General features: G+C 46.0%; 1 protein-coding gene across 1 annotated transcript; it reads left to right on the top strand.

Annotated features, from left to right (window-relative positions):
• Positions 1–9669: 9669 nt before the first annotated feature.
• LOC137425316 (carbohydrate sulfotransferase 9-like) lies at positions 9670–29834 on the top strand. The gene is made up of 3 exons (XM_078776531.1): positions 9670–9829; positions 14675–14798; positions 28088–29834. The coding sequence occupies exons 1-3, from the start codon at positions 9748–9750 to the stop codon at positions 28818–28820; spliced, it is 939 nt and encodes a 312-aa protein (XP_078632657.1). The 5' UTR covers positions 9670–9747; the 3' UTR covers positions 28821–29834.
• The last annotated feature ends 23857 nt before the right edge of the window (positions 29835–53691 follow it).

Consider the following 53691-nt stretch of genomic DNA (forward strand, 5'->3'; position numbering starts at 1 on the left):
CATCGATAAAAATGAAATCAGATGGCAACTTACATTGAAGATAAAGGCGTGAAACAGACTCAATGGCCTTGAAGATACAAGCCTTTCAGAATTCATTTCGTTCTATAAACGGAAACTTTCATTGGATTTTCTTCCCGTTTTTTTTCAACCGAGTCTAAAACTATGTTAGCGACTGTGAAAAATGAAATGATATATCGAATTTGATTTGAAATAAAACTGAGAGAGAGAGCAAGACACCATGGGCCTACAAAACAGGCCTCAAAGCTATGCGAGTTAATAAAATGGTGGATAATACTACTCTCTCAAAGGGGTAAGCCACGCCCCCGGACCGATCGAATGTTACACATACAAACACGCAAGATTTCAATTTTATAATTATATATATATATATTTATATATATATATATATTTATATATATATATATATATATATATATATATATATATATATATTGTTGCGGATATGGAATTTGGCCTCCATATCCGCTTGTAAATATTCCCCTATTTCCCCAATACTCCCCAACTCTCCCCAATCCCCCATTCCCTAGTCCCATTGTCTGTAAACAACACCCAGTAGAGCCGATCTCCCCCTTCTTCCCCCATTAAATGTCGTGCCCAGGTCCACCGCATCACACGTAGACAACTTTCGGACCTCTTGCTAGTTATTCTTAGTCTATGTCAGTTAAGGACTCGTTTCCATTAATTCTGACTCTTCGTTGCACCAGAATGTGATTATATGGCGCCAGTAGTGAGTTTAGGACCTTCCCATACCTCCCCGCATCTCTTCCCCATGAAGAAGCTCCAACAACAACAACTACAACAGCAGAGGGGGGCGGCGCGGGGAGTGTGCGTCCTCACTCCGGCTCGGTTAGCCGCCATTACCCATGTGCGCCGACGGGGTTACCACGAAGGGGCTCCCTGTCGGCCCCTCGTCAAGGGCGGAGCCGGTAACCCCCGCACCCAATGACAAGCAACGGACCGATTCCATCTGGGGCGGAGCTAACGAGCCGAGGGCGTGACTCCCCGCCGGATATACGCGACGACTCACCGGAAGTGAGAGTCAGATGCGCCCCGAGCTTGAGAGAGAGAAGACAAGAAAGCTACCTCCGAGCGCTGAGAGACCTCCTGCATCTGTTGGGCCGCGCTATCCTGTCCCTGAGCACAAGGTGCACCTTGTGCTGGCCATCGAAGACCCGCTTTCCTTGCCATCAATCCCCGTGTGAGTCAGTTTTTGTCCTGTTTATCTGTCGTCTGTCGGGGCTATTATAAGAGTGTGTCTAAGTGCCTACCTTCCTATGTTGTACCTCTCATCCCTGTAATCTGACCTTCCGCCATAATAGAACCTCCTCCGGAGGTCTTGAGAACCGTATCCCTGGTGTCGTGTCATTGTACTCCCAGCCGTGTGTCCTTTCGTCAATTGATTTAGCATAGCGCGATTAGTCAACGTTCGGGTGGAATCGGGTAAGTTTGTTAGGTCGCGGTAACCAACCGCTCGGTCTATAACACCTAGCCGCGATCTATAACAATTGGTGTCGGGAAGTGGGATCGGTCCCGGAGCGCGTTTTTTTTACGCGCTCGAAATTATAAAGGCGAAATTTGATTGTGTTTTACAAAATATAAAAACCCGAATTTTGAAAGTCGCGCTATGGCAGACCAAGTCGGCTGGGGTCCGGTAGAGGAGAGTGAGGCAGGGTCGGTCCAGGACCAAATTGAGGGACGCGAGGAGAGCGAAGCAGCGAGGGTAGCAGACGCACGAAATAGCGTCGTTGCGCCCGATATTGCGGGGGCGCAAAATGGCGCCTCGCTGGTCGCGGCGCCCGCGACCGTGGCAGCGCCCCTGGTGGATTTGAACCTTTTTTTTATACAAATGAAGGCCCTTATGGCCCAGAATAGTGAGCAAATGAGGGTTAATAGTGAGCGATTAGAGGGCCAAATGGGGGTAATGGGGAACCGGATGGATGCTCAGAGTGAGCAATTGGGGGTAATGGGAAGCCAAATGGGGGTAATGAGGGACGAAGCGAGGGGTACCGGTGAGGGGTTAGACAATAATTTTAAGGGATTAGACAAGAAATTTGGGAAGTTAGACAATAATTTTGAGGAGTTAGACAAGAAATTTGGGAAGTTAGACAATAATTTTGAGGGGTTAGACAACGGGATAAAAGAGGTGAGAAATGGGTTAATGGGGGTAGAAAACAGAATGGCCGCTCAAGAGAATCAGATAGAGGGAATGCAAAAGGGGTTAGAGGGGTTAGAAAACAGAATGGAAGGCAAATTGAGGGACATGAGGGACCAAGCGGAAAGGGAAGTTAAACAAATGGGGCAGCAGATAGAGGGGGTCAGAATGGGGGTAGAAACCAAACTGGATGCTCACAGGGAGGAAATGGAGCAGATGAGGGTGGCATCTGGGCAGGAGATGCAAGTGATGGGAGAGGAGATCAGAAGAGGAGTGAGTGAGGAGGTCGGAGGAGTGCGCGAGGAGGTGAGGCACTGTAAGGAGCACATGGAGAAGGAGGTGAGAAAGGGGACTGTAAAGTTACAAGGGGGCATAGAGGACCTAACGCAGGAGGTGGAACAGCTGACGGAGGGACAAAAAGAACTAACGGACCAGGTAAAGAAGAACACAGCGGTAATAGGAGGGTTAAAGGCGACACAGAAAGAACTAAAAGATGACTTGATAGCGACGAAGAGGGAATGTCAGATGGTACGTGAGGGACTGACAACGAGGTTGGACGAGGTGATAGAGGTAATGGAGACGAAGGACCGGCAGGTGAGGACGCACATGGAAACGGTCAAGGTAGCCTTAGAGGATGAGCTTGAGGAGACGTACCGGGGAATAAAAGAGGTGAAGCAGAAATTAGAAGAAGTGGAAGAAGGGGTGAGCGAAATTAAGAAGCGACGGAGAGAGGATAAGAAAGAGATAAAAGAGGAGATAAAAGAATTGGTCCAAAGTCTGTGTTCGGATCGTAATGATGTGCTCATTAACCGGATGAGGGATTCGCAGGTGATGGAGAAAAAGCGAAGAGGAAGAGGACCCGGTGTAAGTGGTGACCAATATGGTCGTGCGTATGATGCGCCAGGTGATTTGATAAGCTTGGGGGTCGAGATAGACCCGGGTGTTCGTGAGAGGCCACTGGTGAAGTGTGCGACAGGTCTGGTGTGCGAAAAAGGAGGTGTGCGAGGAAGTCCGACTCTGGGGTGTGTGAGGAAAAAGTGCGTGCCAAGGAGTGAGGGTGCTGGCGAGAGTGAGTCGGTCGTAGCGCGTGTGCGAGGGAGCACATGGGAGCGCGGTGTGGTAAGTGTTACAGAGGGTGTGACGGGAGAGTGTGCGCAGGAGTGTGCGCGAGAAAGGTGTGTGATGGACAGGTGCATGGGGAAAGAGTGCGCTGTCAAAGGCAAGGAAGAATGCACGCCTGTGGTGAGTGTTACAGAGGATGTAACGGGAGAGGGTGTGCGAGAAAGGTGTGTAACGGACGGGTGCATGAGGAAAGAGTGCGCTGTCAAGAGTAAGGGTGAGTGCGCTGTCAAGAGTAGTGGTGAGAGTAGTACGAGTGACAAGGAGCGTGAGTTGGTTGTGACAGGTGAGCGAGGATGTACACCTGGAATGGAGGGATGCACACCTGGAATGGTAGAGCGTGAGTGGGAATGCACGCTGGAATTGGTAGTGAGGCACGTGGTTGGGTGTGCGAGTGAGAGCACACCTGTGATTGTCACAGAGGAGGTGACCGAGGAGGGGGCGCGAAGAGGTGTGTTGGTGAGGTGTGCGAGCGACGAATGTGTGCCAAGGTGTTCGGTGGTCAGGTGTGTGACCAAGTCTGTGAGTGGAATGAGAGTACCTGGGTGTGTAAGGAAAGGTACGAGGAGCATGGAAACGGCTGGATGTGTGAGCAAGGAACGGGCTGCGGGGTGTAAGCATGCAGGTGAAGCATCGACGTTAAACGGAGCAGCGGTTAGGTCGACTTTTAGCCGAAGCGGGCCCTCGGTGCGTGCCGGGCCTCGCTTTGAACGGCCGCGTCCGTGCTCCACTAGGCGGAGCGGGCAGCGGGATAAGAAGGGTCGTCATGGCGACCACTTTTTGTTGAGGCATTCCGGCAGGTCGAGATCGAGCCATGGGATGGCACCACGCCGGGGTGGTGCGTGGGATCTCGGGCCGGGTAAGCCCCCGTCCCTGCCCCGAATGCGGGACGTGTCCAGCCGCTGGCACGAAACGACCCGCGTTCATTGCTCGGCTTTACGAAGCCGGGCTTTGGACAGGAATTGGCGCACCGAGAGGCATTAGTGAGTAGACTGTGTGATGAGGTTAGTGTTTTGGACCCAAAATTAGAGAAAAAAAAACAAAATTTGATGATTGGCAAAGGATGAGCAGTAATGATTGGCAGATGATGGGCAGATGATTGGCAAATTTTTAATTTGTTGAAATTTGATGTGCAAAATTGGTAGTGTGCGATGGGCCCGGTGGGTAAGAGTGGCATCCCTGCCACCCTTCCCATGTGGGGCAAATGCGCAATAGATTATGGGGTGTACGGCAGTGAAAACTAGCCCGGGTGGGTTAGGTTATATTGTTAGGGATCTAGAGAGATGACCTTAGGTAACGTTAAGTTTAGTTAGTGACTGATACCTGTAGTGGGGACACAGGTAGTTTAGTGTGGATAATAATGACGAGGGAGCGCAATAGTTTAAAGGGATGACTGGGAAGCGCAAGTTCCAGAAGGGAGTAGTTAGATGAGATGATGCTGTGTGAGAACTGGACAGGTGTGTGGAGCAGTGTATGAGTAGTGAGTGTTGTGGATCAGCGCGAATGCGCTCGGGGAGAGAAGGGTGCAGGCGGCACCAAGAGTGAGAGCACAGGTGTGCAAGTGCAGGTGTGTGGAGAGAGTTGGAGTAAGTGGTACGGAGTGGTGTGCATGGTGCGAAGGTGTGAATGGGGGAGGAGTGGACCCCTTTCACGAGTACCCGGGGCGGGTAGTGTAAGTGTTAGGTAGAGGGTACAGGTAAATTGTGGTTGGATATTGGCATTTGTGGTGCAGATGCAGAATGGTATTGTGGATGGGTGCATTAGTGTTGTGGAAATGGCTGGGCGTGTAGCCTGTTAGTGTGTGTAGTTGGTTGGGCACTCCACCACTGTGAGGATGTCGGCCAGGTGAGGCCGCAGGTGGGCTCTGGGAGCCAGTAGCGTTGTGGATGGGGCCCGAGGATCCGGAGGACGGACCCGGGTAGCCCAGTGCCAGAGAGGGCACCGAGTGGGGAGAGCGCCAGAGGGCCTTCCCCAGGTAGTTAGGTTAGGGTAAGGAGCAGGTAAGCTCGGAGGCAACTACAGTGGTGGAGGTGTGCAGGTGGGTAGACCTGCTGGGAGAGCTACACGTCGCGGCCCAGAAATTGTGCGAGGGCACCGAGTGTTGAATCGGGGGAGTGAGACCCCAAATTGAAAAGCACCACAGTTGGCCAATGGGAATTGGTTTTTAGAACCAATAGTGTAAAAGGGCCAATGGTTTGGCCGGAGAAAGACCCCGGGTAGTGTAAAGTTGTTAAAGTCATTTAGGAAATAGTTAGGATTGATGAACCTGTCGCACCACACGCAGCCACTTACCTGTGGTGATGATGACTCCACACCTGTGTTTTCTTTGTTTTGTTGCAGGAAATGAAATTGCTGTGAGGATTTGTGAGACGCATCACGACGTGGATGAGACATTGGGGTGATTCCATCTCTCCCTCCCTAGGAGGGACTGATGATGAATTGGTAATGGCAAATTATGATGTCGAGTTGGAGATGGCAAATTTTGATGAAAGTTGAAAATGGCAAATTTGATTGGTTAGGAGGGAGAGAAGACGAATTTGGTTTATGGGAGGAACGGGGAAGACAGTAGGGATGTTTGTTGATTTGTAAAGTAGATGTTTATGGGTAGTGTTGTGTTTTGTGGATACAGTAAGGGGTAAGGGAGGGGCCATGTAGGTTACCTGGTGGGGGGGGGGGGGGGGGGCGTACGGTAGGAACGTACCTGTCTCACCTGGTTCCCATGTGCCCCCAGTGTGCATCACCTTGTATTGCGTGCACTTTTGCGCCCTTACCACCTTACTCACTTGTCTTTTCTTTTGTCTCCCACCTCCGAGGATCTGGCTTTGGGGCAGAGAGAGAGGAGAGAGAGGTGCTGGCTACGCAGTTGTGGGCCTGCACTTTCGCTGCGTGCTGCCTGGATCGATACACCATATGGACCGCAATGTTTGTGGCCACCCACAATGGACCGCAGTGCTTTTGCGGCCAAGCACCACCCGTGGATGGACCTATGGGTCAACGTGGCACCTATGCCATACAGGTGAACCACTTTTAGTTGACACCACTGAAGGCCACAATACAGAAATGGACGCGGTTGGCGCCTTTCTTTATTGTTTTTGAATGAAGTAAGAAGGCCAAGTGCACCACCCGAAGGCAAGACCAGCGGCAGACCATCGGCCGGCTGCGACACCACACCGTGATTTATAGACACTTTATTGGTGCACCGGATGGTGCTGACTGTGTGATGGGGTGGTGCTTTTGGTGCTTGGAAGGGGTGCTCTGCACATTATTAAAGGCCGTAAGGCCACAGAGCACTCGTGGGTTGGTGTATCGATGCTGGCATGCGTGCTCTCTCTATGCAATAACATCTGCATGTGTTCCTCCAAAGACAGGTCCTGGATCGTAGTGTAAATATCAGCGTAGTCTTGTAAATAATGCTCCCTACCGGCTGTATGTTTAGTTTGCGAATTCTTTCCGGATTCGGTTATCCTGTGGGTGTGTTTCTGTGAGGAGAAGGGTGCAACGTCGCAGGGGGACATATTTACTCATTTGTGAATATCTGTAAAAACTGGCGCACTCAGGGTAGAGTAAATAGTAGAGGGAACTACATCTGAGTGCCACACTAAAATAGGTAAGAATTTATCGGGTCGGGACGCCCCGAGGGTAGAGAAGGGTGCAATGTTGCGGATATGGAATTTGGCCTCCATATCCGCTTGTAAATATTCCCCTATTTCCCCAATACTCCCCAACTCTCCCCAATCCCCCATTCCCTAGTCCCATTGTCTGTAAACAACACCCAGTAGAGCCGATCTCCCCCTTCTTCCCCCATTAAATGTCGTGCCCAGGTCCACCGCATCACACGTAGACAACTTTCGGACCTCTTGCTAGTTATTCTTAGTCTATGTCAGTTAAGGACTCGTTTCCATTAATTCTGACTCTTCGTTGCACCAGAATGTGATTATATGGCACCAGTAGTGAGTTTAGGACCTTCCCATACCTCCCCGCATCTCTTCCCCATGAAGAAGCTCCAACAACAACAACTACAACAGCAGAGGGGGGCGGCGCGGGGAGTGTGCGTCCTCACTCCGGCTCGGTTAGCCGCCATTACCCATGTGCGCCGACGGGGTTACCACGAAGGGGCTCCCTGTCGGCCCCTCGTCAAGGGCGGAGCCGGTAACCCCCGCACCCAATGACAAGCAACGGACCGATTCCATCTGGGGCGGAGCTAACGAGCCGAGGGCGTGACTCCCCGCCGGATATACGCGACGACTCACCGGAAGTGAGAGTCAGATGCGCCCCGAGCTTGAGAGAGAGAAGACAAGAAAGCTACCTCCGAGCGCTGAGAGACCTCCTGCATCTGTTGGGCCGCGCTATCCTGTCCCTGAGCACAAGGTGCACCTTGTGCTGGCCATCGAAGACCCGCTTTCCTTGCCATCAATCCCCGTGTGAGTCAGTTTTTGTCCTGTTTATCTGTCGTCTGTCGGGGCTATTATAAGAGTGTGTCTAAGTGCCTACCTTCCTATGTTGTACCTCTCATCCCTGTAATCTGACCTTCCGCCATAATAGAACCTCCTCCGGAGGTCTTGAGAACCGTATCCCTGGTGTCGTGTCATTGTACTCCCAGCCGTGTGTCCTTTCGTCAATTGATTTAGCATAGCGCGATTAGTCAACGTTCGGGTGGAATCGGGTAAGTTTGTTAGGTCGCGGTAACCAACCGCTCGGTCTATAACACCTAGCCGCGATCTATAACAATATATATATATATATATATATATATATATATATATATATATATATATATATATATGTGTGTGTGTGTGTGTGTGCATATGTGTGCGCAGGTGTGTGAGGCATAATGTTTGTGTCTATTAATTACATACGTGTATTAATTGCGTATGACGTACTGTTGAAATGTACCTTTTAACTCTTTAGACTGCTGAGACCCCTTCGTCCTTTGAAAACCCTTGAAGACCCCTAAGATCCTCAAGACCCCAAAGACCCCTAAACACCCAGAGGACCTAAAAGTCCCCGAGAACCTAAAATGCATTCACACGCTGGATGCGTACAAACTGTTCATGGTGGTGAAAAACCATGCACATTAGCATTGTTCCCAGTGTGAAGATGTTGCAGTCGAAGCAGCTAGGTTGGCAGTGAAACCCAAGAAAAAGCCAAGCATACATATTGATGTCTCATACAACAAGCTCAGGAACAGATCCGGATCCGTGATAAGATCACAGAAAAATGAAATACTTCAAGAAGCTCAACAAACAGTGAAAGAAATGATAATTTCTGCCTCTGGGGAGAAACGATTGGAGCAAACTTATGCTGATGTAACAAAAGCATACTTGGTAAACCAAGCAGGACATGCCAAGTCTTTAAACCGCTGAGACCGCTTTGACATTTTGAAGACCCTTAAAGACTCCCAAGATCCTTAAGACCCAGAGGACCCAAAAGACCACGAAGATCCAAATAACCCAGGACGACCCAAAAGTCCCCAAGGACTCAAAAGACCCACCCCACCCACTCCCCCAGAGTCCGGCAGGCATGTATGCTACAAGGCGATGAAGCCCAATGAAAATTTGGTCCAATGGACCAACGGGCCCTCGAGTATAATTCAAACGATATTTCATAATACCTCATCCCATAATACCTCAACCCATAATACCTCAACCCATAATACCTCAACCCATAATACCTCAACCCATAATACCTCAACCCATTATACCTCATCCCATAATACCTCATCCCATAATACCTCAACCCATTATACCTCAACCCATAATACCTCATCCCATAATACCTCAACCCATTATACCTCATCCCATAATACGTCATCCCATAATACCTCATCCCATAATACCTCAACCCATAATACCTCAACCCATAATACCTCATCCCATAATACCTCATCCCATAATACCTCAACCCATAATACAGGAAAACATAATGTATCTAAAGCTACATTATTGGGTTGCAGGAAATGGTCTGTTTTAGTTTGTTTAGGCGCAAAATAAAACCCCAGGAATCATTGTACCAGATGTTTTTGTTGTTTCATTGAAATACGCAAATGCAATGTTATCAACCACAATGCACAACTTCCAAGAACTTCACAACCTTACTGTAATTATTTATTCACATGCTAATGATATTACTTAATGAAAATGATATTACTTATTACTACAAGCTAATGAACTAACTTAATAAACTTTAAAAAATGAAACTTAATGAATGATATTACTTAAAAAAAGTTACGTACTTGATGTGAGATCAGGTGCGCGAGGACACGCCCCACACACTATGAGCCACGCCCCACACACTATGAGCCACGCCCCACACACTATGAGCCACGCCCCACACACTATGAGCCACGCCCCACACACGGTGAGCCACGCCCCACACACGGTGAGACACGCCCCACACACGGTGAGACAATCCAGGGTGACACGGAACGACAAGTTTGTCCCAGACAAGTGATTGCAATGCCTTACTTCAGGATTTCTCATTTCTTTGTCTTCGTGTTGGCATCTCTGTTGGTGACGATTTTCATGTTCATGAAGCCAGGTTGGTTTCATTCAAATACATTTTATAATTTTGTGGTCAATTGATGAGAAAACAGTTAATCTCACTGCAATATTACGATGTGAAATGATTCATCTTTAAAATTTTGAAGTCGAAAGTGATTTATTTTCGTATCATAAAGTATTTACGGACGGACTGACGGACGACGCGCCATCGCATGAGCTCCGCTAAACTTCGTTCCAGGTGAGCTAACTTCCGCCTGGCATGAGAGCATAGTAGACTTGTTCTCACCCCATCTGATTACAGTGTAGAATTTAAAATCCATTTCGCGTGATATGTTATTCTCCAATAGTTGATCTTCCCCAATATATCTTAAAAGGTTGCCTTTTTGAGGGGAAACACCTTTAGTTGTTATTTATGACTCCCCCATACTTAATGCAGCAAGTTTGGCTTTTATTCAAACTGGCTGCAAATGACCTTTAAGCTCGGCTTTATCTACAACCGAGCTGGATATAACCTTTGATCAATGGTTTAGATTAAATTTACCCACAACTTCTCCCCTTTTGTCACCTCGTGACAAATTTGACAATTTCATTGAAACAATTGATCAATTTAATTCTGCTTTCATGAATAATTCCTTTTCTGTTCGTTTCGGTTCTCAGGTTAATTAATTCTCAAAATTACCTGAAGACCCCAGCCCGAATAGTTTCCATGGGTGTACCCTCTCGTAGTCAGGGCAGGTATGAACAACAAAAATAATCTACAATGCAGGCCACGTGTTCAGCCCTTCATCTGGCAAAATTCCCTTATCCATCACAGCAGTATGTTCATATTGTTCTATTTGCAGGTTTACACACCTTTCTAAAAATTGTGAGGGAGTGTGGAAATCCAATGAGTCAATGCAGACCATGCTTGCACATTTCTTGAAAAGATTCCTCACCTTGCATCATGGTGGAAGTAATTTTCCCAGTTCCTTATGCTGGCATGCATTTGATGAGGCACACCATAATTTAGTGATTAGGAGAGCAGTGCCAATCAATTTCAAGATAGCAGCATCCCACGCTTTTAAGCCAGCATTGTGTCTGGTGCCATCCTATTTTGCATGACACTAGACCTTCTCTTCCTCAGATGCGAGGCCTCAGCAGGGGAGCCCTTTAGTAGACTTGAGTGTGGAATGATGTATTCCGCATCGCTACTACCATCTTAGACAGCACAGTCCTTTTGGGGGGGTGGGGGGGGGGGGGTACTTAATGATAAATATGGTGGATTCATATGGTACTTGTAATGGGTCATATAACTATTAGAAAAGTTAGTTGGTTTAACCCTTAGATGCAGGAATTGGGCATGCATTTGAGCCTTACAAAATGTCCCACAAGGTTTTTGTTTTATTTGTTGTACAACATAGGTTTCAAATTAAATTGAAGAACAGTGTTCACTGTAGAACAGATGCAGGCGTCATCCAGGGGTCAGGCCTCGAGGCTAACCAGGCCCCAAACACGTACGACTAAACTGACCGACTAATACACAATTTTGCACAAAATGCAAAACACGATGGAACCAGAAACACAGTCGTCACATACACAGCAAAACAAAATACTTACCTTAGAGAAAAAAAAACTTAACTTTGATAGCTGTGGACGAGCTCAGACGACACACAACCTCACCTTGGGAACCAAAAACGGAAGTCCGATCCTTATGAGTTATGAGTTATGACACTTGCAACACCAGCCATGCATTTTTCTCCTCCACTAAATAACATATTTGCCGACCGGAGCCGAACACTACCATTGATGCCACCAGCCGAGTCATCGCAAGGGGTGCGAAGAGTAACCATGAGTAACCATGGCGCATTCGCGCTCTCTCTCTCTCTGTTCCTGGCTGCAGTGGAAGGCAGACGCATCCTTCTCTCTGATCCCGGTGGTGCTGGCTTCCTTACGACTGTGCTCCGTGCCGTGTGCGCCTGAAAGACCTCGTCACTTTGTGGAGCATGGGACAGCGGAGGAGAGAGCTCTGGCTGCCTCGCATGGGTGGCTGGCTGCGGCGCGAGTTCCCACCATTGTGCGTTTCCCGCACAAAGACTCGGGGACCCGTTTGACGGATGACAGGGTTCGAGGGCCGCTGGAGGAGACCAGAGCCGAGTCCAAACAACTGCTACGCACCACATTTATTTTTACTTTCATTTATTTATCCCTGTGTCTGTATTTGGATCCGTGCGGAGACGTCTCAATTTAGGGATTTAGTGTTACCTTTTTATCATGTTGCATTTATTTTCATTAAACCTTTATTTGTTGCCATCCCTGTCCCTGGTGTCCCTGGTCCCTGGTGTTGGGTCCCTGGTGGACTAGCCACCTGGTGGACAAGTCCCTGGTGTTGGGCTTGCGCCTAGGGTGCCAGCTTTGGATCCAAGGATCCTAGGTTCGAATCCCGGTCGATCGCTGAATTAACGCCAGGGGGGTTGACTCAGCCTGTCATCCTTCCGAGGTCAGCTAATTGAGTACCAGTTCACTGGTAATTCCCTGTGTCGTAAAAAGGCAACAAACAGGGTTGGCGGCAGGAAGGGCATCCGGCCGTAAAACATTGCTTCAAAAAGGGGACCAAAAAACAACAACAACCACGGTCCCCGAAAAGGCCAACCCCCGCTTTGCGGGGAAAAATGGCCTCTAAACGGTGGTTTTTAAACCTTTATTTGTTACCTTTTCCATTTCGTGTCTGTCTTGTTAAAATCTGGCATGGGTTCGAGGATGCCCAAATGAAACCCGTGCAGGTAAGCCTTGTAACCCTCCACCCCCGCGCGTGCAAAAGGCACCGCCATAGTTTGAGAAAACGCCTTGTAGTTAAAGCTCGGTTGGCCATCCGTCACCCAGGGAAGTTAATCCCGGGGACACGACAGTATTTAAGCAGATATAGCTTTTACAGTCATCTCAAAGCAGCAAGAACATCTGTTTCCTGTTTATTCAACAGGCAGCACCAAGCAGTTTCAAGCAGACAGTCAAGGCCAGGTGCATTGGCAATTCCTTTTTCAAGCAGAACAAGTCGCTTTGTGAAATAATATTAGTTCGTGGCTTTTTCCAGCAGCTAGATTTTAAACCCAACGTTTGTTCAATTAGAATTCGGAATTAATTTCTAAAGTGTTTTAAATTGCTCCTCCACAGGGGTAAGGTGTTCTATGAACACTCCAGTTTTCAATGTTTTCATTTCCAATTTAATATATGTCAAATGGACAATGTGATGGCTTTCAATTGATTTATAAATGAACAGTGGATTTGAAAATGATGTGGAAGATGAAAAAGAATGATGCCACCAATGTCAATAGGAAAAATATTTCTTCCTTCTGTTACATATTACCTCCACCAAACCCCGGTTACGGTGCACCTCAGAGTCTGCAGCAGGAAAAGATTTGTTATTTTGAGTGTTCTAATAAACCATGGTAAAACCACACCAATGCAATTGTAGAACAAAACAAGTAATTGTATTAATAACTCTCACATACACAATAACAACACTCTTAACGAAAGTACAATGAAAATATCACTTGCATCAAATGAACAATACATATGATGGTACCCATTGCCGGATTAACCATTAGGCAGACAAGGCATGTGCCTTAGGGCCAGCCAAAAATTCGGGCCACAAAAATGGCCCTTTTGTGCATTGAAAGTGATTTGCTCCGAGAACTGGACTTCAGTTAAGTAATTGAAGAGTTTGCAGTTGTAAACGCGCGCAAGGTTACAATCTAAGGTCTAGTAAACTGTAAAGCAAAGTGCCAAATCTGTGTGTGTTGTCATGCATATATTCATACATTGCAAATTGTATAGTCTAAACTAGTTTGAAAGTAGTTTCTTTTCACATTAAATATTTGTCTTTTTTTGTATTAAATATTTTGTTCATGAATCGGTTCATCTTTTGTCTGGGCTCCATTTCCATGAGCCCGAGATCTAATTTAAATTGTTCAGGCCATTCTCTAAAATTTCAAAATGTGCCTTAGGGCCAGCCGAGGCTTAATCCGGCACTGATTGGTACCATCATTCCCCAATGCTCTCAAAGCAATAAACTCACGATACGCCAAACAAACATGAGTGGAATGTAACATTCCCCAAAGTCTGTGCACGGATCCAAACGCTGGTTGAAGCCGTGCAGAATGACAAAACAACAAGCAGGTATTGGCGCGACTGTGGATGAGGAGTTACGAGGTGAGAGGTCGATATGGGAATTGAGCCGATATGGAATCCAACGGCAATCCACACGGTGAGGTCGATATGGCAATCCCAATGACAAGACAAGATGCACCAAGCTGACAGCCTCTTCGAGAACAAAATGGCGTATCGGCCTGTAATGGAGGCGCTGGCTCCCTCCAACAATGACTCACTCTTGGTGATAAAACCTGAGACTCAGGTTTAATAATTGCACTCCCAATACATGACGATGTCGCGGGCAATCCCTTTCCTGGGAAGCCTCAACTCATTCGCCACCAACATAAAAAAGTCCACTCGCAGCCTCGATGCAACTCACGGCTCTATCTCCCTCTCCTCTCCCTGCCGAATGCCGATTGCCGATAACGACTCTCCCAAGCTCCTCCTCTTTGCCGTTTTCTTCCGGTTTGTTTGCCGCGTATTCCTTTTTCCTTCACAAACACTTATTTTCACTTTTTACTAAAGTCATCTCCATTTCACACAAAAATCTTAACAACAATATTACCTGAAATTAAAAATCCTACAAGTATAAAATGGAAGTGACGGATCCATAACGCTTCAATTACAACCAATTAGCCACACTTTCAACAGGAAATAACTTGGTCCTAAAACTACATAAATGAATTGGTCCTAAGTTGGTCCTACCTACTCCTGTACAGCTTGTAATTGTACTAAATGAGCATAAATTGTGTTACAGGTCCTTTTGGAAGCAAGTGGAAGGTTGACACACAGCGAGAAGTAGCCAACAACATCCAAATGGAACAAATAAGACGGAAAGCCATTATTAAATCTGTCTGCAGGCAGAAGAACAGTCAAAAAAGGTAAACAAATTATCGTGAATATACATGTACACAACACAGTTTCCTTCATTGTTACACGACTTGAGATGAATGTTAATATAAGAACAACAAGGAAATAAATAAATACGAGTGTAAAAAAATATTTTGCTATTATCTCAGAAAAAACCTTCTGAAAAACTGCTGCTCCAAATAAGACTCCACACGACATAACACTGGAAAACAAAGATTTTGCTACTGGGGTAGAAACATATGTTCTCGACTAAATCGAGTATGCTGATTCTGAATGTGGTCAGAATTTTCTTAGCAGGTCAGGATTTGGAGTTATACATATGGTCCAATTACAGTAGCTTACTCTGGGGGGTGATTTTGAGTGAGCATAAATTATTAGTTTTTTGTTTCAATTACGCTTCAATTACAACCAATTAGCCACACTTTCAACATGGAAATAACTTGGTCCTAAAACTACATAAATAACTTGGTCCTAACTTGGTCCTAACTAACTTGGTCCTAACTAACATAACTTGGTCCTAACTTGGTCCAACAATAAATTATCCACAACTGTTGTAGAATATTAGTTCTCATAAAAAGAGCTTTGGAATGCACTTTAAATTATTTTAAATGGATGAAAACTGACCAAGGTATGAATTTTTAAGTAAAATTTTCCACACGGCATTACAATTTTGTGTGCCGCTTCCATGCTGAAGAGTTAATAACTTGATACTAAAATGTTTAAAAACAATGTATATATTTACCCTGCGCTCGCGCAGCGAAAAGCAGGGTTCGGCATTCGGGTGCGTACGTGTGGCGCACATGCGTGCGTGTCTGAATTTTAAAAATTCATTTTCTCAGCAACCGTTGGTCCGATTGACACGCAACTTTACCACAGGAGTGCCTTCGCCTGTATAATTTTTTTATTCATAATTATGACGTCATAGGTCATGTGGTACAGATGCCATCTTGGAAAAAAGTTACACCTCTATATCTCCCAAACCACTCAATGGAAAAAATTGAAACATGGCTCATTGTCAAGTACTTCCCATGGGGAATAAGATATGTCGATGATGATGTCATCGGTGCCTTCATTATGACGTTATAATTCGACAAGTACAACGCTTGATCTGATCAGTATGAAAAAGAAAATTCCTCTGCAACTGTTAGTCCGATGGATGCGAACTTTTAAGAATATGAGCGGCTCCTCCTGTATAAATTTTTTTTATTGATAATTATGACGTCATAGGTCACGAGGTACATGCGCCATCTTGGAAAAATCGAAAAAAGTTGCATCTCTATATGTCCAAAACCGCTCCATGGAAAAAATTGAATCATGGCTCATTGTTAAGTACTCCCATTGGGGAATAAGATACGTTAATGATTGTCATCCATACCTTAATTATGACATCATTATTCGACAAGTACAACGCTTGATTCGATCAGTATGAATTTTTTTTCTCTGCAATTCTTGGTCCCATTGACACGAAATTTTCACCAGAGGAGCACCTCCTCCTGTAAAATATATTAATGATAATCATGACGTCATAGGTCATGTGATACAGGCGCAATCTTGTAAAAAAAAAAAACGTTGCACCTCATTATCTCCAAAACCGCTCTATCGAAAAAATTTCAACGTGGCTCATTGTAAAGAACTCCTTAAGGGGAATAAGTGTTGTTAACTATTACGTCATTGGTGCCATAATTATGACGTCATAATTTGACAGGGACAATGCTTAGTCTTATCAGTTTGAAATTTATTGAGCATGATCTACGCAACAATTATATTAGAGAATATAAATTTATGACGTCATCGCTCATGGGTCTGGCACCCTATTGGATCAAAAAAGAAAAAAAAAACGTTCAAAAACAGAAGAGTTGGCTCGCACCAAGTTGACTGCGCAGGGGTAAGTATTCTATGAATACCATCTAGTTCAAGAATGTATCAAGTTTGGAATTCATATCATGCTAATAGTATCAATATATTTTCAGGTTATAACCTAATATATTTTTACTGTATATTTTCAGGTTAGGCATATTATGTTACTACAGGAATCATGAATATGTGAGGCTATGTGAATCACCCTGATAACTTTTGTTATATATCTGTGGGAAATACACTCCACGTAGCCAGTGCAAGAACCTTACCAAGAGGGTGAAAGCTGCTTACAAATATTATTTTGAATGTAAAGTTGGAGACTAAGACAAGAGCTGGGCACCTCATGTTTGCTGCACCATGTGTAACTCGGGCTTACGCAGTGGTTGAGTGGCAAAAGGAAGGGAATGCCTTTTGCTGTGCCAATGATATGGTGTGAGCCAATGAATTATCACACTGACTGCTACTTTTGTATGACAAATATTGCTGGTTTCTCAACGAAAAACAAGTAAAAAATTGTATATCCAGATTGTCAGTCTGCTCTGAATCCGGTCCCCCATTACTTGGATTCTCCTGTGCCAGTTCCACCAGAAGCTGCTGCAGATGAAAGCGATGGCAACTCTGACGATGCTATGGGTGATATGGATGAACTGAATGAACCTGAATCTGAAGAAAAGAAGCCACATTTGCTTAATCAAGCAGCATTAAACGATCTGGTGAGAGACCTGTCATTGTCAAAGGAGAAGACTGAAGTGTTGGGCTCCAGACTACAGCAATACAGCAATTAAGATAGAAAATGATGTTTGTTTCTTTGCTGATGTTAATGGCCTAATGCATGAGCTAAGAAACAAACACGTGCCCGATGAATGGAGACTCGTCATAGACTCCAGCAAAGTTAGCCTCAAAGCTTTTTTGTGCACAATGGTAACAAAAACCTCCTCTGTTCCTGTAGCTCATGCTGTCGGCATGAAGGAGACATACGAGTCCATGGAAATCCTTCTAAAAGTGATTAAACACTCTGATCATAAGTGGAACATTTGCAGTGATCTAAAAGTGATTTCTCTTCTCCTCGGACTGCAGCGGGGGTACACAAAATACATGTGCTTCTTGTGCCGATGGAACAGCTGCGATGACAGCAATCATTATGTTGTAAAAGACTGGCCTGAAAGGCATGAGCACATATTTAGCAGGTACAATGTGCATCATAAGCCATTGGTAGACCCCCAAAAAGTCTAACTTCTACCACTTCACCTCAAACGTGGCCTGATGAAAAACTTTGTAAAGGCATTGGATCACGACGGTAATGGCTTCCAATATCTCAGAGAGAGGTTTGGCGCAGAGAAAACTGATGCTAAACTCAAAGCAAGCATTTTCGTTGGGCCCCAGATCCGAGAACTGATGTGTGATCCCGAGTTCAAAAATAAACTGAACCCACTTGAGTTTGCAGCATGGGAAGCTTTTTGTTGGTTGTGCAGAACTTTCTTGGTAACCATAGAGCTGAAAAGTATTGTTACAGGCGTCGGGGATGAGGACCTGAGTCCCAAACGTCACTCCCGACCGACTAAGTGTGTTATAGGGTGACTAATGTCAGCGACTCTAAGTACTATCCCCAACCCGCCGGGCCGGGGCCCGCAAGCTGGCCGAGCGGTTTTTGGAAGCTTGAACGTTTGGCTTAGTGCAAAGAGTTTAACCTGCCACACAGGCAGCTCATGGGAGCTTGCAAGCCAATCCGAAAAATGTCAATCAAACAAAATGAAGAACAATAAATTTACTTCACAGAATGCAAAACGATGCAATAAGCAAATCATATAGGTACGACGATGGACTTAATTAATTAACAAGCGTTACGCCTAGGTCCCCCGTCGGTGAAGTGATGTGAGTTGACAAAGTGGAAGACACAGAAAACATGCTATGATATGATATTTCGCTCACAAGGTTCAGACATACATGGAGGCGGCCATCTTGGATTTTCAATCTTTTGATTTCAATTTTCAATCCACCCAATTTTCAATAGCGTTCTTCCTTGTGCCGAGATACACTCACACACCAAATTAGAAGTAGGTACTTCGCTTATCTTTCAAGATATTCTTCTCACAAGATTCAGACATACATGGCGGCGGCCATCTTGGATTTTGACGTGGCGACCCAATTTTCAATAGCGTTCTTCCTTATGTCTCGATACACCCACACACCACATTAGAAGTTGGTACTTCGCTTATTTTTCAAGATATTTCGCTCACAAGTGTCGGACATACATCGTGGTGGCCATCTTGGATTTTGACGTGGCGACCCAATTTTCAATAGCGTTCGTCCTTATGCCTAGATACACCGACACACCAGATTAGAAGTTGGTACTTCGCTTATTTTTCAAGATATGCAGGTTACAAGGTTCAGACATACATGGCATCAGACATACATGGCGGCGGCCATCTTGGATTTTGACGTGGCGACCCAATTTTAAACAGCGTTCTTGCTTGTGCCTAGATACACCCACACACCAGATTAGAAGTTGGTACTTCGCTTATTTTTCAAGATATTTCGCTCAAGGTTCAGACATATATATGGTGGTGGCCATCTTTGATTTTGACGGTGCGACCCAATTTTCAATAGCTTTCTTCCTTATGCCGAGATACACCCACACACCAAATAGAAGTTGGTACTTTGCTTATTTTTCAAGATATTCATCTCACAAGTTTCAGACATACATGGCGGCGGCCATCTTGGCTTTTGACGTGGCGACCCGATTTTAAAAAGCGTTCTTCCTTGTGCCGAGATACACCCACACACCAGATTAGACGTTGATACTTCGCTTATTTTTCGAGATATTTCGCTCACAAGTTTCAGACATATATATGGTGGCGGCCATCTTGGATTTTGACGTGGCGACCCAATTTTCAATAGCGTTCGTCCTTATACCGAGATACACCCAAACACCAGATTAGAAGTTGGTACTTCGCTTATTTTTCAAAATATTCATCTCAAGTGTCGGACATACATCGTGGTGGCCATCTTGGATTTTGACGTGGCGACCCAATTTTCAATAGCGTTCGTCCTTATGCCGAGATACACCCAAACACCAGATTAGAAGTTGGTACTTCGCTTATTTTTCAAGATATGCAGGTTACAAGGTTCAGACATACATGGCATCAGACATACATGGCGGCGGCCATCTTGGATTTTGACGTGGCGACCCAATTTTAAAGAGCGTTCTTGCTTGTGCCTAGATACACCCACACACCAGATTAGAAGTTGGTACTTCGCTTATTTTTCAAGATATTTCGCTCACAAGGTTCAGACATATATATGGTGGCGGCCATCTTGGATTTTGACGTGGCGACCCAATTTTCAATGGCTTTCGTCCTTTTGCCGAGATACACCCACACACCAAATTAGAAGTTGGTACTTTGCTTATTTTTCAAGATATTCATCTCACAAGTTTCAGACATACATGGCGGCGGCCATCTTGGCTTTTGACGTGGCGACCCGATTTTAAACAGCGTTCTTCCTTGTGCCTAGATACACCCACACACCAGATTAGATGTTGGTACTTCGCTTATTTTTCGAGATATTTCGCTCACAAGTTTCAGACATATATATGGTGGCGGCCATCTTGGATTTTGACGTGGCGACCCAATTTTCAACGGCGTTCATCCTTATGCCGAGATACACCCACACACCAAATTAGAAGTTGGTACTTCGCTTATTTTTCAAGATATTCATCTCACAAGTGTCGGACATACATCGTGGTGGCCATCTTGGATTTTGACGTGGCGACCCAATTTTCAATAGCGTTCGTCCTTATGCCTAGATTCACCCACACACCGGATTAGAAGTTGGTACTTCGCTTATTTTTCAAGATATTTAGGTTACAAGGTTCAGACATACATGGCATCAGACATACATGGCGGCGGCCATCTTTGATTTTGACGTGGGTTGTACCCACACACCAAATTCGAATGTGGTCCTTCGCTTACGCACACACGCACTCAAGGACGGACGGACACATGGACGGAGGGGAAAGCCATAGTCCCCCTTTCGCTCCGCTGAGCGACGGGGGACAATAATGACAGATTGAAACGATCAACACAGGCCACATACAACCGAAACGAAAGGCCGACACAACATCCACACACAACATTCTATCTAACCCAGGGAAGGGAAGGGAAGCAAAGTAATAGCCGGCGAAGCCGGTGTTGTGAATGAACGTGTACGTATTATGTTGAAAAGCCAGATTTTGCTGGATCCCTTGAGAATTTCGAAGCTTTGACGCACCAAAACGCCCTATGGAGGCCGCCATCTTGCGGATGCGGAAGTATGCATAACAATTGCGAAAAAGTTCAATATGAGTTTGTTTCACCCGTCTGTTTTTGATTCACAATCTAATGCACCTCTAATTTGTAATTAAAATACTTTAAGACCAACCTCGTTCCCTGGGCCCGCACGGGCCCTGGTTATCTTCAACGAAAATCGTCCCCAAACACTGGAACCAATGAGATTCGAGCATTTTAAAAAACATTTCAAAAAAGCTTTTTACCACATTTCGGACGCTGAAAACGGCGTCAAACATTCTAAAATTGACGAAGAATTATTTTTTAGAAATCTCGCGGCCGTAGGGGTTAGTTTTTCACGGCCGGAAATATCCGAAGTTGAGACGGAATTCACCCAATTAATCAAGAAGGAAATTTTAATCTCATCCAGAATGCAAATGGTGTCATTTTGAACTAGGTACGGTACCTACTACACCTACCAACTACCAACTACCTAACCTACTGATGCCATAGTGATGGGTAAAATTGCGGCTTTGCAGTCGGGTACTAGTAAAATAATATTTGCAGGGAATTTAAATAAAACGGGATATGAGGATGGGGATGGAATGGGGTTGAGGCCTGTTTGAAGAGCAGGTTCATCAACGTTCGTCAGAGCGGGACTTGGCGGGAACAAACGTGAATGGACCAGTCAGCACGCCCTGCGACTCCTTTCTCCTTTGATCCCTTTCCTTTCGTCAACCTCCTTCATACAACACAGCAAATCCCTCAGCTCAGAAAGATCGTAGAGGTCGAGTCTCTCACACCAACAAGCTCTCTGAAGCCGTTCACACCACGAGCAAGGATCGCTTTTTCACCACCCCACCAAGAGCCACTCTTCTTCTTCTCTCTATTCTTTTCCCGCACTTTCTCTTGCTTGAAAGCAAAAGGGTTGAATCCTTCCTAAAGCTGTTTTTGTGCAACACCACCAACAGTCAAAATCATATGGCGCAAAGGGAGTCGATATGGGGTAAACTTTAAGAAAAAGGAAAAAGAAATAGGAAAAGGTCCTATTTGGGGATCCACAGCTGAACTGGCACTTCTATGCAATACACCCTAAACAACACGACTCCTAAATGATTGACATTCCCACAAATGTAACAGTATTCTGAATTAGTGGATCACATGCAAAAGGCATATCAGCGAATGGGCTGTAGGATATCTCTTAAAATGCACTTCTTCTTGTATTCTCATCTTCATTTTTTCTCACCTAATCTGGGTGAGGTAAGCGATGAGCATGGCAAAAGGTTCCACCAAGACATTTCGGTCATGGAAATTAGGTATCATAAAGGCCAGTTCAACCCAAACATGATGGGTGATTACTGCTGGTTCTTACAACGTGAGACCAATTCCACACACAAGCGCAAGAGCAAGTGTCTCACACACTTCTGAACACGTCTGAACAGGGCCGACGCTGACTAGATTGCAAGTTAGAGTGTAAACCTGAAGTGTTGTTCCTGAAACACTCACAATGGAGCAGATTTAACAATTAAGTTTACACCCTTGCGAAGATTACCATGTTCTAATGTTTTATTAACTTCTTTTTCTGCAACTTGTTTATGTTCTTGGTTTGTATACTAGACATTATACACGGAGATTAATCCTTGTTATAATATTATTTATGACGTGAAAGTAATTACTAATCACTTTTTTTTTCTTTTTCTTTTTTTGTATACAGAGTCGAGGCTCGTGAAAGAGCTAACATTTATCAAACAAACAAATCAAACAAACAAGCAAACAAAGTATATAAAAAGGGGAGCGGTCGACAAGATGGGGAGAGAAGGGGAGGAAGCACACAAACACAACACCCGAGAGCAGGGACATCGGGAGATGTTTTTGGAGGGGGAGGGCCTGGGGGGAGGCAGGATAGGTATAAAACGCAAGGACACCAAGGACTTCCAGGAAAGAAGTCAAAAGTCACCTCAAAAAAGTGGTTTGGGGTGAAATTAGCAGGGGTAGAAAAGATCAAGGTTTTGGATTGGGGAAGATAAGAGGTGGTGGTGAACAGCCGTTTTAAAGACCTGGAGGGAGGAGTGGGATTGAAGAGAGTGAGGGAGTTTGTTCCAGAGGTGGGGAAAAGAGGAATGAAGGAGTGAAGGTGAGCAGAGAGTCTTGATTTTGGCAGTTTAACCACAAGAGGGTTGCAGGCAGATCTTGTGCGACCTGCAGGAATATTTGGGGGACAGCCCAGAGAGAGCTGGGGGAGCAAGGCCGGAGAGGAGCCTTTTTTAAGTTGTATACTGAATCGAGGCTCGTGAAAGAGCTAACATTTATTTCACAAACAAATCAACCAGACAAACAAAATATATAAAAGAGGAAGCGGATGACAAGATGGGGAGAGAAGGGGAAGCACACAAACACACAAACACACAACATTTGAGAGCAGGGAGAAGTGTGGGAGGGAGAGGGCTTGGGGGCAAGAGGCGTCGGAAGGGGGGGGGGGGGGGGAGAGGTATAAAACACAAGGGGACCGAAATTAGCGGGGGTAGAAAAGATCAAGGTTTTGGATGGGGGAGGATAAGAGATGGTGGTGAACAGCTGTTTTAAAGACCTGGAGGGTGGAGTGGGATTGAAGAGAGTGAGGGAGTTTGTTCCAGAGGCGGGAGAAAAGAGGAATGAAGGAGTGAAGGTGAGCAGAAAGTCTTGATTTTGGCAGTTTAACCATAAGAGGGTTGCAGGCAGATCTTGTGCGACCTGTAGGAATACTTGGGGAACAGAGCCGAGAGAGAGCTCGGGGGGGGGGCAAGGCCAGAGAGGAGTCGGTAGAAGACGGAAATATCACCAACCTGCCTGCGGTGAGTGAGTGAAAGGCCCTTGGAGCTAGCTTCATCGCGGGAGATTCCAATAGAAGACGGAAAGACCACTAACCTGCCTGCGGTGATTAAGTGAAAGGCCCTCGGAGATAGCGTCATCGCGGGAGATTCCAATGATTCTGAACGCTTTGGTTTCAACAGCGTGAAGACGAGCTAGGTGTGAGGCAGGAGCACCAGCCCAGAGGGGAGAGCAGTACTCCATTGAGCTGCTGATGAAAGCCTTGTATGTGGTGAGGAGCTCAGGTGTGCCAAGGAAGGACTTCGCACGACGGAGGATGCCCAGTCGGCGACTGGCTTTGGAGGCCAGCTTGGAAATGTGGTTTTCCCAGGAAAGATCATGGCAGATAGTGAGACCCAAAAGCTTGAGTGACAGAACTTCTTGGAGAGGACTATTCAGAAAGTAGATGGGAGGGTTGTCCAGTCGGTCTTTTTCGGAGAGACATCGCAAGAGTGTGAGATTTGTCAGGCTTGAAAGACATGTTCCACTTGTTTGCCCAGTCTGTGATTTTGTCCAGGTCTGCAGAGAGTGAGGAGGCTGCAGACTGCCGATCTGAGGGATGAGGAATGGAGCGGCAGAGAGTGGAGTCATCAGCAAAGAGATAGAGAGGATTTTCAAGAGAGTCAGAGAGATCATTGATGAAGACCAGAAAAAGCACAGGGCCCAGAACACTGCCTTGGGGAACTCCAGCCTGAACAGAAAGAGGAGATGAGAGAAACCCATTCAGGGCCACACGTTGACTACGACTAGAGAGGAAGTCCACCAGCTATGCGTGGAGATTTCCATGGATACCAAAGGAGGAGAGTTTGGTGAGCAGAGCGGGGTGCCAGACCGTATCGAAGGCACGTGATATGTTGAGGGAGACAGCTCTAATTTCCTGTTTGGCATTGAGGACCTCCATCCATTGTTGAGACAGCAGAAGCAGCATGCCCAGAGTAGAGCGACCTGGTCTGAAACCAAATTGATGATCAGAGATCAAGCCATTGGAGAAGAGGAAAGATTTCATATCTGAAGCAATGATGGATTCCATGACTTTGCTGATAATTGGGAGAAGGCTGATTGGTCTGTAGTTGCTAGGATCTGTTTTTGCACCTTTTTTGTGCAAAGCGGTGATGTTGGCTGATTTCCAAGCAGATGGCAGTTGACCTTGAGCAAAAGAGAGGGTGAAGAGAACAGAGAGAGGGAGTGAAAGAGCAGAAGAACAGGATTTTAGGACCCGTGGGCTGATGCCGTCAGGTCCAGTTGCAGAATCAGAGTCGAGGGTTGACAGAAACTTTTCCACCTTGTCAGGAGGAAAGGACACGGAGTTCAGGAGCAGCTGGGTACGACTGGGTATGGAGGGTACAGAGAGGGATGGGTTTGGGACACAAGATTTAGAGGCAAACACAGAGTTGAGGCATTCAGCTTTTTCACGTGCGGAGTCAGCTGTGTAGCCATTTGAGGTAAGGGAGGGGATGGAGGGGGAACAAACACCAGAAACAGATTTGACCAGACGCCACCAGGATTTGGAAGAGGGAGACAGATAAGAGAGTTCGGTCTTGAGAACGGAGAGATATTGTTTCCTGGCTCTCCTGAGGGTGGACACACACTTGTTTCGGGCTTTGTGAAAGGAAATGAGATTTCCTTCCGTTGGATTTGCTTTCCAGGAGACGAAGGCAAGTTGTTTCTGGGCAACAGCCTCACCACAAGATTCCGTGTACCATGGATGGGAGGAAGGGTATGACAACTGAAGACGAGATGGGATAAATCTGTGCATGAGAGAGAGCAATTTACTTTGGAAGAATTCCCAGGATGAGTTGATGTCAGAGGTGGTCGAGATGGGAGACCAGTCCAGATGACTGATGGCTGCTTGAAGACCGTGCCAGTTGGCCTGAGTGAAATGCCAGACTCGTCGACGCTGAGCAGGCTCCCTGAGAATGGTCAGAGAGATGTCACTTTAACAAGGACATGATCAGATGATCCTATTGGAGCAGAAGAAGAGCAGCAGACATTTTCAGGGAAGTTAGTCATAACCAGGTCCAGAAGAGAAGATGCTCCATTGACTGAGATCCGGGTCGGGAAATTGACAGATTGTGTCAGTCCCAGTGAGTCGCAGAAGTCCTTTGCTGAGGAGCCATGGCTGGTGAGAGAGGTACCCACACCCAGCCAACTGGCATGGTGACAATTGAAATCACCACATATGAGGAAGAGAGAGTTGGGATTAGTAGATAGAAGTTGGTCCATATTATCAGACAGCGAGATGTAGATGGAGTCATCACTGTTTGGTGGACGGTACAACACACATATGAACAAGAGGTGGGAGCGAAGGGGAAGCCATAGCCAGAGGTATTCCTGGGGTTTAGGTGGAGAGAGTGCAGTGCATTGCGAGTGAGGAAGAGAGTTTTTGATAAAGATAGCAACCCCACCTCCAGGATGAGGCTCAGGTCTATCATACCGGAGGAGGGAGTAACCCGGGAGAGATACTAAGGAATCAGAGACATCATGAAGGTGGAAAGTTTCTGTTAAGCAGATCACGTCTGGTTTGACAGAAGCAACCTGTATGGAGAGATCAGTTAAGTTTGAACGAAGGCCCCGGATGTTTGAGGTCCATACCGTTAATGAAGAGGAAGGGGGAGCATCGGATACAGAACAGGGGGGAGGAGGGGTAGGGTAAGATGTGGAAGAGGTGGAAGAGGTCGGGAGAGCTGTTGAAGGTGCGTCAGAGATTTCAGAATAGCTCGGAGAAAGGGAAGGATGGGGCGGACAAAAGGTTTGATGGTGATTGGGTGAGGGACAATGAGGTGTTATTTGAGGAGGGGGAAGAGCGAGGCAGAAGGTTGGGGGAGATGGAGGTGAGAGTTGGAAGGGGGAAGAAGCGGGGAGGACGCTTTGAGGAGGGGGAGTGAGAGGGGGGAAATTGAGAAGAAATGAGGGTGGGGAGATTTGAAGGGGAGGGGCGAGGGGGGACTTTGGGAGGGAAGGGACAAGGGGAGGGATTTGAAAGGGATGGGATATGGGGGAGATTTGGAGGGGAGGGGTGAGGGAGGAGTCTAGGAGGGGAGGGGCGAGGGGGAGTCTTGGAGGGGAGGGGTGAGGGGGTAGTTTAGGAGGGAGGGGGCAAGGGGGAGATTTGAAAGGGATGGGTGATGGGGAGGATTAGGAGGGGAGGGGAAAGGGGGAAGATTTGAAAGGGATGGGTGATGGGGAAGATTTGGAGGGGAGGGGTGATGGGGAACATTTGGAGGGGAGGGGTTATGGGGAAGATTTGGAGGGGAGGGGTGAGATTGGATTTTAGAAAGTGTACGATTAATGGGAAAACGAACATTTATTGCAAAATGAGTTTCTTGTGACCTTCGAGTCAAAAATACGTTTAAGGACGCTGGATGGAGGATGGAGTGCAAGAGAGTTTAGGGAATGTAGAAAAAAGGCACTATAAGAGATGGAATTTTTTTTTGGGATGAATAGATTTGGTGAGCAAGTCGAAAGCAGCCTTTCAAAAGAAGAAGAAGAAAAAGGTGTTATAATATACGACGGAATACAGAACTTGAGGGGAAAGTGTAAACATTGTAAGGTTAATAACAGTGAAAACTATCTGGGGAAATGGGGGAGAAACACGTGGTCGAAGAACGAACGAACGAATAAGAACGAATAAACGAATGAGAACAAAGAATAAGAACAGAGAAGGAAATGTTTTTTTTTTTTGTTTTTTAGTTGAGATTTACACAAGGAAGTAGGCTATGGGGTGAAAAGACTGGGAAAACAGAGAACGAAAGTTATTGGAGCACAAACGACGGACCGCTGAGAGAAAAACAAAGCCTCAAGGTTGTACACTGTACAAGGCCTCAAGACACGACACGAATTAAAACGATTTTCAATACAGGTATGAAAGGTTTGCACCGAAAATCTTCCTCGGGACACAATATACGTACACACACCATAAAATAAATACAGTTATAACGAAAATACAAATGGGAACAATTACTTAACTTCGATTTCGATGGAGAGCGTGGAGAGCTGCGAATACACGAAACCTCGACGGCAAGACCGGAAGCCAATCACTGATATTAGATGTACAATATGGGGATCTGCAATAATAAAGTATCTAATATAGCATGCCGAGTATCATTAATATATATATATATATATATACATATTTTGAAAACCTGACGTGCTGGCTAAATTCTGACTGCAGATTTGAAATCAGCGGCCCAGATTTAGCCAAGAACACCTGCATTTCCCTGAGTAGCAGACGAAAAGTTTTTTTTGTTGCCCAGTGTGGAGAGCATTCTTCAATTGCATTATAATGCATTCTTCAATTTAATATTTTCCATGTCTCCATTTGCTGAAACCAGTGAGAACATCAACCGAAATAAGCTGCAAAGAATAATTGTCGAAGACAACTTTCAGCTGCTGTACTGTGAGGTGCCCAAAGTGGGTTGCACCAACTGGCGTCGATTATTGCTTACACTTGGTGGTCATGTGAAAGTCCCACCTGAGTCACTAACAGGGAAGTATGTACATTCCAGTCAAGCTCTGCGCTCGCTTTCCTCTTACAGTGAAGATGAAATACGTGTGCGGCTCCAGAACTATACCAAGTTCTTGTTCATACGTGAGCCCTTCACCCGCCTGGTCTCTTGTTACCGCAGTAAGATGGAGCGACCCAATCCTTATTACCATAATTATGTAGGTCGTATGATCCTAAGAGAGTTTCGGCCCAATGCCGATAAATCTCTACTTGCCACTGGTGATAATGTAACTTTTTCTGAATTTGCCCAATTTGTCATCCAACATAATAATTTCAATGATGGGCACTGGTTTCCCATTGAAAATATCTGTTATCCCTGTGATATTAACTATGACTTCATTGGGAAAATTGAACATATTTCTGTTGAAGCACCATGGTTCTTGGAGAGTGTTGGAGTGCCTCTTTCATACTCACGCCATAAGGCGACAAATGATCCAAGGACTGATGTGGCTTTGACAAAGCACTTTCTGCAACAACTAAGCCATGAGCAACGCAAGGCACTATATAAATTTTATCGGCGAGATTACGAGATATTCAACTATTCCCGTCCAGAATTGTAGGTTTATACCACAGATACGGCAACGTTTGGTATTGGTTGAGCATGTTGAAGTCAGAGGCTAACTAAATCAGAATTATATTCAATAATAGTTTTGTGATCATTAAAATATTTTATTTTAACTTGTATTCGGTGAAAATAATTGAATGAATCAATCTAAGAGATGGAAATACAGGGAAATATAACAAAATATATGAATTCGTACAGAAAAAAAACATATAGGTCATCAGATCCATGTTGCATCATTTCAAAATGCAAGGTTTGCACGTGAAGGACACTACATGCAATAAACCGTGGCCACACTCCTTGTTTGGTGTATGTGAAACTGAGAATATTATTATTATCGAGCAAACGTATGTGGTTATGTCGTTACGTATATATGCGGCCAAAACGTCTTCTTCTTCAAATAAAATTATTACCCTCTTAATTAACCATCTTAATTACGTTTTGACTGCTGAGACACCTCAGACCTTTGACGACCCTTTAATTCCACCAAGACCCTGAAGACCCAAAACACCCCAAAGACCCAAAATACCCTTGAAGGCCCTGAGACTCAAAAAGACCCTAAAGACCCAAATGGCCCCAAATACCCAAAAGACTCTGAAGACCCAAAAGACCCCAAAGACCCAAAACACCCCGAAGACCCAAAAGACCCCAAACACCCAAAACACCCCGAAGACCCAAAACACCCCAAAGACCCAAAACACCCCGAAGACCCAAAACACCCCGAAAACCCAAAACACCCCGAAGACCCAAAACACCCCGAAGACCCAAAACACCCCAAAGACCACAAAGACCCAAAACAACCCAAAGACCAAAAATACCCTTCAAGGCCCTGAGGCTCAAAAAGATCCTAAAGTCCCAAAATGGCCCCAAAGACCCAAAAGACCCCAAAGACCGAAATCACCCCGAAGACCCAAAAGACCCTGAATACCTCAAAGACCCCAAAGACCCAAAATACCCTTAAAGGCCCAGAGGATCTGAAAGACCCAAATGGTGCCGCAGACCCAAAATACCCAAAATACCCAAAAGACCCCGAAGCCCAAAAGACCCTGAAGACCCAAAACACCCCGAAGACCCAAAACACCCCGAAGACCCAAAACACCCCGAAGACCCAAAACACCCCAAAGACTCAAAACACCCCGAAGACCCAAAACACCCAAAACTCCCAGAAGACCACAAAGACCCTGAAGACCCCAAAGTCCCTGAAGACCCCAAAGACCCAGAAGACCCAAAACACTCCAAAGACCCAAAATACCCTTAAAGGCCCAGAGGATCCAAAAGACCCTGAAGACCCAAATGGTGCCAAAGACCCTGAAGACCCAAAGACCCTTAAAGACCCAGAGTAACCAAAAGACCCATAAGACCCAAAAGCCCCTTAAGGCACTGAAGACCCAAAATACCTCAAAGACTCTGAAGACCCAAAAGACACCAAAGACCCAAAACCTGAAGAACCAAAAGACACCGAAGACCCAAAACACCACGAAGACCCAAAACACCCCAAAGACCCAAATACCCTTAAAGACCCAGAGTAACCAAAAGACCCATAAGACCCAAAAGCCCCTGAAGGCACTGAAGACCCAAAATACTCCAAAGGCCCCAAAGACCCAAAACACCCCCGAAGAACCAAAACACCCCGAAGACCCAAAACACCCCGAAGACCCAAAAGACCATGAAGACCCAAAATATCATGAAGACCCAAAACACCCTGAAGACCCAAAACACCCTGAAGACCCAAAAGACCCTGAAGACCACAAAGACCCTGAAGACCCAAAACACCCCAAAGACCCAAAATACCCTTAAAGGCCCAGAGGATCCAAAAGACCCTGAAGACCCAAATGGCGCCAAAGACCCAAAATACCCCGAAGACCCAAAAGACCCGGAAGACCCAAAATACCCCGAAGACCCAAAATACCCCAAAGACCCAAAATACCCCAAAGACCCAAAATACCCCAAAGACCCAAAATACCCTTGAAGGCCCAGAGTAACCAAAAGACCCCAAAGGCACTGAAGACCCCGAAGACCCAAAACACCCTGAAGACCCAAAACACCCCGAAGACCCAAAACACCCCGAAGACCCAAAAGACCTGGAAGACCCAAAAGACCATGAAGACCCAAAACACCCTGAAGACCCAAAACACCCTGAAGACCACAAAGACCCTTAAATACCCTGAAGACCCCAAATATTCAAAGACCCCAAATACCCTGAAGACCCAAAACACCCCAAAGACCCAAAATACCCTTAAAGGCCAAGAGGATCCAAAAGATCCTGAAGACCCAAATGGCGCCAAAGACCCAAAATACCCCGAAGACCCAAAAGACCCAGAAGACCCAAAATACCCCGAAGACCCAAAATACCCCAAAGACCCATATTACCCCAAAGACCCAAATTACCCTTGAAGGCCCAGAGTAACCAAAAGTCCCTTAAGACCCAAAAGCCCCTGAAGGCACTGAAGACCCCAAAGACCCTGAAGGTCCCAAAGACCCAAAAGACCCTGAATAACCAAAAGACCCCGAAGACCCCAAAGACCCCGAAGACCAGAAAGACACCATGAAGACCCAATACACCTTGAAGACCCAAACCACCCTGAAGACCCCAAAGATCCTTAAAGACCCTTTAGACCCAAAAGACCTGTAAATACCCCTGAAGAACCAAAATACCCCAAAGACTCTTAAAGACTCAGAGGAAGCAAAAGACCATTAAGACCCAAAAGCCCCTGAAGACACCGAAGACCCAAAATACCCTAAAGACCCTGAAGACCCAAAACACCCCAAAGACCAAAAATACCCTCAAAGGCCCAGAAGACACAAAACACCATGAAGACCCAAAATACCCCAAAGACACCGAAATGGTCAAAGATGCCTATCCCTCTGAAATGACGTGTGGTGAGGCGCACGGAGCGCACAAAGTCACGCTTGTGTGAATAATGGAGGTAATCAAAGTCGAAAGCTGAAAGTCTCCAAAAGTGATGCAAAGTGGCAAGTGAAGATTTCACGGCTTTTATTCCTCTTGATCCAGCCAGTCAGCCAACCTGATTTGTTGATATTATTATTATTTTTTAACCAATATTCAACTGCTCCCCAAAGGTGGTGGCTGGCTTAACATCTTAGGGTCCTGATTTTGAGCCCCTGTCATTCCAATGAAATAACACCAGGTGGGTTGACTCAACCTGCCGTCCTTCCAAGGTCGACAAAATGAGTACCAGCTTACTGGAATGAATGATCCATTCGAGTGTCCTACGTTGGAGTGGTGAACCATTAAGGATTGTGCCCAATAGCCAAGAAACTGCCCCAGCAGCCCTATGCCTCTGAAGATACAAAAGGAGGATGAAAAAGTCTTAAATCTAGTTAACTGGCTGAAGCTTTTATGATTTAGAAAATGTAAATCAATGTTTTGATATTTTTATGGATATTCTTATGTCACATTATGACCAAAATATTATTGTGTGCATCAAAAGTTATTCTAACTTTAAAATGTATCTACATCAACATGAACAAAAGACTCTGAAGATCAATCAACCGCGAAAAAACATTTATTCTATAAACACAAATTAAATGCTAATGAGCAATCCCAAAAAACAAATACAACTTGTAAAAATACTCTCACGAGTGTTTCAGAGAGAGAAAAAGAGTTATTTTTTCTAGCCAATTTAATTCTTATACAAATGTTATTAAATACTAATGGAAAGTGCGCCCATTCCCAAACGTTCCCACGCACGGGCAGGAGAAGGGGGGGAAACGCCAATAGCAGGGCAGAGGGAGAAGTTACACGGAGACGGACAAACAAGGGAGGTATCGATGAGGGTCTGGGGAGAACGTGAGGGGTGGAAAAGGTGGATGCAAAAGCAAAAGTTTGTGAAGGGTGGGGGTGGTTTAATGGGTGCAGAAAAGATCATGGCTTTGGATGGGGGATGACCTGAGATCCGGAGGGAAGAATGATATTGAAGAGAGTGTTGAAGGCATTTCCACAGGCAGGAAAATAGAGGAATAAATGAGTGGAGGTGACAAGTGGTTCTGGATTTAGGCAGTTTCACTCGGACGGGGTTGCCTGCAGATACTTGGGGGGGGGGGGGTGGGGGGGGTGGGGGGAGGGTTACACAGAGCACAGAGAGGGCAGAGGGTGCAAGGCCAGAAATGAGGTGGAAGAAGACAGGGAGTCCACTGACCTGTCAGCGATGGCAAAGTGATAGGCCCATAGACTCAGCTTCAATGCGAGAGATTCCATTGATCTTGAAAGGCTTGGTTTCCATAGTGTCAAGCTTAGAAATATGTAAGGCTGGAGAGCCAGCCCAGAGGGGAGAGCAGTACTCCATCAAGTTGCGGATGAAAGCCTTTAATGTGGATAGTAGCTCAGGTGTATCAATGAAGGAATTTTCATGACGGAGGATGCCCAGTCGGCGGCTGGCTTTGGAGGCCAACTTGGAAATGTGGCTTGTCCAATATATATCATAGCGGAGAATGAGACCCAAGAGTTTGAGTGACTGAATCTCTTCGAGACTGTTGTTGAGAAAGTAGAGTGGAGGGTTTGCTGAACGGTCCTTTTGGAAAGAGAGAGAGAGAGAGAGTATTGATTATATTGAGGATCCACACACCATGGCTAAATGTTTTCATGAGTTTTTGATAATGTTGGTCTAAATCTTTTTATAATTACTCCTGTTATAAATAGATCATTTGATGAATTTTTGAAAAATCCAAACTCGAACTCTTTATATTTGTATCCTTATTCACGAAACAGAGGTTGTATATATTGTGAATAATTTACATACCAAATATAAGAAAAGTGTTGGACGTGATGGGACAGAGAATTTTCTTTAAAAAACATCTTTTTGGAAATTGCACATCCATTTGTTCATATTTTGAATACTAGCAACGGTGGGTCTTGAATTGATGACATGTTACACACCCTATGGGTGGGGCTTGAATTGGGAGGCCCAAATGGAAAGGAAAAATATCAGAAATTGAAGGCTTTTTTATTTTAAACGATTCATATAAACATCCGTTGAATCATATCACACGCAAATCATCAAAATCTAAAAAGTACATGGCGCTAAATTTTGAAAAAAGATTGAATTCTGCAAAACGGAATGGCTGCTGCATCGCTTTGCACACGCTGCCATGTTACTTCGGAGTCACACGTTTATAGAGGAAGAGTTCGTTAGGAGTCGATCTACTATCTCCTGGTACGTAGAATAAACAGTATTTGTAGAATTTCAACAAAAGCCACATCACTGTTCATATCGGTAAATATTATTCCATCGTGTTTGGAAAAACTGGAAAATTGGAAAATTGGAAAACTTTGAAAAACAATATAGCCCATTTTACTCCCAGGGGTCCCAAGAATACCCACCCAAAATATCGTTGCGTTCGGTCGAGCCGTTTTTGCGGTACCTTCGAACGGACGGACGGACATTTGGTGAATTATAGTGAGCTATCTGTTAGTATTGGTGTTATACCTGATAAAATGAAGATCCTGTAACTAAAGTGATCGCTATTATTAAAAGGTAATTTGGATAGAGGTTAAGCAATTATAGATCAATATCTCTACTGACCTCATTCTCAAAATTTATTCAAAAAGTTGTTTATTAACAAACTGTTATTCTTAAAAAGGTATACAGTATATTTTTGTAACTCACAATTTGGCTTTGGAGAAAAACATAACACGTCACATGCAGTTTTAACTTTCATTAAAAAAGCAGCCCACACCATTGATAAGTTATCTCACACAGTGGGTAGTTTCCTGGACTTTTCCAAGGCTTTTGATACAATTAATCATGATGTTCTTGTATAAACTATCATCAAAATTAGAGGTGTGGCCTTGGAGTGGTTCAGGAATTCTTTACGTAAAAGGAAACAATTTGTCTTTCCGAATGGCTGTGATTCCGCTATGAAATTGGTCAGGTGTGGTGTGCAGCAAGGGTCCGTTGTTGCAAGTCATCAAATGCTATGTCTTTTATTATTTTTGCTGATTATTCAAATCTTTTTGTTTCTCCCATCGAGACCCAAATGGTCTCACAAATATTAATTTGGAATTGAAATCCATTTCCGGCTGCATAAAAGCCAATAAATTGTCACTTAATTTACCGAAAACGAATTACATGGTGTTTAGTAATTCCATAATTATCCTCCCAGGGGATGTTATGATTGACAATGTAAATATGAACAAAGTTTATTGTACCAAGTTCCTTTGTCTAACAATTGATGATAAACTGTCATGGAAAACCCATATTGACAACTTGAGTAAAGATTATTTCAATAAATGTTGGTGTCATTAATAAATTGAAATTATACTTTTCTTTACCTGTGTTATGCCTTCACCTTTTCTTCACCTTCACATATTTCTTCACCTTCACCTGTGTTCATATATAAATATGAACAAAGTTTATTGTACCAAGTTACTTTGTCTAACAATTGATGATAAATTGTCATGGAAAACCCATATTGACAACTTGTGTAAAGATTATTTCAATAAATGTTGGTGGCATTAATAAATTGAAATTAGAATTTTCTTCACCTGTGTTATTCATTTTGTACTCCACATTGATCATGCATTATTTAAATTATGGTATACTCCCCTGGGGCAACTCGACAAAAACTCTTGGGGACCTTGTGAGTTGGCAGGTCCCCAGGTGAAGCAAACTCCATGGGACTGAGATGTTTGCAGAGCTCTAAGCAAAACGAACTCAATGGAGCACATTTGATTTTTCTCTTCTTGCAGTAAGTACATCGTGAACCAATCCAGCCAACCATCCAATTCTGCACCAACTTGTGGAGATGTGTCATCCTGCCTTTCTGATTGGAGGATTGACTATCCATGTCCTGAATGAAGGAGCAGATGTCAGTTCAGAAAACACTGGTAGAAAACATCCAGAGGTTGCAATCTATGATTGGTCCAGCAAGCGGAACACTCATACCCTGGCATTCAGACTGTCCAATCAGGATGTGTCCTGGGGTTCAGTGACGGCATAGGGCTTAAGTCATGTCACGCATGACACTATCCGTGAAGAACATGGAAAATATAATAAAAACAATAAAATAATCAGAGAAATGATAGACATGTAAAATAGCACATAGGAGACATCAAATATATCGAATTAAACTCTCCCTTCCCCTTAGCCTATATATATATATATATATATATATATATATATATATATATATATATATATATATATATATATATATATATATACATATATATATATATATATATATATATATATATGCATATATGTATATATATATATATATACATACACGACATGACCAAAAGTATGTGCACACCCGAACATCACACATCTCATTCCAAAATCATGGGCATTAATATGGAGTTGGTCCCCCCATTTGCTGCTATAACAGCCTCCACTCTTCTGGGAAGGTTTTCCACTAGATGTTGGAACCTGCGGGGATTTGCTCCCATTCAGCCACACAAGAGCATTAGTGAGGTCGGGCACTGATGTTGGGCGATTAGGCCTGGCTCGCAGTGGGCGTTCCAATTCATCCCAAAGGTGTTTGATGGGGTTGAGGTCAGGGCCCTGTTCAGGCCAGTCAGGTTCTTCCACGCCGATCTCGACAAACCATTTCTGTATGGACTTCGCTTTGTGCACGGGGGCATTGTCATGCTGAAACAGGAAAGGGCCTTCCCCAAACTGTTTCCACAAAGTTGCAACCACACAATCATCTCGAATGTCGTTGTATGCTGTAGAGTTAAGATTTCCTTTCACTGGAACTAAGGGGCCGAGCCCGAACCATGAAAAACAGCCCCAAACCATTATTCCTCCTCCACCAAACTTTACAGTTAGCACTATGCATTTGGGCAGGTAGCGTTCTCCAGGCATCTGCCAAACACAGATTCGTCTGTCGGAGTGCCAGATGGTGAAGCGTGATTCATCTCTACAGAGAACGCGTTTCCACTACTCCAGAGTCCAATGGCGGCGAGCTTTACACCACTTCAGCCGACGCTTGGCATTGAGCATGGTGATCTTAGGCTTGTGTGCAGCTGCTCGGCCATGGAAACCCATTTAATGAAGCTCCCTACGAACAGTTGTTATGCTGGCATTGTTTCCAGGGGCAGTTTGGAACTCGGTCATGAGTGTTGCAACCGAGGAAAGACGATTTTTATGCACGACGCGCTTCAGCACTTGGTGATCCCGTTCTGTGAGCTTGTGTGGCCTACCACTTCGCGGCTGAGCTGTTGTTGTTTCCAGACGTTTCCACTTCACAATAATAGCACTTACAGTTGACCGGGGCAGCTCCAGCAGGGCATAAATTGATTAACTGACTTGTTGGAAAGGTGGCATCCAATGACGGTGCAACGTTGAAAGTCACTGAGCTCTTCAGTATGCTCCATTCTACTGAAAATGTTTGTCTATGGCGATTGCATGGCTGTGTACTTGATTGTATTGTTGCATGACTACCTTGTGTGATGAACACCGTAGGGTAGCACGGATGACCAAATGAGCTGTTACTCCGAGGCATTCATCAAATGGCAGAGAATACGCATGGGGAAACAAGAGGGAGGGCAAGAAACCTTCACGGTCCCACCGGCAGTCTCCAAACCCTGCAATAAATTAACTCAAACAAAAACGGAATTAAAATGTACAAAAATAACAGGTTTATTAAATGAAATGCCGGTTAGTACAAAGAAAATGTGCGATAAACTACATTCATAACTTGAGGGACCCTCCACACCAGACCAAAACACGGACAAAGGGAAATATAATGATGTAAAAATAAAAGGTGTAATTTTATTGCACTTAGCTCAACTCGATCGGTGCGTCTTGCCAGGAATCGTCAAAGTTGTCTCAGGCCTTCACGGTAAAATGCACTCGCTCTTCCACGCAGCCCATGGGCAGTTAAAAACTAGGCCTCACGGTGGGTCGTGCTCACCCCGGGCCTTGTGCGCGAATCGAATGGGCCGCACCTGTCCACTCACCGTTCCTGCTTGGAAACCTGCGGATCCCAGTCCGTGGCTCTGCCTCCTCACGACCAACAGCAAGATGTTGGCACACGGCCGCCCGCGATGAGATCCAAAATCAGAGAAAGGTCAGAAGGCGCCGATGCGGAGAGAGATAAAAATGCGATCGTTCACCTACAAAGTTCAAAACGAGCAGGCACAAGAGGGAATCAGTCAGAACAAGGAGCCAAGGAGAAGAGAACAGAGCAAAGAGAAGAGCGAATAACAAGGAACAAAGAGAATGTCCACTTGCAGTGAGAAGCCAAGAAGAAGCGCAAAATGTCTGCAATATCATTCTTTTCTCACCCAGGCTCTCACGTCATCTGTCCTGCTTTACCAATCAGCAAGTTGCTCCCTACCAGTCCTTCCTGTCAATCAAAACCCCGCCAAATCATGACTCCTCGGGGCATGGTCTCGGTCTGCCCGACCTGTTTGCTTCCCAAGTCAGGGTTGTCAGCGGTAGGGCTTGATGCATGACTTCCGGTTAGCTTTTTAATTAGTGAGTTTAAATGCGGGCGATTGCGTGGCTTGTCTATGTGTCTATGGTGTGGCTTGTCGATGTGTACATCTCATTCCAATATCATGGGCATTAATATGGAGTTGGTCCCCCCGTTGCTGCTATAACAGCCTCCACTCTTCTGGGAATGAGACCATTCAACATCCATGAGATGTTGGAATATTGCTGTGGGGATTTGCTTCCATTCAGCCACAAGAGCATTAGTGAGGGTGGGCACTGATGTTGGGTGATTTAGGCCTGGCTCGCAGTCGGCGATCCAATTCATCCCAACGGTGTTTGATGGGGTTTGATGAAAATATCAAGTTCTTCCACATCGATCTCGACAAACCATTTCTATATGGAGGTCGCTTTGTGCACCGGGGCATTGTCCTGCTGAAAAAGGAAAGGGCCTTCTCCAAACTGTTGCCACAAAGATGGAACCACACAATCATCTGGAATGCCATTGTATGCTGTAGCATTAATATTTCCCTCCACTGGAACTAAGCTGCCGAGCCTGAACCATGAAAACAGCCCCATACCATTATTCCTCCTCCACCAAACTTTACAGTTGGCAGTATGCATTCGGGCAGGTAGCATTCTCCTGGCATCTTCCAAATCCAGATTTGTCCATCGTGCTGCCAGATGGTGAAGCATGATTCATCACTCCAGAGAACGCGTTTCCACTGCTCCAGAGTCCAATGGCAGCAAGCTTTACACCACTCCAGCCGACACTTGGCATTGCGCATGGTGATCTTAGGCTTGTGTGTGGCTGCTCCGCCATGGAAACCCATTTCATGAAGCTCCCGACGAACAGTTCTTGTGCTGACGTTGCTTCCAGAGGCAGTTTGGAACTCGGCAGTGAGTGATGCAACCGAGGACAGACGATTTTTATGCACTACGCGCTTCAACACTCGGCGGTCCCATTCAGTGGGCTTGTGTGGCCTACCATTTCGCGGCTGAGCTGTTGTTGCTCCGAGACGTTTCCACTTTACAATAACAGCACTTACAGTTGACCGGAGCAGCTCTAGCAGGGCATCCTGTGACGTTGGTGCCACGTTGAAAGTGACTGAGCTCTTCAGTCCAGCCCATTCTACTGCCAGGGTTTGTCTATATAGATTGCATGGATGTGTGCTTGATTATATATACCTCTCAGCAGTGGGTGTGATTGAAATAGCCAAATCCACTAATTAGAAGGGGTGTCGGCATACTTTTGGTCATGTCGTGTATATGTATATATTTGAATCTGTCTGTCTCTGCCTCTGTCTTTCTCTCTCTCTCTCTCTTTCTCTTTCTCTTTCTCTTTCTCTTTCTCTTTCTCTTTCTCTTTCTCTCTCTCTCTCTCTCTCTCTCTCTCTCTCTCTCTCTCTCTCTCTCTCTCTCTCTCTCTCTCTCTCTCTCTCTCTCTGTTCCATATGCGCGGTCACATATTTAAAGCCACAAACTCCATACTCGGGATAAAGATACAAATGTGTGTTTATGCAACATGGGCCATGTGGCGGTGGCCTCAGATGCCATTTTGAGGCCGCAAATTGAAGCCAAAGTTACCAATATAGCAATTTTTGGCAAACAGGACGACCAATTGGTCTCTAATTGAAAAGGCCGGATATTTGTCGTGCAACACAATCAACCTTTTAAAAGTCCATTACATAATTTAAATTGATAGATTAACATAAACTTTAACATATCTCATCACTGGAAAAGGGTATTCTGCTTACTTTTCCCATCACTGGGGATGGGTACTTTTGCTCATACCATATGTATTTTTGCATTTACCACTCACTGTTTGGAGTCGCATAATATCTGATCTGATATATCTATATTATAAAACAGGAGTGTCCATCTGTCTGCCCATCCATCTGTCCGTCCTCGAACTACTCCCTCAGTTTTTGGGGCTTTCCCTGGCAAAACCAGCCAAACCACGTTTTGGGGTCCCAGCAGGTGTCTGTACTAAGGTGCAAGTTTTCGTAAATTCCTCAGTACCATTATGATTTTGAGTTTCGATCTCTGCAAAGCTGCTCCCGATCCGGAAGAAAACATACATTCACGGCTTCAGCAGAAACATTCGCTGGTTTGATAATATCTCAACGCAATTGTGATTTTGAGTTTCCACCTGACCGACGTCGCTTTTATCCATCCAAAGGTGGGTGGAAGATTCCATAAATTTCTCAATAAAATTATGATTTTGATTTTCGATCTGTACGAGTTGTTCCGTATCCGCTCTTTCTCGCTGGTGTTTTTGTCTGTATGGGTTATTGTGTCAGAATGGCATCTATATATTCGTTCACCAAACGAGTGTTTGGAACATTGTATTTTGTTATATTAATGCTGTCGTATTAATTTGTGATTGGAATGATGCTGTTTGGAATGAAAATACAGAGACATTTAGTTTAAAGGAAATGATGTGAGGGTTTCCACCCATGACATTCATGGATTCGCAATTTGCAGTTTCATTACTGACTGGGTATAGAAACATTCAGCTGCAGTACCTTTTCTGCCCAAGTGCTTCACAAACTGGCTGTCAATGCCTGACTTTTGACAGAAGGTGGCACAGGAATGTGGAATTTATTGGCCTCGCCCGACAAGGCCCGGACTCGACCGTGCGGGGCGGGGCCAGGCCCGAATCGTGCGCGACGCTCCGAAGCGGGGCGACGCAGCATCGATCCACGCGAGGCTTCGCATCCAACAAAGATCGCCCCGCGCGAGGCTTCGCATCCAACAAAGGTCGCCGCGCACCGAGCGCCCGCTATCCGTCGCCCTAGCTGCTAACCCGGTCAACCTCGATGCTTCACTTGCATGCTCACACCACGCGACCCGTTTCACACTCACAAAGCCCGGCGTTCCAACGCCGCCCGTACATTCGACACACTCCGTCCATTCCACCAACGCACTCCCTGTTACACACCACACCTCCTGCGCACACTCGCCATTCACACACTCCCTTAGCACACCTCGCGCACCGTCTTGTGCACTCTCCCTCGGTACGTACTCCGTACCACTCACCATGGGCGTGCACTCTTGCATCCACCCACTAACGCGCTCAAATGGGCTCTCCCACACCCGCGCCACAACCAACTCAGGTGTGCTTCCTCGCACACGTTCCACCACTTTACTCTCCGTGTCACACTCACCCTCGCACGTACACTCCGTATCGCTTTCACTCCTTGTGTCACATTCCGTACACCCCGACATGCATTCTCGCTCGCACTCGGTTTCACACTCGTGCTCCGATGTGCTCTCTCGCACTCGCACCACCACCAACTCACTCTCCGTACACCCCGACGTGCATTCTCGCTCGCACTCGGTTTCACACTCGCGCTCCGATGTGCTCTCTCACACTCGCGCCACCACCAACTCACTCTCCGTACACCCCGACGTGCATTCTCGCTCGCACTCGGTTTCACACTCGCGCTCCGATGTGCTCTCTAGCACTCGCGCCACCACCAACTCATTCTCCATGTCACACTCCGTACACCCCGACGTGCATTCTCGCTCGCACTCGGTTTCACACTCGTGCTCCGATGTGCCCTCTCGCACTCACGCCACCACCAACTCACTCTCCGTACACCCCGACGTGCATTCTCGCTCTCACCCGGTCTCACACTCGCGCTTCGTAACACGCTCACCCCTTGTCGCACACTTTTTTTTCACACGCGTGCCATTTCCACTCACACGGGACCTTTCACCAACGCCCGGGTGCCATATTGACCCCAAGCGCGCGAAAATTCTTTTGTCGCCAAACATCCTTCTACAAAATCTCCCCGCACAATATACAGCACGACTCACCTGGGGGATCCTCCTCCTTCGCTCCAACACCACCTGCAAACTTCCATTGGTGTTATTAAGCACAGCATCGTGATGTGAGCAGGGACTTTGCACATTTTCCATTCCTCCCTGCCGCGAGTGCTTTTCTAAGCCCCCGGTCTCTCCAATTTCAATTCCCAGCACTTTTTCTTTATTCACCTCGACGACCGCTGGCTTTAATAAAATTCCCTATTCTACCTCAACGGTCGCCGGCTGCCCCATACCCCGGCGATTTGTACCCCAGTCCAGTTACCTGTGCTTTTCTCAACTTCGTTCAACCAGTGCTCCTCGACCCGCTTTACCTCCTCGTGCACCCGTGGGACCTGCTCGCCCAACCTGCGGTCTCTGTCCCCTTCCAGTCCCTCATTTACTTATTTGGCTTGGGCGGTTATGTCCTTCAATTTGTCCCCTTTTATTCTATTACAACACCCTTCAATTAGATTTCCCAATTTTTCTCTCTGAGCCCTCCTTTCATCCCTTATTGCCCCCATTTGGCCTCCCATATCATTTCTCAATTTGTTTAACCCATCTTCCATCTGGCCACTCATTTCTCTTCGCTCTCGGATGGATTTATCACTTTGGGCATCCATTTTTGCCATCATTTGAATCATAAAGACTCGCATGTACTCTGGCATCTCGGGCTCGGCTGCTGCGACCACGGGCGCAGCTAAATTTGGTGCCGCTACAACCACGTGCGCGAGGGCACCATTTTGCGCACCTGATACCTCTTCAACCACCTCACCATTGCTCTCCTCCATTTCCTCCCTCTGATCGATCCTGGGTTACCCCTAACCCCTCTTCTAGTTCCCCCACCGGCATCCCGCCGCCTTGACCATCCATGGCACGATTTTAAATTTAAGATTTTATAAAACAAAAATTTCGGCCCACTCCTAATTTGAGCGCGCTAAGCGCTTCAGGTCCGTATCTCACTCGCAGACACCAATTGTTACGGAACCCAACGTCGGCCTATGGTTCCCCTTTGAGGGGGGATTAGTCCCCTCGTTTGACACTGACCGACGGGGTCCCTGAAGCTGCACCGTGACCTCCGGAAAGGCCGGTGAGCAGCTTCGTTCGCGACCATGAATAAGATGGTAATTTGCCGAGCGGATGGCAGCCGCGGCCCGAACCGTTAACAAAGACTAACCCGATTCTGAACGTTGGCCAAATCGTGCCACAGGTATTCAATTTGGAAAAGACAAAGACGACGGATGTGAAGAAGAAGAAGACAAGAGGTAGGAAATACGAATATGATTTATTACTATTTACAACCAAAAGAAACCAAGGAGAAGGAAGGATAATAAAATAAAGGCAGAAAGAGGGACGGACCAGAAGGACACAGTGAAACTCTAGCTTACCTATTCAGTCTATAGTAATACCCCAGGACAAGACACACAAAACAGACTACGAGCAAATTCACACGAATGGGGAAATTGCAGGCAGGAATGGAAGGACTGGAAGGAGAGGAACGCTCCACTCGAAACGGAGCACGGTCGGCCTGGGAGTCAGCAGCCGCCGCCCTTCCTCGATCGGCACGTCCAGCAGCCGCCGTCAACGCCATAGCTGCGGTCGTGCAGGCTGACGTGATACGAGCACCCTGGCGGAGTCAAAGCTGCGTGGCTCCAAGCTGGTGGTGGTGGATTTCAAAGCTGCGGTGGTTCAAAGCTGCTTCTCTGGCTCACCTGAGGACGCGTCTCCCTTCTCTCTCCGAGGGCTCGTCTCGACTCATCTGCCGTCTCTGGCGCAACTCTCCTTCTTTACCCACTCTTGAACCCTCTCACTCAACTCCTAGAACTCTCAAAAGGCTTGCTGTCTCTTCTTTCAGCCACCAACAACCAACTCCTCACCACCGAGTCACTGACAACCACTTTTCTGACGCATGCGCACCCGTTTTATAGCGCGCCTGGCGATCAAGACGCCGGCCGCTAGGACACGCCCATCGGTGAGCTTGTCTCGGCCCTGATTGGTCGCGAGGGCTCACCGACCCCACCCTTAGAGGAGGCGTTGGCTAGGCCACGCCTTGTCCCCGGCGCTGGGCCGACTCCTCCCACCTTCTGTTCCGAGATGACCTCGTGGCTAATGGAGTCTTGCGGCGATGGAAAACCACTCGCACCGCTGGGATGAAAAGGAAAGGGGACCTAGCTTATTTGACTTCGGTGCAATGGAGTATCAATTAATGGACGACATAGCCTTAACCGAACACACAGAATAAGGAAATAAACGACCAACAAGGAGGAAATCTATGATTGGCTAACGTGATTGTATATGACCTAACTACGGGACGCACTTTGACCTTTATACACAACTGGAGGAAGGAGGGTGATATTTTACCATTTATTACCCAATAAAAAAACACAATTCTCATATCCACAACAATATATATATATATATATATATATATATATATATATATATATATATATATTATATTATATTATATATATATATATATATATATATATATATATATATATATATATATATATATATATATATATATATATATATATAAATAAATAAATATATATATATATATATATATATATATATATATATATATATATATATATATATATATATACAGTATATATATTTCAACGACATGATAGTGTGACGAGCGCCGTTCCGATCTCCTGTGGACCGAAGTCCGAGACCCAGACCAAAGCGTCACCTCTGTCCCGGAGGCCTGAAGCCTCAGCCTATATATATATTGTTGCAGTTTTCCGAAGCCTGTTCCCTTACAAAGGGGAGATTAAGCCCCTTTTTCTCTCTGGGTCTTCGAAACCGCGAGACTGAGTCGCCACTTCCGTTCAGACGTGGAAAAGGGTTTCGGGACATTTTCACACATACCTTGAGTACCCACGCCGCAGCGGAAGCGGGGATCGAGTCTCACAATAACCACGCGTAATTGCGTACACCTGAGCGGATGGTGTACCATGTGCCCCGTGCTGTTACCTTGCTTATAGAACCCAATCAGAGTGATCTAATTCGTACAATGCTAAGCCAATGATGGAAAACACAAGACGGTTGAATCAGAAGGAAGAACAGATTTATTACACTATTTGCAATGATTTGATAGAAGAAGGGACACAGGGCAGAACTTAAACAGTCTTAACCTATCTACCAGACACGGGCCCGATCACTCACACGGGGAAATGGATGGAGAATGTTCACGCGCCGAACGCGCCTGCTTCGGTCGCTCCAGGAACAGCTCACCCGGCGTGGCCCTCTAGCGGTCACAGCACATATCCCGGCGAAAGCAGGCAGGCGGGAAAATCCTCGCGGCGCGTATATCGGCAAAGGCAGGCAGAAGGAAATACGTGCGTCTGTGGCCCGGTGCGGGTCGTCTTTACAGCGCAATTAATACTACGCAGAGCTCGGGGAGCAGGCCAAAGTTCATATACACGGAGTTATTCAGTTCCTCCGATATGACTCGACACAACGCAATCTCACGCGTGTCTTCACACAACTCCGATTCGTCACTCATCTCACCCGAACTGCTCTGACTCTCTGACTCTCAGTGCTCCGAACTCATAACTGCCCTCTCATAACTGAGGTGGGCGGCTCTGGGCACAGGGTTATATCGCCACGCCTTAGCCCGACTCGAACGTTCCAAACCCCACCTCTTGCGACAGTGGTAAGCCACTCCCCTCGAGCCCTGATTGGCGGCTCGTTCTTACCGGCCACTCCCACTCCTCCTGTCTCGCCTTCCTTAGGCCTTGGTCGACTTGTTCAGGCCTGCCTCATGGTATTTCGCGCCAAAACCAAAAACATCGAAGCATCATAAGGGCACCTAATTTTCACTGGCCGACTCAACGCAAAACTAACACAGGAAAAGGACTACGCTTACATTTACTAAGAAATAACTGAACTATTGCGAGGCTACATGTTGTAGTGTAACTAACTAGGTGGGGAAATTAACCTTCATTATAAAAACACAAAACCGCAACAATATATGTGTGTGTGTGTGTGTGTGTGTGTGTGTGTGTGTGTGTGTGTGTGTACAGTCGTGGGCAAAAATATTGGCATGCATTCACTTTTTTCAGATAATGTACCATTTCTTCCAGAAAATTGTTGAAATTAAAAATCTTTTGGTATCCACACACATATGCATTTCTTTGGTTTAGAGTGGAAGAAAACAAAAAAGCTGAAAAAATTACGAAATCTTAGCTTATTTCACACAGAAATCCTAAAATGGCCTGGACAATAATATTGGCACCTTTTAGAAGTTGTTACAAATAATTAGATTTCAAGCAGGTGATTCTCCTTTACTTTGGAATTGAACTCACCTGTGGTGAGTTCAAAATGCCTGCAATATAAAAAATCACTCATTCATACAGTTTGAAGAGAGAAAAGGAGTCATTCTGCTGTTTTGTGTCACGATGTGTACCGCAATGAGCATGGAGAAAAGAAAGAAAACCAGATAATTGTCTGCAAGAGAAAACTTGATCTAAGATTGCAGGGAAGGATTGTTCGAATGGTGAAGAAAGCACCTCAATCAACTACCAAGCAGATTTAAGCTGACCTTCAGAAACAAGGTTCGACAGTTTCAACTCGCACCATCCGTCGCCAACTCAATTAAAGGCGGTTCTATCGCAGAAGACCCAGGAGGACCCCGCTGCTAAGAAAGCCCGACTGGAGTTTGCCAAAACACACCTGAACAAGCCAAAATCCTTCTGGGTAAATGTCCTGTGGACATATGAGACGAAATTAGAGCTTTTTCGTAAAGCACATCATCTCTATGTTTACAGAAAACAAAATGAAGCCTTTAAAGAAAAGAACACCTTCCCGACAGTCAAACATGGAGGAGGTTCAATTATATTTTGGGGTTGCTGTACTGCCTCTGGCACTGGGTGCATTGAATGTGTGCATGGCATCATTAAAACAGATTACCAAGGCATTTTGGAGCACAATGTTCAACCCAGTGTCAGAAAGCTGAATCTCCGTCAAAGGTCATGGTTCTTGCAGCAGGACAATGACCCAAAAAACACACCCATGGATGGTTCAAGACAAAACACTGGACTGTTCTGAAGTGGCTAGCAATGAGTCCAGATCTAAATCCTATTGAACACCTGTGGGGAGATCTGAAAACAGCAGTTGGGAGAAGGTACCCTTCAAAGGTTGGGAGAACTGGAGCAGTTTGCACAAGAAGAGTGGGTGGAACTGTCAGTAGAGAGGTGTAGGAAGCTCATTCATGGCTAAAGGAAGTGCTTGACATCGCTTATTTGAAGCGCTTATTTTGTCCAAAGGCTGTGCTACCAAATATTAAGTCTCGGTTGTCAATTATTTTGTCAATGCCATTTCTTTCTATTTTGTGACTAAAAAGGATATATTAAGTTCTGAAACAAAAACAAAGGTTGTGTAATATTAAGTGAAAAAAAGAATTGTGGAAACCAAATACTTTTGTGAATTTCAACTTATTGAAACGTCCGTAGCCTCAATCCCTTTTGCGTTAACGTTGGTTCATATTGGGCGAGTTAACACGAGGCAGGCAGAGGAGGATCGGGGCGGAGTCGAGGCAGAGCGGCAGAAGCGATGATGGTAAGCACGAGCCGCCAATCAGAGCTCAGAGGTGGTGGCGGCGGCGTGGCATCAGAGGGCGTGGTGAGAAGAGTCTGGTGAGTTCCAGAAGGTTTGGGGGGCGTAGCTATAAAACCCGCTGCGCAAAGCCCTCGATAGGACTTGCATCGGAGGGCTAGGAGGACTCGCAGAGGAACGCCGGATAAGTGAGAGAGGACTTGCTGCGAGAGAGAGAGAGAGAGAGAGAGAGAGAGAGAGAGAGAGAGAGAGAGAGAGAGAGAGAGAGAGATAAAAGGACTCGCGTTGTAACGGACTTCTGCCTGATGAACTTGACCATTGCACGAGAACGTGCGCGCTAACGAGCTCGGAGTGTTTTGAAGAAGAGGAGTTGGTCGCTACATATACGCGGGCGCAGCCAGACGCGCCAATAACGAATATAGCGCATTTCAGCTGCGCGAATGAACGAGGCTGAGTAACCGCCAGCGGCGCTAAAGTCCTCCCTCTACCGTTTCGCCCCAACATCATCCCTTTGTTCGAGAGACGCACTACAAGTCCCTGTCTTCGCCTGCCACCATCTTCGCGGGACGTGCCGGGGACCGTGGAGAGCCGGACGGGAACCATCTCTGGATGCGTTGGGGAACACCTGCCCATCTGCAATCCCCTGTGTGAGTGTGAGACTGGCCTGTTGTCCCAGGGATAAGTTAAGACTGTTTAAGGATTGCTCTGTGTCTCTTCGTCCTTGAACTGTATATACGTGTGGGAATAATTAAACCCTTGTTCTTTCTTCCTTGATTTGATCGTTCCTGTGGTTTCTCCATTTGACTAAGCATGGCACGAATAAGATCGCTCCAATCGGGTTCCACTAGTTAAGACTGCGCGGAGCACGTGTACGCAATCCGCTCGGCGTACTCAAACCACACGTGGTTCATGCGAGGCTTGTTTCCTCGCTCCCAGGGCAGCGCGGGTACTTAGGTACGAGCGAAAAGTAGTCCCGAAACCCTACGCCGCGTGTGTCCGGGAGGGACGTAATAAGTCTCGGTTCCGCCATGCCCAGTAAAGACAAGGGGATTAATCCCCCCTTGATAAGGGGAAGAAGGCCGGCGAAGAGAACCGCATCAATTTATATATACAGACTTGGCATTTAATATGGAATATTTTTTTTGTGGGGGTGAACATACTTTTCAAGATGACTTAGAACCAAAAGTTCATTGGAATTATGTTGAAATTATTCCAGATTTTGTTAATGTGACCTTTAAAAGAAACAAAAACCACATTTGACATTTCGAAACAAATAAATTGATCCTTGAAAGTGATGTAAACTGATATCGAACTCAATTCACGGACAGTACTGTGTTAAACTTCTGTACGTTTTCCAGAAGTATCTCTTTTTTTTTTTTTTTCTTTTTTTGTATACTGAATCGAGGTTCGTGAAAGAGCTAACATTTACTTCACAAACAAATCAACCAGACAAACAAAATATATAAAAAGAGGGAGCGGAAGACAAGATGGGGAGAGAAGGGGAAGCACACAAACACAACATTTGAGAGCAGGGAGATGTGTGGAAGGGAGAGGGCTTGGGGGGAGGAGGCGTGGGAAGGGGGGGGGGGGGGAGAAGTATAAAACACAAGGACACCAAGGACTTCCAGGACAGAAGTTGGTATTTCAAAAAAGTGGAAATGGGGTGAAATTAGCAGGTGTAGAAAAGATCAAGGTTTTGGATGGGGGAAGATAAGAGATGGTGGTGAACAGCTGTTTTAAAGACCTGGAGGGTGGAGTGGGATTTAAGAGAGTGAGGGAGTTTGTTCCAGAGGTGGGAGAAAGAGGAATTGAAGGAGTGAAGGTGAGCAGAGAGTCTTGATTTTGGCAGTTTGACCATAAGAGGGTTGCAGGCAGATCTTGTGCGACCTGTAGGAATATTTGGGGGACTGAGCCCAGAGAGAGCTGGGGGGGGGGGGGCAAGGCCAGAGAGGAGTCGGTAGAAGACGGAAAGACCACCAACCTGCCTGCGGTGAGTGAGTGAGAGGCCCTTGGAGTTAGCTTCATCGCGGGAGATTCCAATGATTCTGAATGCTTTGGTTTCAACAGCGGGAAGACGAGCTAGGTGTGAGGCAGGAGCACCAGCCCAGAGGGGAGAGCAGTATTCCATTGAGCTGCAGATGAAAGCCTTGTATGTGGTGAGGAGCTCAGGTGTGCCAAGGAAGGGCTTCGCACGACGGAGGATGCCCAGTCGGCGACTGGCTTTGGAGGCCAGATTTGAAATGTGGTTTTCCCAGGAAAGATCATGGCAGATTGTGAGACCCAAAAGCTTGAGTGACAGAACTTCTTGGAGAGGATTATTCAGAAAGTGGATGGGAGGGTTGTCCAGTCGGTCTTTTCGGAGAGACATCGTAAGAGTGTGAGATTTGTCAGGATTGAAAGACATGTTCCACTTGTTTGCCGAGTCTGTGATTTTGTCCAGGTCTGCAGAGAGTGAGGAGGCTGCAGACTGCCGATCTGAGGGATGAAGAATGGAGCGACAGAGAGTAGAGTCATCAGCAAAGAGATACAGAGGATTTTCAAGAGAGTCAGAGAGATCATTGATGAAGACCAGAAAAAGCACAGGGCCCAGAACACTGCCTTGTGGAACTCCATCCTGAACAGGAAGAGGAGATGAGAGAAACCCATTCAGGGCCACACGTTGACTACGACTAGAGAGGAAGTCCGCCAGCCATGCGTGGAGATTTCCATGGATACCAAAAGAGGAGAGTTTGGTGAGCAGAGCGGGGTGCCAGACCGTATCAAAGGCACGTGATATGTCAAGGGAGACTGCTCTAATTTCCTGTTTGGCATTGAGGACCTCCATCCATTGTTGAGAAAGCAGAAGCAGCAAGTCCAGAGTAGAGTGTCCAGGTCTGAAACCAAATTGATGATCAGAGGTCAAGCCATTGGAGAAGAGGAAAGATTTCATATCTGAAGCAATGATGGATTCCATGACTTTGCTGATAATTGGGAGAAGGCTGACTGGTTTGTAGTTGCTGGGATCTGTTTTTGCACCTTTTTTGTGCAAAGCGGTGATGTTGGCAGATTTCCAAGCAGATGGAAGATGACCTCGAGCAAAAGAGAGGGTGAAGAGAACAGAGAGAGGGAGTGAAAGAGCGGAAGAACAGGATTTTAGGACCCGTGGGCTGATGCCGTCAGGTCCAGTTGCAGAATGGTTCGAGGGTTGACAGAAAGGGTTGACAGAAACAGGGTTGACAGAAACTTTTCCACCTTGTCAGGAGGAAAGGACGCAGAGTCCAGGAGCAGCTGGGTATGACTGGGTACGGTGGGTACAGAGAGGGATGGGTTTGGGACACAGGATTTAGAGGCAAACACAGAGTTGAGGTATTCAGCTTTTTCACGTGCGGAGTCAGCCATGTGGCCATTTGAGGTGAGGGAGGGGATGGAGGGGGAACAAACACCAGAAACAGATTTGACCAGACGCCACCAGGATTTGGAAGAGGGAGACAGATAAGAGAGTTCGGTCCTGAGAACGGAGAGATATTGTTTCCTGGCTCTCCTGAGGGTGGACACACACTTGTTTCGGGCTTTGTGAAAGGAAATGAGATTTCCTTCCGTTGGATTTGCTTTCCAGGAGACTAAAGCAAGTTGTTTCTGGGCAATAGCCTCACCACAAGATTCCGTGTACCATGGACGGGAGGAAGGGTATGACAACTGAAGACGAGATGGGATAAATCTGTACATGAGAGAGAGCAATTTACTTTGGAAGAATTCCCAGGATGAGTTGATGTCAGAGGCGGTAGAGATGGGAGACCAGTCCAGATGATTGATGGCTGCTTGAAGACCGTGACAGTTGGCCTGAGTGAAATGCCAGACTCGTCGATGCTGAGGAGGCTTTCTGAGAATGGTCAGAGAGATGTCCACTTTAACAAGCACATGATCAGAAGAGCCGATTGGAGCAGAAGAAGAGCAGCAGACATTTTCAGGGAAGTTAGTCATAACCAAGTCCAGAAGAGAAGATGCTCTGTTGACTGAAATCCGGGTCGGGAAATTGACAGATTGTGTCAGTCCCTGTGAGTCACAGAAGTCCTTTGCTGAAGAGCCATGGCTGGTGAGAGAGGGCACCCACACCCAGCTAACTGGCATGGTGACAGTTGAAATCACCACATATGAGGAAGAGAGAGTTGGGATGGGTAGATAGAAGTTGGTCCATATTCTCAGATAGCGAGATGTAGATGGAGTCATCACTGTTTGGTGGACGGTACAACACACATATGAACAAAAGGTGGGAGCGAAGGGGAAGCCGTCGCCAAAGGTATTCCTGGGGGTGAGGTGGAGAGAGGGCAGTGCAGGGCGAGTGAGGAAGAGAGTTTTTTAATAAAGATAGTAACCCCACCTCCAGGACGAGGCTCAGGTCTATCATACCGGAGGAGGGAGTAAGCTGGGAGAGATACCAAGGAATCAGAGACATCATGAAGGAGGAAAGTTTCTGTTAAGCAGATCACGTCTGGTTTGTCAGAAGCAACCTGTATGGAGAGATCAGACAAGTTTGAGCGAAGGCCCCGGATGTTTGAGGTCCATACTGTTAAGGAAGAGGAGGGGGGAGCATCGGATACAGAACAGGGGGGGGGGGGGGGGAGCAGTAGGGTAAGATGTGGAAGAGGAGGAAGAGGTAGGGAGAGCTGTTGAAGGTGTGTCAGAGATTACAGAATTGCTTGGAGAAAGGGAAAAATGGGGCGGACAAAAGGTTTGATGGTGATTGGGAGAGGCGCAGTGAGGTGTTATTTGACGAGGGGGAGAGAGCGAGGCAGAAGGTTGAGGGAGATGAAGGTGAAAGTTGGAAGGGGGAAAAAGCAGGGAGGACGCTTTGAGGAGGAGGGGTGAGAGGGGAGTCTAGGAGGGGAGGAGCGAGGGAGAGTCTCGGAGGGGAGGGGTGTGGGGGGAGATTTGAAAGGAATGGATGATTGGGAAGATTTGGAGGGGAGGGGCAAGGGGGAAGATTTGAAAGAGATGGGTGATGGGGATGATTTGGAGGGGAGGGGCAAGGGGGTAGATTTAGAGGGGAGGGGTGATGGGGAAGTTTTGAAGGGGAGGGGTGATGGGGAAGATTTGGAGGGAAGGGGTGATGGGGAAGATTTGGAGGGGAGGGGCAAGGGGGAAGATTTGAAAGGGATGGGTGATGGGGAAGATTTGGAGGGGAGGGGCAAGGAGGAAAATTTGAAAGAGATGGGTGATGGGGAAGATTTGGAGGGGAGGGGCAACAGGGTAGATTTGGAAGGGAGGGGTGATGGGGAAGTTTTGAAGGGGAGGGGTGATGGGGAAGATTTGGAGTGAAGGGGTGATGGGGAAGTTTTGGAGGGAAGGGGTGATGGGGAAGATTTGGAGGGGAGGGGTGATGGGGAAGATTTGGAGGGGAGGGGTGAGATTGGATTTTGAAAAGTGTACGATTAATGGGAAACGAACATTTATTGCAAAATGAGTTTCTTGAGACATTCGAGTCAAAGATACCTTTGAGGACGCTGGAGGGAGGATGGAGTGCTGGAGAGTTTAGGGAATGAATGAAAGATGCACTATAAGAGATGGAATTTTTTTTTGGAATGAATAGATTTGGTGAGCAAGTCGAAAGCATCCTTTTATAGAAGAAGAAGAAAAAGGTGTTATAGAATATGACAGAATACAGGTCTTCAGGGGACAGATTGGACATTTTTTAACAACGTGATCACGTGATCACAAACAACGTGGTCGAAGAACGAACGAACAAATAAGAACGAATAAACGAATAAGAACAGAAGGAATTTTTTTTTTTTTTTTTGAGGAGATTTTAAAACAAGGAAGTATGGGGTGAAAAGATTGGGAAAACCAGAGACCAGAAAGTAAATTGCAGCGTGATCGGAGAACCGCTGAGACAAAAACAAAGCCTCAAGCCAAGGTCGGACACGGTAGCCTAATACTACACTTAGGCCTCAGAATACACGATACGAAAGACCGACGATTCTGTACACAGGTATGAAAAACCAACACCAAGAATACTATTAAAGACACCCCAATAGGTACATACACCGAGAGAAAGATACAGTTTCGACAAAAACACAATTGTGAAAAGTTACTTAACTTCGAAAGCGAGCGCGC

Source organism: Myxine glutinosa, chromosome 4 (assembly GCF_964187855.1).
Source record: "Myxine glutinosa chromosome 4, kmMyxGlut1.1, whole genome shotgun sequence".
Lineage (NCBI taxonomy): Eukaryota > Metazoa > Chordata > Myxini > Myxiniformes > Myxinidae > Myxine > Myxine glutinosa.

What these genes read in the sequence shown, in the direction of transcription:
- LOC137425316 (XM_078776531.1), top strand. Translation starts at nt 9,748, where the DNA reads ATGCCTTACTTCAGGATTTCTCATTTCTTTGTCTTCGTGTTGGCATCT. An exon ending in TTTCATGTTCATGAAGCCAG is followed by an intron (nt 9,830 to 14,674) that starts GTTGGTTTCATT and finishes ATTGTGTTACAG; the next exon opens with GTCCTTTTGGAAGCAAGTGG. An exon ending in CAGAAGAACAGTCAAAAAAG is followed by an intron (nt 14,799 to 28,087) that starts GTAAACAAATTA and finishes TGCTGAAACCAG; the next exon opens with TGAGAACATCAACCGAAATA.